This window comes from Amblyomma mixtum, chromosome 8, assembly GCF_055824585.1.
Source record: "Amblyomma mixtum isolate Tamu chromosome 8, ASM5582458v1, whole genome shotgun sequence".
NCBI lineage: Eukaryota > Metazoa > Arthropoda > Arachnida > Ixodida > Ixodidae > Amblyomma > Amblyomma mixtum.
In genome coordinates this window covers 141,626,157-141,698,245 of record NC_143019.1, presented here as the reverse complement: position 1 = coordinate 141,698,245, position 72,089 = coordinate 141,626,157, and the positions used below count along the sequence as shown (strand labels likewise).

The 72,089-nt window shown below is 47.5% G+C and overlaps 1 protein-coding gene across 1 annotated transcript; it reads left to right on the top strand.

The window, feature by feature from the left end:
* Positions 1-22,598: 22,598 nt before the first annotated feature.
* LOC149334660 (thiopurine S-methyltransferase-like) lies at positions 22,599-69,007 on the top strand. The gene is made up of 8 exons (XM_089556299.1): positions 22,599-22,699; positions 33,401-33,493; positions 33,570-33,699; positions 36,115-36,167; positions 58,626-58,703; positions 62,620-62,705; positions 65,516-65,560; positions 68,784-69,007. The coding sequence occupies exons 1-8, from the start codon at positions 22,611-22,613 to the stop codon at positions 68,882-68,884; spliced, it is 675 nt and encodes a 224-aa protein (XP_089412425.1). The 5' UTR covers positions 22,599-22,610; the 3' UTR covers positions 68,885-69,007.
* Positions 69,008-72,089: the final 3,082 nt, after the last annotated feature.

Sequence of the window (72,089 nt, the reverse complement as noted above, 5' to 3'; positions counted from 1 at the left end):
TCCAGCATTAACAAAATAACCAGGCACAGACTGCACACTGACCTCGTGCCTCGGCAAAACATGCAGAAGGAAGCAATTTTTTCTTCATTTAAGGACTTAACATAATTAGCTTAAAATCAAGCCTGGCTAGTTAAATTTAATAAGCACTGTACTGATACTACAGTATGCCCTAATTAGAGCTCGGTGTTGAGATCGACGCTCACATCTGTTGTAACCGCGATGGGAACACAGATACGGTTTGACGCACCGCCGAAAAGGTCTTCAATGGACTCTCGCTTGGAGGTGTCCGGCTGCGTCGTTCTCCGACCCCACGCCTGTGGTACATCCGTGCACGACGGGGTAATGGCCTCGTTAACAAACACGACCACCGCTGCCGCATGCTTGCATACTCCGCCAAGGCCGGCTTTGCACGAACATACCGCTCTGGAGATGTGCCGCTCCGGCGACAGCTGAACATGAAAAAGCAATAAATATTCATAAATGAACTGAAACAGTACCTTGAAATGCACGAACCATGCACTTGGTAGTATTCTCGATAAAAGACGACCGTTAGCTCAATCATGAAGAGTATTTGGGTACACTCCGGCACAGCAAAAACAGCAAACTGCAGGAGGACCCACGCAGTGAGCTTAATTCGATCAGACAATGCAAATAACTAAAATAGGTCGTTAAACATTCAACAGAGAATGCAGTCGTGATTAAGTATTGCTATTTCATGCGTAAAGCGACAGCAAAAGATCCTCACCTCAATTGTGATATCATAAATAGTCTTCTTAACTTGCGAGCTGCACTTGGCCGTCAACCGAGATGCACCGACTGCGAAACAGGCCTCCTCGGCACCGAAAACATATTTTGCTGCGCAGTTTTCGTCCTTTCTTGAGAACGCTGTCTCGGAAGAACTCTTCTGCAGAAGCGATGTTCTTAAAGCCATACTGCAGCACTTCAGGCGCTACAGGTGGCATGGTGCCCGCAAAGCCGGAAAGTTTCCTCTCGCACGGCCGTTGCAGTAAGCTTGCACGCGTGGAGAACAAGCTTTGCACCCACAGACACTTCGCACACTCACACTAACACACAGCACTGTGACAAACTCACTTTGAAACGACTAAGACGGGCCAACTGAAACAACTGCGCCACGCCGTACGCGCCGCGCCGACTATGCCTCGTCCTACTAAAAAGAGTTGGTCCGTCCTAGTAGGTGGCGCTACACGTCAGCTGCGATAGCGCCACCTGTCCAGCGCAGGTTCCCTATAGGTGAGTACCGGTAAGATACAGCTGTTGTATACTTTTCTCTTGAGGGATACTGGTAAACTGCCATTAATTATCTGAGAGAACCTTCCTTATGTGCTCCACCCCATTCTTATTTTTCTAGCTATTTCCCTCTGATGATCCGGATCAGCGGTCAGTATACCTGCTCTAAGTAGACATATTCTCTTACTACTTCCAGCACCTCGCTACCAATTGCGAACTGCTGTTCCCTTTCTATGCTGTTGAACATGACTGGTTTTCAGCATGTTTATTTTTAGCCCCACTGCTCTGCTCTGCCTGTCTAACTCATTGATGATGCTTTGCAGATCATGTCCTGAGTGGCTTAGCAAGGGAATCTCATCAGCGAATCGTAAATTACTCGAAGTATTCTCCATTAACTCTTATCCGCAACTCTTCCCATTTCAGGCCCCTGAATACCTCCTGTAAGCAGCCGGTGAATAGCATTGGCGAGATCATGTCTCCCTGCCTGACACCTTTCTGTATTGGAATTTTATTGCTATCTTTATGAAGAACTATAGTAGCGGTGCAATCGTTACAAATATCCTCCAATATTTTCGCATAACACTCTTCCCTACCCTTATTCCGCAATGTCTGCATGCCATTTGAGGTTTCCACTGAGTCAAATGCTTTCTTGTATTCAATAAAGGCTATATATAGGGGTTGGTTATATTCTGCGCATTTCTCTATCACCTGATTGATAGTGTGAATATGGTCTATTGTCGAATATCCTTTACGAAAGCTGCGTTATCATTTGGTTGATTGAAGTCTAGGGTTGTCGTGACTCTATTAGCGTTTACCTTAGTAAATACCTTATAGGCAACTGACAGTAAGCTAATCGGTCTGCAATTCTTCAAGTCCTTGACGTCTCTTTTCTTATGAATTAAAATAATGTTAGCGTTCTTCGAAGTTTCTGGTACTCTCGAGGTCACAAGGCATTGCGTTTAGTGGGTGGCTAGTTTTTCTAAGACAATCTTTCCTCCGTCCTTCAACATATCTGCTTTTACGTGATCCTCACGAGCTGCTTTCCCCCGTTCCATCGTTCCTAAGGCTTTCTTTACACCTTCCTTCGTTACTGGCGAGATGTCTTATTGCTGTGCTCTAATGCATCTCTCAGTAACTTGATTGATTACATTTGCTACTGTACAGATTTGTGCAGAACTCTTCGGCTACTTTAAGTATCTTATCCATATTGCTACTGATATTGCGCTCTTTGTCTCTTAGCATATTGTTGTGCCGGCGCCCACATGTCGCTGCCTGGCCTCTCTGGAAACCAGCGCTGCGCGCCTGCCCTCGCTCAAAGCAGGCCCACACTCTCTCGGACATGTCGCGGCTTGCAGCGTCAATCATCCCGAATCGCCGGCGCCTGGCGCGGACCCTTCCTCCTCCCCCTCATCTCCGTCGGCTCGAACACCTGCGGCGCTTCGCCGGCCGCCTGTTCCAGACTGCAAGCCTTCAACGGCCGGGCGCCTCTCGATCATTCGTCTAATTTGAACGGTGGCCAGTTCCGTGACCTGATTGGAGGATTTGAACGGCTGGCTGCCTCAACGGACACCGGCGGCTTTAAAAACGGAGTCGCGCTGAACCCGCGCAGCAGACGGGCAGCAGAAGAGCCATCACTCCGGAGCTACGCTCGCCGCCGGGGCCGCCCTTCTTCTTTGTGCTAGCCCGTGGTGCTCTTGGCCCTCGTATCATGTAAAAGTCCTTGTACATACTGTACATAAAACTCATTTGACTCATCGTCGCCTCGACCGTTTCTTGGCTCGGAGACCCCGTCCCAACAGTGGTGGCAGCGGTGGGATGCAAAATCTCAACAATATACATCTGGTTTTTACCTATGCCCAGTTTGCTCTTCACGGATTTTAGGCCACCTCCGTTCCTTAGAGCACGCTTGATTTTCTCTATGTTAAACTTTCTTATGTCGGCTACCTTGCGCTTATTCATTAACTTCGATAGCTCTGCTGATTCTATCCTGTCTGTGGACTTAGACATCCTCATGCCTTGGCGTTGCTTAATCAGATCTTTAGACTCCTTAGATAGCTTGCTGGTATCCTGTCAAACCATCCACCACCTACTTCTGCGGCGCATTCTGTAACGATAGCTGTGAGATTATCATTCATTGTTTCGAGACTACGGTCGGCTTCTTCAACAAAATCTGTTCTGCAGCGACATTCAGAATTTCTCTACGTTCCCTCTTAATGCTAACTCGTTAATAGCCTTCCGATTTACTAGTTTACTCGGTTCCCTCTTCAAATATAAGCTAATATGACAGCTTACCATTCCGTGGTCGCTACAACGAACCTTACCGAGGAACTCCACATCCTCTATGATGCTAGGGGGCACAGCATGATGTGTATTTCGTCTTTAGTTTCACCATTGGGGCTGTTCCACGTGCACTTCTTGTTTGCTCATTTGCGGAAGAAGGTATTGATGATCCGTAAATTATTTCTATCTGCGAACTCTTCTAATAAATCCCCCATACTATTCCTAGAACCTATGCCATAGTCACCTACCGCCTCGTCTCCAGCCTGCTTTTTACCTACCTTCGCATTGAAATCGCCCATCAGCACAGTGTACTGTGACTGTACTTTGGTCACTGCCAATTCCACATCCTCATAAAAGCTTTCAACTATCTGGTCATCATGGCTTGATGTAGGCGCGTAGGCCTGCACCACCTTCAGCTTGTACCTCTTATTAAGCCTAATTACGATAGCTGCCACTCTCTCGTTAATGCCGTAAAACTCCTCGATGTTGCCAGCTATTTCCTGATTAATGAGGAATCCCACACATAGTTCTCGCCTATCTGATAATCCACGATAGCGCAGTACATGCCCGCTCTTTAGTACTGTATACGCCTCATCTGTCCTCCTAACCTCACTAAGCCCGTTTAGTGCCGTCTAATTCCTCCATCAGCACTGCTAAGCTAGCCTCACTGGATAAGATTCTTGCGTTAAACGTTGCCAGGTTCAGTTTCCGATGCCGACCTGTCCGGAGCCAGAGATTCTTAGCACCCTCCGCTGCGTTACAGGTCAGACCGCCGCCTTGGTCAGTTGCTCCGCAGCCGCTGGGGACTTAGGGCCGAGGGTTAATTGGTTTGTTCATGGGAGGTTGCGGCTAAGTGCTACACCACAGTGGCCAAATCCTGTTCTGGTGAGGAAGTGTGTGGTCGGTTCTGGTCACCGAGACCAGACCGCACTCCAGGTCTGGTTATGCAGTTTCATCGACACGCGTCATTGAATATCCCAGGACATAATTTAGCAACGATCTCCTATTTCTTCCAATTAATATCTGGATCTGACGGCTCACGGGGCTCTGGTATATTTACAGTTATGACATCGTACAGTGGTGCCTACATGCACTTCGCCAAGGCCGTGCCACAGAAATAAGGGAAGCGATATAGACTTCTGCCTCGGGTACTTCCAGACTACTGCCATCGACAAGGAACACCGTAGATCTCGAGCCGGTGAGAGCTGAATCAGAAACTAGGGCCCTCCGCATAACCACCGTATTGCTTCCCGTGTCCCGTAAAACACGTATTTGTAGGCCTCGGCGCTATCCCTACAGGACTGGCATGTGTTGTGCTTCTGTACGATTTTTCCGGAAAAGTCCGACCACCACCTTATCCTCAGCTGGTTCAAGCTTACCTGCTGTTGTGGACCCCGTTTCAGGCGCAATGCTCTCTGGCTGGGCACAACAGGAAGACTGCTTTTGGTTTTCTTGCTTTCTTGATCAGGTGCTTACTCCATGCCCTGTTTTTCGGCAATAAACGCAATAAAGCTGCTTCCACATAACTGCAGCGTAAAATAACGTGAGCACAAAGGAAGAAAACACCGATGACACGGACCAAGTGTTTTCTTCCTTTGTGCTCGTCTTTTTTTACGCTCCAGTTATACCCTACTGAAAAATCCGGTATGAATTTTAAACCGGAACCGCATACCGGGTTATTGTACAGGATTTGCGATACCGGATTACCGGAATATCCTGTATAAAATAGGACAGTCCTATATAATACAGGACTCTCCTGTTTTGTACAGGTTACTCCGGTAATTCGGTATCGCAAATCCTGTACAATAACCCGGTATGCGGTTCCGGTTTAAAATTCATACCGGCATACAGGACAGTCCTGTATTCTACAGGCTAGGCCCGTATTATACAGGAGGGCCCTGTATCCAGGACAAAGGCAGGAATAAAATGCTTCAAATATATCCCACTTGGACTAAATCTGCCCAAAAACTGGGGCCATAAGTGTACATGCCAAATGCTGCAATATACAGAGCCTCAGAAACTGGTAATCTGCGATTATCAGCGACTCGTATTGCAGTCGATGTGCAATTTTGTTATTTTCTCCCAGCTTTTACCAAGTATTGGTAGCTTGGTGAGTATTATAATGCATCAAAAACTCCAAAAGATGTTTATTTTTTTCGCATGTCTTGAACCAGCTCACTGAGGTAATAATTTAACTCTTTCCGACGATCTACCGGCGCTGGGGTCTCTACAGGGTGCTGGCCAATGAAGTAGACAAAATTCTAGAAGTGTGTGATGAGAGGCTAGTTGGTAAGACATACTGAAGACACAAAACTACGCAGGAAACAGGACACAGAAAAGAAGCAGACAGGACGAGCGTAGACTAACAACTGATTTATTGGTCGAAAACAACCTTCCTTCAAAAGCAACGCATGCGCAACCAAACTTAACGCCCAAAGCAAAAGTACACAATCTTATCAACCCAAAAAGTCAAGTTCCTTCTTATACAAGTGAATTGATGCCTCGCTAACACATTTTTCCGCACCGTATCTAGCAATTTGCCAGGCTTCAAAGATCTCGCGTGTGTTAGCGAGGCATCAAGCGAGGCATCAAAATGTGTTAGCGAGGCATCAATTCACCTGTATCAGAAGGAACTTGACTTTTTGGGTTGATAAGATTGTGTACTTTTGCTTTGGGCGTTAAGTTTGGTTGCGCATGCGTTGCTCTTGAAGGAAGGTTGTTTTCGACCAATAAATCAGTTGTTAGTCTACGCTCGTCGTGTCTGCTTCTTTTCTGTGTCCTGTTTCCTGCGTAGTTTTATGTCTTCAGTAAGTAGACAAAAGCACCTGCAGAAAAGAAAATATAATGCCCCCAGCTTATCATTTAATTGGGCACTGACACACAACATAATGCATTGAGCACTGTGACATGCAACTTACGGCCAATGGCTTGTAGCTTTTCAGGGGTCATTGGCTTTCTGCCCACTGTGGAAGCTTCTGACTTCAGGTTCCGATGGCAAGCTTACCCTGTAGCGCTCCTTTCCAGGAGTTGTGGAGTCGTCAAAGACTGCGTCCTTGCAGAAACGCGAATCTTTGGGTGCCACCATAACTGCTGCCCACGTTGCCAAAAGAATAAAAATTCCATTCCCGAGGTGGACCTGTATGCAATAATTACAAATGCATACCCCAGTAGCACAAACGGGGCTCTGAATTGCGGGCCCTCGTGGGCCCAGACAAGCCACAGACAAGCCAGGCGTCTGAAGACGCCAGACCCTGAGCATTGGCAATGCTCAGTATCGTGAATGCACCTCACTCCTTCCATATTTGAATCAATAATGTATTGCAAATCTGCGTCGTAATATTGTTGGTGTGTAAACAGGTTGCTCGGACGATTCCTATGTTTGCGTGGTCATCCTCCATTATTTACGGCACACACCGCAGCATCGATGCGATGCGTGATGTTTATTCAAAGTCTTGAGCCGCTCCACCTCAGGACGCTTATCGATGATTGCTCTCGCACGTATACACCATATGCCTCTGTAAAGAAAGAATACAAACTATAAAACTTCGTGTTATCATGAAGGACAAGCAATTTCGGTATGTAACCGAAAGAAAATTTTGCGCTATTTCATCCCTCTACGCTGTGCAATATACAAAGTTTTAGTTAAAAAGACACTGGTCAGTTAGAACGTTTCTGTTGACGCCGAGCATATAACTGAGAGGGAGGCAGTACGCCTTCACCGCCGTGACCTCCACCGGTCAAATATTCACCACTCACGTCTTTCGGAGCGAAGTTATTCAACACTGAGACAAGGACTACAGGGTTCCACCATACTTGCACTGGACGTACGCATGGAAGGCGATGTCATCTTCGATCGTGGATTGATCAAGCAACACGAGGAAAGACGCAAAAAACTGTATAACACAAATTCAACGAGGACTAGCGAGTGCCAGCGTGTTTTCGCAGCTACCTTCATCCCTTGACACTCAACCCAACCCCAGAAGAGAAAAAAAACCTGTTCCAAACAAACGCAGGAAAGGCGGGGGAGTACTTCTAGCGACCTGGCACAGTGAACAAGAATCGGAACCTCCTCGCCACTTCATGGAAGCCTCTCAGGGAGCGTGGTCGGGAGGGCGGCTTAAAAAAAATGTTCGGTCGTGGGTTGTAGAGTGAGCGCCTCCGCGCCGTTTCGGGGAACGGCACTGGGAGGGGTAGGGCAGACACAGAGGAGCCCAAGGGGAAGGAACAAAGGCCGACAGAAAAACCAGGGATGAGCAGGTTTTTGGTTGCGACCGACTCGGACCCAGGAAACGGAGAGAAGGCGGTGATGAGAGAAAAGAAAAAATCTTAAAAAGAAAATTGCGCACAGACGGGTTACTCGTGTAAGGTTTCTACAGGTGTTTTTTGTTTTTATTTTGTTCTCCCGAGCGCTGTACCTTTTAGCTAGCACGAAGCCTCGCCCTTAAGGGAACACCCCAAGCTGCCGGCTCCGTTGAATTAACCTTTTCTTCGTCGATAGAAATGTTCTGGGCGATTTGTGATTAGTATGTCTTCCTGATAGAGTGAAGGTTGGGGCCGCTCGCGATGGCGCTTGGACAAGTTGGGTTATCAATGGGCAATCACTTGACGAAGAAGAAGTGCAAAGAATTCCTGCACGAAAACCAAGAATCTTCTTTCTTCATCGATGCGTCGCTACAGACTGCCGCTAGCGAACATTAAGAAAGTTGCTGCAATGAACGCGACAGTAACAAACCTTTTGGAGCCTCTGGCGCAGTCACCGGAGGCTCGCCATGTTTATCAGCCTGTCGTGAAGTTCTGCACTGTGAAATCCAGAGTAATCTGCGCTGGACTTACGAAGGCTGCTGGCGGATGTATACTAGCTGTTTGCCTGCACACAGGCGCCCTGGCTTCGTCAGAGTGCTGCACGGGAAGCCAATATGGCGGTTGCCCGCAATTCCCCTTCATGCAGCCCCCGCCTTTCATGCACAAACTGCATGTTTTGCCACTGCGAAGCTCACGCTTAGCCCTTTTCTTTTCCTAGCCCTTTCAACAAAACCGTGCATGTGTTGATTATCGCACTTATGCGCACGCTGACCCCCCCGTTCCTCTAAAAAATATCTGCTGGCGTACAACAGTCAATCTGCAGACCAAGCACCAAAACCGCAGCACATATCGCTCTGAATACAGGCTGGTATGTCCGGTTTGAGCTCCGTACCGGACTAGTCTGTCCGGTTTCAGCTCCGTACCGGACTGGTCTGTCCGGTTTGAGCTTCGAACCGGGAATGGACTGTCCGGTATGAACTCCGTACCGGAGCGGTCTGTCCGGTTTCCGATCGATACCGGACCGGTATGGACCGGTATAGCCATCAAACCGGACGGGTCTCGCCGGTATGAGAGTGATACCGGACCGGTACGAAACCGATATGTTCCGGTAAAATCCGGTTTGCCGCGATACCGGATTTTTCAATAGGGTATGGAAGCAAAGTAACCAACTTGCGCAGAAGCTCGTTTTATTAAAGCAATAAAGCTGTCTTCGAGCAGCAGTCGGCAGCCTTCTGTCCTGGTCGATTACAAATGAGACACCTTCTGGACTGTCTATTTGATGGAACACCGTTCTCTTTCAGAATGCCCACCTCGAACGGTTCTTTGAACAAAGACAAGTTTCCTTGCATAAGAAAGAGGGGATGCGCACATGGAACAATCACAAGAAAGAAGACGGGACGGGCGCAATCCTTTTTCCTTGCCGCTGGCTCTCCAGAAAGTTGTCTGCTGCATTAGCCATTCTGTCCAGCGTCATGCATTCTCTTACTCGAAGGAAAATCGCCACATGTCTACGGCAGTTCTTCATGAATTGTTCAGCCGGCATGAAGTCACGTAAATCATTATACATTGTGGCCATTCCCGACCTCTCGACCCATCGATCAAAAAGACTGGGCAAGCGTTCTGCGTATTGCTTGCCTATTTCTTTATCAAGCGGCTTACTTTCACGAAACCTTTCGCGATAACCGTCTGCTGAGAATCGAGAATGTTGGAGCAGGGCTAGTTTTTCCTTGTCGTAGTCCATTGAATCTGCTGGAGAGAGTCGACCAAGCACACGGAGAGCCTCCCCAGTCAAAGAAATACTGACTGCTGCAGCCCATATTTCGTTAGGCCAGCTGTGCCCTTCAGCGATAAACTCTAAACGTTTGACGTATGCATCCAAGACATCCCTGCGATCGTCGAAAGGCGGGATCAACTTATGTGGGCTAACCGCTGCTGAGGGCCCCAGTGCGGGTTCTCGAATACCCCCCCCCCCCCTCCCGCCCAATTTCTGCGAGCCTTATTTGGAGCTGCAGCCTACGCTCTTCAGCCTCTGCTAGAGACTTTGCATGCTCGCGTTCGGCTTCACGTGCAGCGCGTTCAGCTTCTGCTTGGGAGTGCTCGCGTTCAGCAGCACATGCAGCGCGTTCGTTCTCCTGCTCACCGGCAACCCACGAACCCAGCTGAGCATTTTTCAACCCCAGCTTTTCATCTAATTCAACAAAATCCTTTAGCGTTGTCTTTGCTTCTTTTTACGGGCCCACGAAAGAAAAAAAAGCACGGCTTCGTCCTGTCGCTCGGACGCCAAATTGTCGTGATTTGGTGTCGCGTCCCCGACTGCCGAAGGGGAACACTATCGCGTGGAGGTTTTAAGAAGAAAACAAACAGATCAAACAAAGAAAAAGAAACGAATGCATGTTTATACATTAAAGGAAAGGAGCCAATACAAAATGAAAACAACAAGAAAAACAAACACTCGACACGCGTACAACACTAGAGATAAAAGGAAAGAGTCCACCAGATACAGAGCGTCCCAGGTGAAGCGGGAATTGTCTTGCAGGCAGCAAGGACGCGGCTTGATGACTTGCGATGCGTCGCGGGCGTTGCGTCGAAGGAAGCGGTGGTAGCAGGAAAGGCGTAACCAAGTCCCGCGGACGGCGTGCCGAAACGCCTCAGGCTTATGCAGGCCATCAAAGAAGCCTCGGCAGCATGGACCCACAATCCATCGGCTGCCACTTCCAAACTTAAAAGGGACGCAATAGGCTTGCGTCGGTGATCCAAGTGAAGTCCCTGGCAGCACGGACTCAACGTCCGACGGCTGCCACCTCCACGCTTGAACGATCAGATTTCCGCTGCGGTGCCTTCCTTCACACCTAGGTTTACTGACATGTCAGCTCTGCGCTCCTCGTGCCCGAGGTGGCAGAGTCTACCGTCGGGTCGCAGGACGACGGTGTGGTGCTGCGCGATGTCAAGCTGTTGCTGTTAATAGAAAGACGGCTCTGTCGACAGAGGTCTTGCGTTTTGGGCATCCGGCGGGTGAGTACGAGGACGTTCATTCACCTGCTGGTAGACTGCTGAAAATTCCTTTCCCGCAGTGTTTCATGACTCAGCCTCTACCCCTTCCGGAACTTCGACCAAGCTGCGAGAGAGCTGGACAAACCAGCACCGCCCCCGGCCGTGGGTGGTACCGCCAGTGTTCACAAGTGCCAATATGATTGGACGATGTTCTTCGAACTTTATTCCCCAGTCAGGGATCTGGGGATTACGAATCCTATTTAACGGGATGTTGTTTTGTGACCAGAGACTAACGTTGGCGAAGAAGGCCCCTTCCACTGAGTCACTCTCATTAGCTCTGTTTGTAAATCATGCAAATAGCCTGTATAAAGTTTCCCTCCTTCGCTGCATCGCTCGTATCTATTGCAACTGTGTACGTATGGCTACTGTGTGCATCTTGCTTGTGGACTGCTCGTTGCCATAGCAACTGTGACAGCAATCTTAAGCCTACGTATAGCTACTGTGTGCACCTAGCTTGTGCATCGCTCGTTGGCATAGGAACTGTGAAGGCAATGTGAAGGCCTACGTATAGCTATTGCGTGCATCTCGCTTGTGCGTCGCTCGTTGCCATAGCAACTATGAATGCAATGTAACGCCTATGTATAGCTACTGTGCGCATCTTGCTTGTACATCGCTCGTTGGCATAGCAACTGTGAAGGCAATGTTAAGCCTACGTTTACCTGCTGTGTGCAACTTGCTTGTGCGTCGCTCATTGCAATAGAAACCGTGACGACAAGCGGTAAGAATAAGGCCGGGGCCACACTCGAAATTTGACCTCCGTGAATTTGGAAATCAATCGATGTACAACCATAACTGAGTGCACCCGGCACGATGGTGACCTACAAATCTGGCCCGGGCCATTGCGAGAATTTTACCCCGCCTAGCCCCTTAATTTAACCTCGGTCGATTTGGACAAAATCGATGTCCAACCGGAATTGATCACTCCCGACGCAATGACAACCTGCAAATTTGGCCCGAGCGGCCCACAAAATTTGACTTTGAATGGTTTAGACCAAAATCAATGTCCAACCATAATTGAGCGCGCACTGACATGATGGCAACTTACAAATTTGGCCCGGGTCACTTCCAGAAATTGGGCCTGGTACAGCCCTTAAAAAGTAGTTCATGTCTTTGAGATTGGCCACACCTCGTTGCTATATATGGTGGGGCGTATGGCGTCACCTTTTATGTCACCACGCTTTCGCACCTCACACATCAATTTCAGCAGGGTTAACCCCGGCTAAATTTTTCTGTCGGCAACCGCATGGCGGCGCTCATGAAGCATAGCCAAGAAAGAAAAGCTGAGCATGGTGGCGAGTGCCACCACACCGTTTCAAAGGCGGCGCTCCTATCCATCCGTCCATCCGTCCATCCATCCATCCATCCTGACGAGTCGGTTCCGCAGAGTGCAAAGCGCAATTGGCACGAGACAGAATACGGGCATCCCTGTAGCGTTCTGCGTGAAACTATTTAAGCTGGCACTTCACACCAGCAATTTCCTGCATAAACATCTCTCATGCTCCATGTAAATGCATTCCCCTTGAGAAACAGCAATCGAAAGCTAAATTTAATCGAGCTCTAAAATACTCATCGCCAAACAGCGTAGCGTAGAGCTTCCAAAGCCCCCAGCGAGGTTGGAACTTGGGGTCGGCTGCATTCACCAATAGAGGCCGTAACCATGTTGTGGTTAGAGAAAGACGCTGGCAACGCGAGATGAGCCGAGTAAGGAGAGCGAAATAAATGTAGATCCGGTCCGGACGGGCATGCCCAAGTTCACTAGATAGGTGTACAGGAGCTGGACGGCGGCCCAGATAGACCAATGTCAAGTAAACCAGCGATTTCTGTGATACTAGATAGCACTTGAGAGCTATCGCCACTTCTGCTCGATCAAGAGCGATCATTAGGGTTACACACGCAGTTAGAGTGCACTATAAAAACAACGTGACGCTCAGATTCAAGATGAACACACAGTTTTAAAAAGAAAACGACTAGCTTTGACTGATCGCATAAAGCGTAGACGTTAATCGACCGCCACAACCACAATCAACCGCCAGCTGTGAAGAATTGAGCAGCGCGTTTTATTGTGCGCAACTATGATCGTGCTTCCAGTGTCACAGAACTCAAAAATAGTTTGTCGTTAACCCGTCTTGCTCTGCGCAGAAATGTGCCACGTCTGTGTCTGTTTCTGTTTTTAAATTACAACATGAACTCTACTCTTAAAGATGCATTGATCACAACACCAAAATATTTTTCATCCCACATCAATTACTAACGAAAAGTTGGCGTTCCTCGTTCCCGGACAACAACCGCTACAAATTTCTTTATTTCAAAAGCAACGTCGGAGTGAAACCACCTACCACCACATAATGTAGCTGCAAAGGACGTTCACCAAAGGATGGTTGCAAAGGATGGGTTACCATCGCCTCAGTGTGTTCACTTTGTTTTGAATATTGTGTATTTAGCTCTGTTCCTTCTTTTCGTGTGCACTTTGTCTTATTTGTAGCCTTCTGCCATCGTACCCAGTTGCTCGTTCAATGTTTCTAAGAATGGTGACGTTCTAGTACATATCTTTGTGTTTACTTGCAACGTTCTTCGACTGTTTTTGTGAAGTTATTCGTTTTGGTGTTGGTATTCGTAATTATTGTACTGTTTGGCTTTTTCGAAACATGTATTTTCTTGCAGCTAGTTTTCTTTTTGCAATCATGGGTATCATTTTTGTAGGCATATCTATGTATGCGTTACCCCCTTTTTGTAAGTTTCATTTTATATCTATGTTCCACTCCCATCAATAATGCCCTGAGGGCCATGAGGGTATCGGAAATAAAATAAATAATCTCGCCATACATCCGAAAGTCGCATATTATGAACCGCCCCTCCATATCTTATCTTTACGCAAGGTCGGAATAGGGTGTGCTCTTTTTCAGAAACAGGAGACAACCCACCGGAAGAAAGACCCCCCCCCAGTGTGACACGGAAACACTGTAATCTTCGAAAAGGCCGAGGGGTCTTCCTTTCGCGTCGACGCTCTCTGTCTTCGTCTCTTCTATTGCGGCAAAGTCGAGCAGACTGCCCGAAAAAAAAAGGGCGGTCCATTTGTACCCGCTTCTGGCGAGTACGGACTCCACACACAATCACAGTAGCGAAGTTCATTTGCTGGCCATGATGAACTACTGGCGCTGCAGTTACGTATCCTCCATAGCAAGGCCTCTCTTGAGGCGCCGCCCTTTCACCTTGATCTTGAGCGACACGATATCTCATTCTTGGACGCTTCGCGACGGGGCACATAGGCCTGGGGGGAAGATCGTCCTCCGTCTCCTGAGACGAATCAGATATTGGCGATGCGCACCGTTTCGCAGTCAAGTTTTCAAAGCATGGGTCTTTGATTTCCTGTGTCGCAGTGTACTTTTGTTCCTTTGTTGCCATTGCGTTTTGTTTTGGCCGCATGTCTGGCATTCATGCTACTAATAAGTATCCTGTATCCTATATGTATTTTCGCCTTTAAGTTTTGCTTTGTATATTAGTTGATTTTTACTTACTCTTTTGTATCTCAGGTTGTATTAATTAGTTTCTTTTGCACTTTTTGTCGCTCTTTGCCCTCCTTACTCATTGCCCTTGTGGGCTCTGTAAGGTATTATGAATAAATCCTGCTGAACACGGCGCTGGTTTAAAGGCTCTTCGATTGCACACATGCGCAAGCCATCAGATTTCATTAAAGAATGTCATTAAGCGTAGAAAGTTGGGCTAGTTGGTTGGTAGTACTATTATGATACATTCCAGCGGCTAAAAAGACACGGACGAAGGTAGACGAGACAGGACGAAGTCCGTTGAAGTTGAAGTCCGGCGTTCGTCCTGTCTCGTCTACCTTCGTCCGTGTCTTTTTAGCCGCTGGAATGTATCATAATAGTTCATTAAAGAACACTGATTAGGCGAAGTTTCAGCAGGCCCAACTCCACTACTCTGCACCTCAACGGCCTTTTTAGCACTGATCCATGTGACTTATGTTACTGCTGTAGGAGAATCCGTGGAAAAACTCGGCTTCAGAAGGCAGCTCAAAATTAAAAAGCAAATTAAAAGTTATAAGCTGGCTGTGTTCCCTAGGCCTATATGTTGGGCCCTTTTTCATTATTTATTCTGCGTGAGTATTTTGCAGACGCCCTCAGTAAAGACGGTTCACTAGAGGGCTGTTCACAGATGACTACGTAGTGCAAAAAAAGAACTATGATCTGAAAATGATCGCATTTTGTGTAAAACTTCATTGTAGCAGCTGCCGACTGGCGTGATCGTTGGGGGATAGATTTAACTGAGTAATACTTGTTGGGGGGCTAGTTGGTGCATGCTTCCAGAAAATGACGGTAGCGCCGAAACAGACAACACACAGAAAGCTGTTCCGCCTGTCCCGTCTGGCTTTCTGTGTGTTGTCTGTTTCGGCGCTACAATAATTTTCTGGGATAGATTTAAAATAACAAAAACAGCACTCATGGGTAACACACCAAAATATCAAAGACCTTGTGCTTTTATTTCTACATTAGTGAAATCTCATTTTTTATTCGAAAAGTATAACTGTCATAGTGTTATGCTCGCTCATAAGCTTACTTGGACTACGCAGTTCACACCACTTCATGGGTTTAAAAAAAACAGATGAAGCTATCAGAAGTTCAGTACAAGATCAAAAATTGAACATACAGTTGGGGCGTCTCATAATGAGAAAAATATCGTGCAATTAGAGCATGTTCAGAGGAATGTTGTGCGGTTTATTTACGAAAAGTATAAGAGGAAACATTAGTAGACTAACTGAATGTCATTAAATAATATCCGAACATCGGAAGTGCGCACAAAGATTTTTCTTTTAACTATACTAATAAGTACCTTTCCGGGGACCTGAGGGAAACTATTTCAGTTTTTCATGAAGCAGATAGGAACAGAAGAAAGCTAGATACCTAGCAATGTTCCCCAACTCCAGTGTTAACCTGAATTGACACGTTCGAGTGCAGTTCTTTTTTCCTGATGACAGTAGAAGACTGGAATTTTCTTATGGACAACATCGTTGAATCTGACAGTTTTTCAGATAAGCTGCAACGAGCTGTCGTTAGATCGTAGCCATTTTCAACGCAATTTTTGTTCCTGCTCCTGGATTCTTTCATGGTTGATTTGTCGCACATTTTGCCACTTGGTGGCTTGCAATTCGCTTATGACCTCTCCTTCTTCGGCAATACTTTTAGCTCGAAGTTTGTAGAAATCAAATAAATAAATGTGAATCGTACGGTGGCAACGAATCTATAATGATTACTAAATGTTCATCTATATTCTACGGGAATAGCTGCAACGCCTTCTTCCGACGACTTTTCGTTTTACCTCCGTGCATAGTCCCGCTGACGCCACTCAAAGTTGACCGCAAGTCCTCCCGACGACCGCGTCCACTACAACACTGCCGCCAAGAGGAGTGACTGCACTCGCAGATACGTTGTGGCGTGAACTTCGACAGCCCTGCTCGCAGTCGCTGGCCTGAGTGCATTGACTGCAGCCCTTTTCGCCAAGGGCTTAGCTCCTGTTTCTTCTTCAGTTATTGTTATCCTTTGCAAGTCGTGTTGGGGCCGTTCACATGGTCTTCCTTTCGAGCTGTTTCTCTGCACAACCCTCTTTAGATAAGAAGCCTTCCACTGCAGTATGAACACTCTATCTTTTTATCTTGATGGCTTTTTGATTCTTGAGAAGAAAACATCTCCGCGGCAAGTGCTTCTGAGACAGCTATAAAAGCCGCTTTTCGTTTCACGCAGCTGCCATTAAGCCCGTGAAAACAACTCCTTCAACTTCGGTGAGTACGCGCTTTAAACGTCTCTTTTTTTCATTAGTCTTGTAAAGCTTGACCATTTGGGCAGTTACGTATTTCTTGCTTCATACTGGAGGGAGTAGCGGAGCCTACAAATATGTCAGATAACGTCATTTTGTTGTTTCTAAAACATGCTTTCTTCGACTAATTTTGAAGAGTTCGTACTACCCTTTGAATCGGTCACCGACTCTTACCAGTCGCTAAAAAGACTGCGAAGGAAAAAGGTCTTGAAGCACTACAGCATGGAAACAATATCACTACTCTGAACAAACCTTCGAATCTCCCGCAAAGGTACGGAACTATTTTCATTCGTTTGTACTTAGCCCGTGCTGCGTAATAACCAGAAGAAAAAAAATTCGGGAAAAATTTGCTCCTTTCTCATTTAAAGCCCTTTCGATTCTCCTAACTAGATGCTTTCGCTGTACCAGATCAGGAAATAGTCCCAGGATTACATCCAACTTTTTTCTCTACGTTTATTCGACAGCCAGTGCAACCTTACTAGATTATTACTGCGACAGAATTAGGTGTCCTGCTCAGTGGAAAGCCCGGAGTTGCCCGGCGGCAGAGTTCTTATTTCGCATCTCTCAGATGACTTAGCTTTATAAAGTAACTGGCTTTAAGCGAAGAAATGTTCTCATTAATTTTAGTAGAGATTCCAAGCATGACATTTGGGTCCCCAGCAAGGCCTGCTATCGACTGGGCCATATAGGCGCGTTGACATCGCTTAGGTACAACAGGGGTGATGCGTATATGTTGCTGGCCTAACTTGATGCTAAATAAACAGCTATCTACTGTAAATAACTAGAGACGCGATAATTAACTAAAGGCTTCTCTTGTGAGACTCAACTACTGGAATTTACTAACGAGCTGCTATACAATGCGGACGAGAACTCCCAAACAGACTGCAAATTCTTATATTTTTCAAAAGCATTCGACCGTGTTGCGCATTCACTTTTAACAAGTAAAATTACTTCCCTCAACCTAGACTCACTAGCAACCTCATGGCTAAAGAATTTCTTGTCTTTTCACAAACAGTTTACACTTGTTAACGGTCAATCATCTCCATTTAGCGATGTTCTATCTGGTGTTCCTCAAGGAAGCGTCCTGGGCCCGATGCTGTTCCTGATTTACATTAATGATCTGTCATCTAACATTACATCAACCATTCGCTTGTTCGCAGGTGACTGCATAATTTGCCGCAAAATCCGATCACCTGCAGATCACCTTGCACATCAAAGGGACCTAGATCATGTAACCGCTTGGTGTTCATCATGGCAAATGTCACTTAACACCGAAAAATGCAAGTTGATGACAGTCAGCAGCAAAAAATGTAACTTTTCATTCAATTTCGTACTCAATAACAACTTAGTCTCTCAGGTGTCTTCTTACTAATACCTCGGTGTCCATTTTTGAAGTAACTTGTCCTGGACCACTCATATATAAAAAATAACAGCTAAAGCATCCCGCACCTTAGGATACCTAAAACGAAATCTCCAGGGAAGTCCTGCTACTACCCGTAAGCTCGCCTATGAAACATTCGTTCGTCCGCAACTCGAGTATGCATCATCCATTTGGTCAGCTCACCAGGCTTATTTAATTGATTCCCTTGAGACAGTTCAAAATCGTGCTGCGCGGTTTCATCTCCAGAAACTATGACCGTCACTCAAGCGTCACAAACATTAAATTATCGCTCTCTCTTTGTACCTTGCACTCACGAAGATTAATTGCCCTAGTCTGCTTATTTCACAAGATAGTCTACAGTACTAATCATTCGACTCTCCCTCTTGCGCAACCTCGCGCCGTTTAAACAACCATCTCAGCTTCCAACGCCTTTCAGGTAAAACCGTTCCGCTTTGCCGCAGGCTATTGTTCACTGGAATGGTCTTCCGGAACACATCGTCAATATTCGTGATCCATCTTCTTTTAAGACCGAGATAACAGCCATTTTTTCTAATTACTGACGCGTCTATAGCTATTGTATAATGACGTTTTTATTGTTTTGTCATGAGTTCAAAACTCAATTAGCATTGTGTAATAATGTTCTGATGTTTAATGAGTACTACCAGTCAATTAGCATTGTATAATCATGTTATTCATGCTCCTGTTATTACCCCTATTTATGTGATCCCCCCTCACACAATACTCCAACGCTTGGAGCATGTGAGGTAACCTGAATAAATAAGTAAATAAATACATTGCAGTGCCAGGGAGGAGGATAAAGTGGCTGAGGGCCCAACTTGCTTCACAAAAATCAGTCGTTTTTCTTCTGTTCCTTTGTAAAAGATTACCTTAGGCTCCCCCCCCCCCCCCCCCCCGTCCAGCTAACGGCAAGATTGTCAAGTGCAAATTGCATTTAGGTTATTAAAGCACTCGCAACATCGACTGACGCAGTACGCAAACCACGAATGTCCTACAGACAAACGTGAGCTTATGGTGTAAGTGTAATTATCACATTAAATCGAGGCCCGCTGATCTTGTTGTTACGTGCAGCTGAGCGCGAGGAGTAAATATTACATTTTTTTTTAATGGGCACAGATTAAATGCGCATAGAACGTGAGCGTTGGAGCTTTATCCTCCCATCATGTCAAATTAAAGCGTCGAATATTTTTCGTCGTACTAGAAATAGTCTATAAGAAAAAAGCTCTAAGGATTTGCATTCCGTTTTCAGCATACACTGCACAGTGAAAAAATTTGCACCCTTAAAGGTGTAGCGCTCATGGCTGCACAATTTCCACACCCACATTTTTTCTTATTTTTTTGGAAAAGGGTGCGCTGAGCACCATAGCACCTTTAATGCACCCATGGACCCTTCAAGGCTGCACGGGTGCAAGGGTGCGTAAGGGTGTACGGTATTCTTTGACTTGTCGAACAACATTCCACTAGTTCAATCAAGCGTGTTTTTAATAAGATGTCAGCTATACGAGTTTTCCATTAAAAAACAGCTGCACCCTTGATTCGAGCAGCTATGACTGGGATTTGCGTCCCCAGAATGTGATAATTAACTGAATTATTGTAGCTGAAGTGCTAAGCGTCACTAACTGCAAAGAGGGGGTGGCTGAAATAGCATATATAAACTTAGAGAAAGTACGCGCGGTAGAGTATCTGTTGCCTAAGCCGGCGTCTTCGCTTCGGCGGACACAGTTGTTGCGATGCGCGTCTTCTCACTTTTTTTTACTCTCCTCTATCTACACGTGGCAGCGCTGGTGGCTCGGCTCGAGCTAATCGGCAGGCCCGTGCACTTCCTTCTTACAGTCGCAATAAAAAAATGTGACTCCACAGCAAGGAGGTGCAGAAACACCGTTAGACACACATCTGGGTATTATAATTATAGTTGGAGATGCCGTAACGTTAGTGCAAAGTTACACAGGTCATGGGCAACTTTTCGTAGGAAATGTTTAGCTTCCATTGAAGAGTGCACCCCAAAAAAGAAATTGATCAGCGCCTTTTAAAGCAATAAAAACCTACGAAACTTTAAAGCACTCCGAAAAAAGGGCGCCACAAGCATACTTTGCACCCTCTTAGCCAGCCAAAACATAAGGGTGCAACTGTAACGATCCCACCCTTGCTATGGGTGCGACGAGCATACTTTGCACCATTTTGGGAGGGTGCAAGGGTTTGAGTTATAGACACGGAAATGCACCCTTAAGAGTGCAAATTTTTTTACAGTATTCTCAGCTTAATCTTGTTACTTTTTGTATTTGCCGCGCAATAGAAATCGACCAATATATGCGTTCTTTGCCGTCCCTCTATGATGACGGCGCGCATCAAGGCACTCCACCAAGATGCTCCACGAGCGGCCGGTCTTGGCACACAAGCAAACTATACTCTTCCCGCTGTTTTAGGGGCAGGAACGCACGCGCAGTTTTCAACACTGGTGAAGACTGTAAGTAGGGTGCAAGTTTTCTGAAAGGGGGCAAGTGATCGGGAACGTGCTTTTAACGGTGTAAAGTTATTCCTAGGGTCTTCTAAAGGATGTAAAAGTCCATGCTATGCCCTTTTTATCCCTTTCTCATACCCTTTTTTTAAGAGTGTGTGCGCTACATGTGTTGGCATTGACAACGTTGGGCCAGAAACGCGGCGCTGAAGCGATAGGCCGTCGGCGTTCATTGCGGTCATTGCCAATGGCGTTTTCAACGTTTACACTCCGATCATTTTAAGGAAAGGAAGCCGAGCGCGCGCGGCGAGGCACGCCAGCTGTGCGTAGTGACGTTACTTGCTCCTCGCGCATACGCATCACGGCTTTCCAGTAGTAGTAGTAGTAGTAGAAAACTTTTATTTAGATCTTTTAAGAGATTCGCGGATTCGAAGCCTCCGTCGTCTTTCGTGGCGCCGGCGACTTGAGGCTTCTCTTCAGCAAGGTTGGGCCCCTAGTCCAGGGCTCCACTGAGTCGCGCTGCATCAGTAGCGTGCCGCACTAAGGCCCTTTGGGCCGCGAGCTCGCTGCTGGTGAGCCGGCTCTCCCATTGCTCCGCACTCGGGAATTCGTGTTGGTGGAATGCTTTATTTCGTTCGCACTCCCATGTGATGTGGTATAGTGTGGGTGTGTCGCCGCACCAGGGGCAGTTTGCTCTGTATTGTGTTGGTGACATCTTGTTATAGATGTACAAGTTGGGGAAGGAGTTTGTTTGTAGCCTACGCCAGCCGACTGCTTCCTCCCTCGTGAGGGCTTTGTGTGGTGGTGGGTACTTGAATCTAGTCCCTCTGTATAGTTGTAATGTCTCTGTGTATCCCCCCTCGCATGCTAGTAGCTGAAGCTCCAGAACATCTGACATGCCTGCTCGGTATGTAAGCCCTCGAGCTAGGCTGTCTGCTGTTTCGTTCCCCGCTACGCCTGCGTGGCCTGGGACCCAGATTATGTGTTGTATGGGTGTCTTCTCAGCAGAGGCTGCTGCCCCAGGAGCCATGCGAAACTGCTCAGCCTCGGCCAGTGTAGCCCACGGCTACAAAAAAAATTTTCGGCATGCAGACGCTCCATCTGGTGGCGACTTCGCCTCCAAGCGTTTGTTATTTCCAGCAAATATGGGCGTGATTAATAACGCACAGCAAAAGGACGTGCACCGCAGTGTAAAGGTAAATTACAGCTTTTTCGGTAATTTTTCGAAAGCTGGTCCTCCTTAAGTCGTCCATTTATACATCGCCCTGTTTGGCCGGTGTAATTTTTCTCAGAGGCAAGGGTGATTTCATATACAACCCTAGCCGAGCACCTGAAGAAACGAGAGGCATGATGCTTCATGCAGCCGCGCGCGCATGATCCGAAGAGGACGATCCGAAGAGGACGATGACGCCAACTTGCGTGGGGCAGAAAATATCAGCGGCAAGCCGTAGAGATTGGCTACTGTCCTCGTTCTCTTCGCATAAATGTTTTTGTAGCGCAGTCCCTTCCTTAGCTATGCACGACCGACTTTCCCAACAGTCTGCCTGCTTGAGCTGCTTTCATTATGTAGCGAGGTAAGCATTTTTTTTTTCATGGTTCACGCTTTACTGCAGTGCTATTATTGCAACTTTTGGTACCGTTTTTTTTTTTAGGAAGAGGCTGATATTTTAGGGACAAGAAAGGAACTGCCGGTATAATAACGAACCATCCTTTCCTAGCAGTGCTGGGTGATAGATACATATCTTATTCTTTCTCTTATCTCGAAACTGCTACCACGTTTGTATAGAGGTGGAAAAAAGTCCTTTGGACCCCTTTTTCTCTGTCGGAGTACGCATCGCGGCATGAGGACCGAATTTTACGGCGTGACTTTGATGGGGTGCGGTCGTAATCATTCGCTGCTTCGGGCAGGGAAGGGATAAACAATGCGCGAGCGATCTGCACGCACTAGTTATGGTTAACGCGTGAAGAACCCTGTGCTTAGGCACTCTTTGTCGTCTTTACAAAAAATCGGTTGCTTTCTCGTGTTTCAGGTGTCTCTCAAGCTCCACGATGTCCCTTTGCGAGTACTCTGGTATGAAATACTGGACGCATCGGTGGGACAACGACATCATTCCTTTTCACAGGCCTTCTCTGCACCCGTGAGTGTACAACCGCAAATTAACCGACACAATAAGACGCTCCTTCTACTTCGCACTTATCTGGCATGCAGCATGTCGGACATTTAGGTGCCCCTCCTCGCAGACGCCATTTCTGCGCGTACAAAATGACAGGCTTCATTCGTTCGTCGTTTATTTTCAGAATTTCTTGGAAATGCAAAACACTTGCTGGACCCATAGCCATTGGCTATTTAAGGGTGCACTCATGACATACTATACAAATCCTAACATGGCAGAGGAGGAAAGTAATTAACAAATACAAAAAATAATTGCTGACGCACATAGCGTAGGCAACGCCCTAATATTCAGTCACAATTTCATTTAAACACCACAATAGTTTTTAAAAAGTGTTTCGTTAGAGCTGAACTAAAGTTATAGGTTTGCTTGATGTGTACTGGCAAAGAATTCCAGATCAGGGCTTTGTTAAATTCTATGGGCCTTTTCTCGTGCACATCATGACATGGAGGCAGGTTAAAATTATGATTAGTTGCCGCTCTTGTATTTTGCAATGAGAGTTTAAACAAAGCTATGGGACAAGGATCATTGGTCTCTGAGTCTCTGTGCACAGTTTGTGCAATTTTTAATTCCTGTACTGGATTAACTGGCATGTTAACTTAACTGGTAGCACAGGGACTGAATTATACAGGGACCTACTGGATTGACCACTACTTGATAATGTAATGATTCGTAAGGCAAGTTTTTGCAGACGAATCACTGGTTCGAGACAAGTTGTGAAAGTTTCGTCCCAAAAATCAATGCAGTAAGAAAGGTGACTATGAAAGAAGGAGAAGTAAAGAATGCCTATAATGGGGTTGGGAAACGTTCACGAGCTTTCAGTAGAACATAGCATGCGTATGCGAGCTTCGAACAAAGGTGTTAAATTTGTGTCTTCCAGAGCGTGCCTGACTCAAATAAAATGCCTGAATATTTGTAAGAGGCTGCATGTTCTGGTTTTGTGCCGAGTAATGATATATGCAGTTTCGCATATTCATTTGCTTTTTTCTGGAATGAAAAACTGTATACTTAGTCTTAAGAGATGAAGGGTTAATTGATTCGACGTGAACCACGTAAAAACATTGTCTAGCTCTGCATTCATTTTATCCCGTATTTCATCCAAATTCTGCCCTATAAATACAATGGCGGCATCGTCAGCATACATTAGAGGTTGGAAACACTTAAAGATCGCAGGAAGATCATTTATGTTGACTGGAAATAGCATGGTCCCAAGAACCGATCCAAGTGACTCGCCAGTTATTACGGTTTGTGAAGTCGATGTATATTTTTCAATTCCTATACGCTGCTTGCATTCGCTAAGCTAGCTTTTGAGGACGTACAGAAACTTACCCCTGAATACATAATTGCTAACTTTGTTGAGTAAAACCTTGGGGTTAACTGTGTCAGTGACCTTTTCTATATCAAAATATATACAACGACAGCAATTCTATTCTCGTGGAGAGCTGCATTTAGCATTTGTGTTAGGTTGAGAACCGCAGAGGAAGTAGTTTCATGAGGTCTGAAAGCATGTTGTTGGGGCCTAAGTACATTGAATTCGGATGTAAATTTGTTTATACGTGTACTTAGCAATTACGCGAAGTACTCTTTTCTGCAGTACTAGAAGCTCCTAGATGTTGCATGCTGTGGTTTGTCCCCATACAAGAAAGCAATATGATACATAAGAATAAAAAAAACACATAGTACAGAGTCAGTTTAATTTCGGCGGTTAGAATATGTTTATTCCTCGAAATTATTACAATATATCTGGAAAGGGATAGACACACTTTGCTTACGTGGGCGTCCCACGACATAGTAGCAGTAAATACCACTCCGAGTAATGTGAAGGTTTCCATGTACTCAATAGGAGCGTTGACGAAGTAGGGCGGTGGCACACTGCCTATATGCTGCCCCTTCGGATGGAATAATAAAGCTTTAGTTTTTAGTTAGTTTATTTTTAATGAGTTCAAAGTTGACCAGTCAGATAATGATGACAAAACTGTCTTTGCGGTGTTAGTTAGCTCTTTGATATCTGGTGACGGCGAAAACAGACTGGTGTCGTCAGCATATCTGATGTACTTAACTAAATTACTGATGTTGCGTACGTCATTAATATATATGTTGAATACAACCGGCCCCAGAGGCTGCCCTGGGGAACGCCGTTTGTGATTGCTAACAAGTCCGAAGAGCAGTGATTTAAAGCAACATACTGGCAACGAACACTGAAATACGATTGAATTAGACAGAGGGCGTGGCCACGTATACCGTAATGGTCGAGATTTTAAAAAGAGTTTCGTGATTCAGTCTATCGAAAGCTTTGCTAAAGTCTACAAATACGCCTAAGCTGAGGTGTTGAGCTTCGAAGTTATTTAATATGTATTCTTTTTGATCAAGCATGGCATGCTGAGTTGATCTATGCTTTGCGAATCCTTACTGACAGTCGGCTATTACACAGTGCTTCTCTAGAAAATTGCAGTAACGCTGATGCATTATTCGTCTAGCCCCTTGGAAAAAAGGAAGCACAGGTATTCGCCTGTAATTTCCTAGAAGGTTTTTATCGTCTTTTTATAAACAACCAAAACTTTGGCCACTTGCATGACAGCGGGAAAACGTCCTATGCGGAGCGCGGTAATATAAATATGTGTGAGGCATGGCACGATCAAACACAGTACGTATTTTGCAAGTAAACTTTGAATATTACTTGAGTCAAGACTTGTCGTGTTCCTTAAACGTTTGTACACTGAATAAACCTCAGCTTCGTCGGTTGGTTCAAGAAACATCGATTCGTTTAGCCTGTCGCCCAACAATCGAGACATACCTGGATTGTACTGGCTGCTTTCAACTTCAGTGAAAAGGGACGGCCCAGCTAATTTCTTGCCATGCACAGCTAGGCTGGCGAGGTCCTGATGTTGGCTATTTCGAGTTAGCAGAATATTTAGGCGTCTCCACTTTTCTTTCGACCGGTCGGAGAGATGCGCATTAAATAAATTATTATAATAGGCAGTCCTGGATGATTTAATTTCGCGTTTTAAAAGGTTCCTTAGCGACTTATAGATGGCTAACACTGCGTTGGCTCTACTTTTTATGCAAGTCGCAAAGAGTTAATATTTCTTTTTTACCAGTCGTACCAAGCGAGCAGTCATCCATGGCTTTCGTGCTTTTTTTGAAGGTTTTATCTCAACGATAGGGAAACACCCATTATAAATTGGCAGAAAGAGCCGAAGAAGCTCACTGTATGAATAATCTGGTATTGTGTGCTCAAAAACACGATTTCAGTTCACAAGTGAAATACTGTCTCTGAAATGGTCAAGGCGGCACTGGGAAGGTAGCTGTCGAGGGACCTTCAAAGCTGTCTTGGCGAAAGGTTCTTTTTGAAGACGGACGAAGATAGGAACATGGTCGCTAATATCTGTCGCAATACGGCCGGCAAATGACGCATCCTCGCGATTGGTGATCAGTAAATCCAAAGAAGAAGAAGAATGTGAGGTAACACGTGTAGGTCCGCGGATTGTATTCTGGAAGCCAGCTGTTTGTATGGTGACTAACATTCGCTCTTGCACTCAACTGCTTGTGCTCATATCTATGTTAAAATCGCCCCCGATGCGCGCCAAGAAGTTTTCAGAAAGAAAAGATAAGTCGTGTTCAAAGCTGCCAAAAAAATTGGCTATATTGCCACGTGGGGGACGATAAACAACGCCAAAAAGCTTGACCGCCACACCTAACTGCCACACTAACCTAACACTAACCACACTAACCTAACCGCCACACTAACCTAACACCTAAATCGTTCCCGCCGGTCTAACACTCTTTTTTATGGTGTTCAGGACACTGATGAGTCTGAAACTTGGGAAGACTCTGAGCGTCTTGTGAACGAATTCTGTTCTAGCAAACATGGTATCACGTTGTCTTCCTTAGCCCGTGCTCACCGCATAGGCCATTTTTCTCAGGAAAAAAAAAAGAGACCCATTATTGCAAAGCTCTTCAACGAAAAAGAAGTCGAAACGCTTAGGAGTAAGGGCTATAAACTCAAAAATACCGATTTCAGCATTTCGCGAGATTACTCGAAAACGGTTCGTGAGAAACGCAGCCAACTTTGGAAGTATGTCAAAATAGTAAAAAAAAGAAGGTGACAAGGTTCGTTTGTCTTTAGATAAACTGCCTATCAATGGTGTCTCGTATTTCTGGGATGATCAAACCAGTAGCGCAGTGCGCGTGTCCCTTGCCTGACGCATACCTTCCAGTTCTCGTAAAGTGGCTGGCAAACCACCCGTGCGGTTAAACGCGCAACGTTGCTCCAATTACGATGTCAGTTTTCTGTACACTAACATAAGGAGTGTTCTTTCTAAAAACGTAGCTCTTTCTTCTTTAATTGATTCATGCTGCTCCTCGGTCATCGCGCTTACCGAGACTTGGTTAAATGACATGGTTCCTGATGATGTCGTTTTCGCCTGTGACTCCGAATTCAACATATTTCGTTGTGACCGCACGGGCCATAGAGGTGGCGGTGTCCTTTTGGCTGTCAATAAAGTGCTCACTGCTGTGCCTATCGAGGTCACGTCGTACATAGAATCGGTATGGGTTCGGTTGAGTTGTGGTCCCACGGTCGCCATCACTGGCGTCATTTACCGCCCTCCGGACATGAATTCTTCATTCGCAAGTCAGTTTTCTAATTTACTAAGCGATCTTACTTGTCGTTTCCCGAATTCAAGCTTACTTTTACTTGGTGACTTTAACTTTCCGGCTATTAACAGGTCGTCATTAACAGCTCCTGCCAATGATCCTGAAGCTCAGGCTTTCCTCCAGTCCTGTCTCGATTTCTCTTTGCAACAACTTATTTCTGAACCTACGCGTCGTTCCGCCACTACAGCCAATATTCTCGATCTTATCTTGACAAGTGATCCTTACCTTTGCTCCAACATTGCGCTCTTAGAAGGCCTTTCCGACCATTCCATAATCACGGGTAACCTGAATTTTGTGCCCCATAAAAAGATGCCCCATAAAAAGGTAACTCTTACTAAACAAATAAGGTGCTACAACCGAGCAAACTTCGGTGAAATAAACGCTCAGTTGTCAGTCTTTGCTGATCATTTTCTTCACGATTTTTCGTCACACTCCGTGGAAACGAACTGGAACCTGTTCAGCGTTAAACTTGCTACTCTCATTGACAGATTCATACCCGTCATCAGTATCCCTTGCACTAACACAGCGCCTTGTTTTAATAGGCATCTACGTCGCCTTAATAACAAGAAAAAGCGCCTTTAGAGACAAGCCGACACGAACAGACACTCCGAATCTTGGCAGCGGTACAAACTATCTGATAAGGAATATTAGTCTGAATTGATATCTGCACGTAGGCACTTCTTCACACACGATCTACCGGCAATGCTAACAAACAATCCACGGAAGTTCTGGCAGATAATAAACCCCGCTAATCATCCTGACATTACTCTTACCAACGCGGAAGGCAGCAGTGTTCCAGTGGCCGAATGCGCCGAACCTTTCAATAACGCATTCACATCCGTTTTTACTCGTGAAGATCTGCCTCTACCTCCTATTTCTGTCAGCACTTCTAATACATCAGTATCCGAAATATGTATCAGTCAGACCGGTATCTTATCCTTACTAGGGAAGCTTAAAACAACATCAGCATCAGATCACCTTGGCTTTAATAACAAAATACACAAAAATTCATCTGATGGTATTCATCGCATCTTGTCCGCTATTTTTTCACAATCTCTATCATCAGGCGTGATTCCGCTGGACTGGCGCCTAGCTAAAGTCGTGCCAATTTTCAAGTCTGCCGATCGTTCCTCACCACTAAATTAGCGACCCATTTCATTAACTAGCACTGTTTGCAAACTTCTTGAGCACGTAATTCACTCGCAGATAATTAACTATCTTGAAGAACATAACTTTATCTTTAAATATCAACATGGGTTCCGTAAAGGCTACTCATGCGAAACGCAACTTGCAGGATTCATTCAAGACATACATTCATCGATTGATGCTGGCATTCAAGTAGACTCCGTATTTCTTGATTTTTCTAAAGTTTTCGACAGAGTACCTCACAACCGGTTATTAATGAAACTAGCACTGCTTAATATTCACCCTATTGTCATTGCATGGGTTAAAGATTTTCTCTTTTCCAGGTCTCAATTTACAACTGTCAATAACCACAATTCGTCTTTCAGCCAAGTACACTCTGGCGTCCCACAAGGAAGTGTGCTTGGCCCCTTACTTTTCCTAACATTTATCAACGATTTACCGGATTCCATTTCTTCCCATATCAGACTTTTTGATGATGATTGTGTAATTTATCGCAAAATTTGTTCTAACACCGATTGCCAATCCCTTCAATCTGACCTGGATTCAGTAACAGCATGGTGCTCAACCTGGCTTATGCAACTTAATCATTCAAAAACTAAATTGATGTCTTTTACTAACCGAATGTCTCGAATTCAAACAGCATACTCCTTAAATAATAGCTCACTCGAGCTAGTCACCACGTATAAGTACTTAGGACTTCACCTTTATAAAGACTTATCATGGAACCACCATATTAACCTTATGCTTGCATCTGCTAATCGGTCATTAGGTCTCTTAAAACATAACCTAAAGAATGCTCCTCCTCACCTCCGTGCTGATGCCTATACCACTCTAATTCGACCTAAAATTGAATATGCCTCGGCTATTTGGGACCCTTACCAATCTTACCTAATAAATAACATTGAATCATTGCAGAACCGCGCCGTTCGTTTTATTTACTCCGATTATTCACGTAACACCAGCATCACAGACTTAAAGAAACGCGCAGGTCTCCAAGATTTATGTCTCCGCCGTAAAATTGCACAACTATCACTTTTTCATAAACTTTATCATCATCCATCACTTCATAACGACTTTTTTTCTTTGCCTCCTTCGATCTTTGACCGCCGCGATCATCCCTTTAAAGTTAGACGTTTCACGTGCAGAACATTTATCTATGCGCATTCATTCTTACCACGCACAATATCTGACTGGAACACTCTGCCTTCACATATCGCAACCACCACTGATCCTGATAAATATTTTAAACTTATATCTTCAATAACTATTGCTTAACTCTTTGCATACGTTGTTATTTTATTTGTTCATGGCTTCCTTTTTTTGCAGGGTTTGTTACTAAAAAGATTCATTGTATTAGTGTTCCGTTTGTATAATTTTAATACTGCAGTAATCTTCGTTCTTTGCCGCGCTGCCATTATTTTGATTCTTTTGCTTACTTATATCATGCAAAGTGTCTTATTTGTGCTTTAGATTGATTCTTTTGCTTACTTATGTCATCCAGAGTGTCTTATTTGTGCTTTTGTTGTTTATTTTATATTTGTGGTTTTGTTTTATTTTGTTCAATTGTCTGTGCCCCCCCCCCTATGTAATACCCTCTCGAGGGCCTTTAGGGGTATTCTGTATAAATAAATAAATAAATAAATAAATAACTGTCAGCATTTCTATGTCATCGTCACTGAGGCAGTGACCAGATGTCACAGGAATAGTTTTCTTTGATCAGCCTTGCTACGCCTCCGCCCCGCTTCGTAGTACGATTAAGACAAAATTATATGTACCCGGAAAGATGACATCAACGTCTGAGCGATACCATGTTTCCGTCATAGAATAAGTGAGTAAGTAATCTTTATTTCAACATCGCAAAGATGCTAGGGGCGCAGCCAAAAAGAATCGAAGGGACATCGAAGGGACAGGTTAAGCTGCATAAAAAGTATGTTAGTTGGTCAGCTTTATTTACGGCCGATTGCATATTCAAATGTACGATTTTGGCAGCATTTAACGTTGTTTTGGGAAAAATATGCGTTGAGCTGTGAAGGTGTGAAAAGTGGCGATTCCTTCATTGTGAATGGTAGAAAAGCCATTTCCACGTGTGCTTCTTTACGGCATCCCTGAGTCGTCTTCGATAAGTCTGCGTGCAGTTTGGCGGGCTAGAATAGTGCCATTCCTCGTCCACAAATTTTTCCACGAGACCTCCTTCTTTCTCGCAATCGCAGCGTCCAGAAGCCTTTTGTTGTTTGGTGTCAGGTATTCATTTACATAAATCGGCAGTTAAGTTGGCGAAGAACAATCTAAACTGATGTCCTTATTTGTCAGGCGTGCTTTTTTCCCTTTTCCAGTAATTCGTACCGTTTTACACGGGATTTAAATTGAACAACAATATTAGACTAATCAGGGTCAGGGGAGGGCACTCGGTGGCAACACGCTACCTCCAACTCAGTGATAGGTTCATGAATAACATCTCCAAGGTTTGTGACAAGATTAAAAACATTTTCCTCGTCTTGCTTCAGGACACCTTTAATTTCAGTGTTTGACCTTCGCAAGTACTGTTCCGCATGATTAAGCTTCCTCTCGAGCTCCTTTGCGCACTTCTCCACAGCTGCGCACATCACGCTCAATTCGTTGGTTACTTGCTCCAAATTGGCGTGCTTTTCTTTTTCATTTTTAGTTCACTTTTTAGCTCCTCAAGTTCAGCATGCTCGTGGTCAATGCTCTTAATCATATCAGTTTGCTCATTGCGAACTAACCGGATTTCATTGCGCAGGTTTCGTTCGACAGATTCCCGTGACGTTTTCAGTTCCTACTTTATCTCTTCTTTCAACTTTGACACATCGGCTCGCATTTAATTCTTTACTTTTGCCTTGTCTTTTGATTCAGAACAACAATGCACACACCCCTTGGCAGGAGCGGCGACGGAGAAGAAATGCAAATTTCGATGTGTAAATGCCAAGCACTAACCTGCGGATTCAGGCCAACGGAACGTTAGGCGTTGTTTTTGGTGCGTCGTCGCTACTGCCAAGTGATGAGGGTAGCCAGCGATAGCAGTTTTATAGCCGGGTTGCGGTACGCCACTGCTGCCGGTGATAGCAGACGCCCCTACTCGTTGACGATTACGTCCCCTGGTGCCGGCTGTCGGGTAAAGGGCCGCGCGTCCAAGCGGGGGGAACGCTCGGTCGGCTCGAAACTGTCGATGCAAAGGGGCGGAAACGACCTGCATATCCAGGCAAACGGAATGTTAGGCGTTGTTTTTCGTGCGTCCTCGCTACTGCCGCAGTCGTGGCCTAGCGGCCTGGGCGTCCGCTTCGGCTGCGGGAGGCGGTTGGTTCAGAACCCACCGCCGGACACCCACCGGTAAAAATGGGTACAAGCCACCCCCGGCCCAGCGCCCGGCTCTCTCAGGGGTGTGAGCTTCGAGGAGGCTCCGCAAACTCCGCTGCGCACTGTCGGGAGGAACCTAGTTTCGAGCACTAAGCCTGCAAAGGTGGTTCATGTTTCACTGCAAAGTGAAGAATCCGACTCAAAACTCGTACGCTCTAACCAGCGCGTCTCAAGATGTACAGGTTCAAATACTGCTGTAAGCGGTCCTTCGTTCCGAAAATAATATTTCAGGGTATCGCAGCTGACCAGAGAGTCCGGTTTTTCCGGCTGTCTGTCTTGCGGGACAAAAAAAGGGCCACAAGTTGGGCTTCTACCGCACAAGGCGGATTTAGGGTTGCTTTGCGGCGGTACTTATCTCTGATCCGTCAAGGAAACTGTTGTCAAAACCCTTTTCCCCAGCAACTCACCCTAGAAGAGCCGAGCACCAGGCCAGGGGAAGTCTTCTACACATTAAAGAAACTGGTGGGTACCCGGCGGCACGGGGGATCGAACCCAGCACCTCCCGAATGCGAGGCAGATGGTCTACCACAAGGCCACGCTTCGGTTATGGTCCGAGGTCACCAGCACGGTTGCTTTTGACAATGAGGCATGTACTATGCTGCAAAGATCCCTTTTTAGAGCTGTCCAGTTGTACTTCTACCGTCATCTGTTCCGGCAAGAAACCGCATATTAACAAGAAAAAGTTTGCCGGTTTCGGTGCAGCGCCTCACCAGTGGCTTCTGAAATTCTTCTTGATTGTTTTTTAATCTTATATTTCGGGAAAAATTTCGATATGCGCGTAGTGGTTCAGTAGTTTCAAACCTCGCACCTTCCAACGTCTTATTTGAAGAGGCGGATGCAGTTCTAGAATCCTTAGTTGCATGTTCCCCATTCCTTAACATTAGAGTGCACCTGGACTACTCTGATCCGTTCAGCTTTTAGAGTCGACAATATATTGTAATTATTGCTACCGCTACTACTTGCCTTCGCAACGCAAGACTAAACCATTTATATTGTTACGTTTTATACGCATCCTTGTGAAATTTTCTGAGTCGTGTTTTCGTTATAGTAATAAATTCGAATTACTGGACTAAACGGGTTTCTAATTTCAGTATTTGTTGCTATATCTTTGCTAAACAAGTTTTGTTAATGCAAAAAACATTCCTGGCAAGTACGGCGTCGATACCGCTTTTTCGTCACACTGTGCACTTCCTTATGCATCACATCTTACGCACTGTTAGCTCGCATCAATGCGTCACAAAGTGACTAAGCCATAACCTCGTAACTCTGGATCATCTTGTTTAGGACAACTGTGAATATTTAATGCAGGTAAAGCTGTGCTGCACAATACTGGTAGGCTTTTTGATAATCTGTTCAGACAGACAACCATTAGGTAAGACTTTGATTCAGCATTTAAATCAACAAATGCCACTTTCCGTCTCTATCAATTCCTTCCCCCTGAGAGCAACGTTGTCCAGAATCCTGAGAGGTCACCATTTTCTTCTATATTTGCAGTTATCTAAAGAAGATCGCGGATCACTTTACCAACGTGGGAAAGCAGCTGCGGGTCTTTTTCCCTTTATGTGGCAAGATGCAGGAGATGAAATGGTACGAAAGCACTTTCGAATTTCGTTCCCACATACACTGTGGAGGTGTTACTCTCGTCACCGCATATCGTTTGCAGGTTCTACGAACACGGCCATCAAGTTGTTGGAGTAGAAATCGCCGAGAAAGCTGTCCGCAATTTCTTCTGCGAGAACAACCTCCCAATGGTCGAAAGCCGCTCTTCGGACACAGAATGCAAGATTTTCCAGGTGATTACAATATTATAGAGTGAAAGCGCTAATCTAGACGTTCAGAGCTTAGCAAAATCGTCTCTTGCCAATGTTTGTGCAACAAAACTATCAGAAAGAAGAAACAAGGAAAAGAAAATCACATCGATATCGATGACTGGGAGTTTAAACCGCGGCGGTGCAAACACATTAGCTTCAAAGACCGCTGCGCGAGATGACTGGGCTTTCGCTTTTTACTTTTTTTGGCCAAGGTATCTATAACAATAATCCGATGTCTTATGCACAGGAGCTATCTACAAATAATAATGAAACAGTAACAAATCAACGCACCTATAAGCTACAAAGCTCCAGAGAGTCAATGCAGAGCGCGTTGCCGCAGCAGAACACGTCCGTGTTGAGCCCATTTGATGATGATGATGTCCTCAGGCTTAATGGCACATACTCACGGCGGGAGATTGGCCAGGGTGCATAGCGGATACAAACGCACTTATGTACAGGGAATGGAGTATATTTAAAATGTTTGGACGCAGAGCTAGAATTTTTTCACTGTGCACTTCGGAGCGTCGTCATCATCAACATCGATTTGCGAGCCCACTGCTCGCTCATCGTCGTCGTCTTTATGCTTTCTCACTCATTTTCATGTTGTTAGAGCTCTCAGTAATTCTTTTTTGCTAGCCTGTTCAAAAAGTTTGAAGCTGCGGTACTTTTAGTTTACGCTCAACTTTGGCAGGTAAGAACGTGAAGCAGCAGGCTGGAGTAACACCGAGCTTAATATAGATATGCCAAAACTAGCGTTACACTTTGGGAAAAACGTTGCTAGGGCAACATTACAAAAAAAAAAAAAATTGGTGACGACGACAGCATGTAGGTCTTCAAGCTTTCTTCTCAGAGACCATCTATAGATTTTTGTTTTTCATATCCAGAAATCCGGCGAACGCTGGGCTTTCTGGTTACACGTTATGAAAACAGCCTAGCACCAATGTTCATTAAAAACAGAGAGGAACTGGCACCGAGCGTTCGTGGTATGCTGTTATTTCTTTTTGTCCTGAGCGTTAGTACTAGATGGTCGGGACACCCATAACAATGGGGTGGAGCGCATATGGCAAGTTCTCTCAGATCATGAAAGGAAGTTTACCAATATCCTTCAAGAGAAAAGTATACAACAGCTGTATCTCACCAGTACTCACCTGTGGGCAGAAACGTGGAGGCTAACAAAGAGGGTTCAGCTTAAGTTAAGGACAACGCAGCGAGCTATGGAAAGAAAAAATGATAGGTGTAACGTTAAGACGTCGGAATGGGCGGAGTGGGTGAGGGAACAAATGCGGGTTAATGACATTCTAGTCGAAATCAGCAAGAAGAAATGGTCTTGGGCAGGGCATCTAATTCGAAGGCAAGATAACCGCCGGTCCTTAAGGGTACTGGAGTAGATTCCAAGAGAAGGCAAGCGTAGCAGGGGGCGGCAGAAAGTTAGGCGTGCGGATGAGATTAACACGTTTCCGAGGATACGGTGGACGCAAATGGCAAATAGGGGTTAATTGGAGACTTGAGAGTGACCTTTGCCCTGTAGTGGGCGTAGTGAGGCTGATGATGATAATGACTACGAAGAATCTTGAGATTTGTGGGATGCAAAATTCGGGCAAAAATTCGTCTTCAGGAAAGAAACATTTGGCTTAATAGATCGTATCAGTGGTTTATTTCAAAACAACGGGTTTAAGACATCTCATAGTAGCATCCTGGTGGTTGCGCTTTGCTCACGGAAGCTCCTCATTCACTCCTTTAATGAAATTTTGGCGTTGAACAAGAAAAACGTTTGTCTAAAAGCTAAAGCTGTCTTTCTCATCTCCACATTTAGGTTGGCATGTACTGAACAGAATAGTCAAAACCGGAGGCCAATGTACCAGTTCTTGGCAGAATGCTTTAAAACAAATATAACCCATCTTCCCGTTCGAGTCACCAATTTCGATGCATGCACAAGCGAGGAAATTCGATGCCCCCTATCATCCTTCATTTTCTCGTCTCACTGTCAAAAACTTCCCAAAAAAGTGTAGGAACTCCCGTCATGCAGATTTTCAGGCGACGCTAGAAAACCAGCAGGCTGGAGAAGGTGAGAGCTGGAGAACTTGCACCGTCCCGACGGCGGGCGCTCCCACGTAAACATGACATAGCAGCACTAGGTCCGCAGAGCAACATTAGGCAGCAGTTTATTAAAGAAGCCAGCGAAATAGGCTACCTACAACTGAGCAGAAGTTAGGAAAGCAACTTTTAAAAACAACCGGATGGTATTGCGCTATACCAGACGCGGAGGCGCGCGGTTCATCCCTCACTGCTCTTTCTTTAAGCAGTTCACGAGCACTTAATGGCAATGTTGAGCATTAACATACTGTGGAGGGCATACTAAGCATCCAGATGATGAGGCAGTAACCATTCTTTTCACAGACTCCCGATGGTCGACTCACTCTGCACTGCACGGACATATTTACCTTCCTCAGGTGAGATATCAGACGTCTTCATAACAGCTCATGCAACGGTCGTGGGCGCCGGTAGTGTTTAAAGTGTAGCCTACTGACTTTATTGCCGTTATTTGGTTGCATCTTCTAAGGCCCGCAAAGAGAAAAACTCATCAAAATAATAAAAATATAAGCGATCGGCACGTTTGTAATATCCGCAGAAGGTGCTCATTTCCCCCGAACACACTCCACGAACGTCCCCACAACCAACAGTGTCCGAAAAGTTGTGCGTCCCAGACGAGCCTCCAAAAGGTTACTTCAAAATTTCTCGGCTGTGGTTTGACGCTGTCGGCTGTAGGGGAACCACTAGAAAACGCTGTCGCTGGTGACCGCCGCACGGTAACCGCACTTGTCGGTTTGATCTTTCAAACCGACAAGTGCCAAAGCAAACCCTTTTCACCCCGCAACTTGTGGGTGAGGGAGAGAGACAAGAGAGCGACCTGCTTTTTTTTTGTTCCTGATGAAAATCATTGGTTGCGGGAAGTTACCAAGTCAAATTTCTGTGAACAAAACCGGCTGTTTCGTTTTCGTTGCTGCCTAATTCAAACATTCACTAGCAAAACAAAACTGTGTAGATCCCTAATGGGGTCACTGCTATTTTGATTGTGTTCCTACTTCCTGCCTGTACGGTGTGTAAATGTTTGATAACTGTTGTATTGACACAAAGACACTCCATTCTGTTTAGGCCAACCTGGGGGATACGGTGCTTCCTGAGAAGGCCCTTACAAAGACAAACGAATACACTGCTGTGGCATTTTACAAAAGACCAGAACAAGTTCAAGCCCGTTTTAATATATATTAGTCTTTTCAATTGGTAGACAGCGTCTGCAAACTATGTCATTGGCGACGTGATGCACAGGGACCATAGCAACTCCGAGCGCCTTCATAGACGAAACGGCGCCACTCAGGCTACACGGCGGTAATAATAAACATGACATTCACCGAGATACACAAGTTCCGACAAAGATACAGTTCTGCAGGAATACGGGATATTCAAACGCATCGCCATAATCAGCCTCTCTACGTCCACTGCGTGCAGGACAAATGCCTCTCCAAAATCCTCCAATTAACCCTGTCCCGTTAAAGAGATACATTTGAAGGCACAATAGAAAGTAGTGCTAAACAGCGGAAAAATGGCGAATACGTACAAAAGAAAGCAGTTAAGGAGGCTGAAGCTTTTTCCAGTAAATATGACAAAAATTGTCGGCAGGGAAAATGCGCATTAGGTGCGATGGAACTTCGGTTTTCACTTGACTTCCGGTGTTCGGATCCATTGTTCAGGTATGGAAGTTGGTTCTCTAGTTTTCATTCATACATCCCTGGGAGTCATCGTACAACTTCTAGCACAGTGGTGCGGCGGGTAAGGGATGTGGCAGGCGCTGATATCGGTGGGGCTTGTGAGACCCACGATGCTGTTCTTGAGCAACTTCTTAGGACCAATCACAAACTGAACTACCCCCTACCATGGTGGGCAGTTAGCACGGTCAGCAGTATTAAGTACATATACACGGTGTTGCACCTAACACTTTACACGCTTTTATTTAAACAGCCTTTTTGTGCTAGAAGTGCGCTTTCTTTTTTTTTTTTTGGGGGGGGGGAGGGGTGGATATCACTGTAAGCGGTGTGGTATATCCGAATACAGCTAAGACGTTTTTAATAATAGGCTGGTTAACTAATATTAATACAGCTCAGAATTGAAGGAAGAACAAGTGCTTCGCCATCTTCTTTGCGCTAAAACTCTCTATGCACCCCACTTCCTGGGCGATCCTCCTGTGTGGCTATGCTCAAATTTTACGAGGTGAACAACAACAACAACGACCTCTCTTTAGCCTGCAGCAGTTCTTCTGTCCGCAATTTTGGGGCGCGTAATATTCGTGAAAAATCAGGTGGAGGAGCCGGGTACGCTTCCAGACCCGCGTAGGCTACCGGCCAATACGTATCTGACCTCAGTACACCAGCGCCGCGGCCGCCGCCTCCGTGGAGCGTCCCCTGAATTCGGACTCCTTCGGCTGCAACCAGGGCGACGCACCCTCGGTCTTCGGAGGCACCAGCTGCCATGACATCTGAGACCAGGCTCCCGGGGCACATCCTCTGTCACATGCCACGAACTCCCCCGTCGTTTCATGGCAACTTATTTTAGGACGCCGAGGACTGCCATGCTGAAAAAAGTTGTATGATGCAATAAACTCATTCAGTTTATCACACAAATATCGTAGACTTATCATACAAATCATAGAAAATTATCACACAAATGTCATACATTTCTGTAAAATCATACAGTCATCATAGAAATGTCATAGAATATCATACAAATTGCATGATATATCATTCAGATTGCATGATATTCTATGATGAAGACTCTATGAGGTTATTGCATCATAGAACTTTTTTTCAGCAGGGTGGCTCGAGATCCTCGACCGTTTTGCCCTCTACAATGGATCGAGCGACGACCGTAAGATCCACAATGCCTATTTCGCGCTGGAAGAGTCGGCTTGGGCTTAGTTCGAAAAACATGAAGCCTCATTTGCATCCTGGAACGCCTTCTGCCGTAATTTGATAGCCACGTTCCCGAAAGCAGACCGTCGAGAGCGACCAGAAGCTGCGTTACGCTCGCGCAACCAGCGCCACAACGAGAGTGCACGCATGTACAGGGTCGTCCACTCTTAGTTAGAATGAGCTAGCGCATGGCCGTGCTATTATGAGGGTCACTGCGTCCGAAACGGCTGCGCATCGAAGCGAAGTGGCAGATGACGCGAAGCACCACGTCCAGGTACACCTTCTCCTACGGCACTGTGCTGCGGTGAGCGACTGTGTCGCGCGCGGTGGCACTCTGAAGAGTGCGGCCATGCGCTAGCGCATTCTAACTAAGAGTGGACGACCCTGTACTACGAGAACACGACCCGCCTTTTTAAACGCGCTGATCTCAACATGACAGAAGACAAGAAGCTCCAACGCCTCATGCTGCGTGTTAAGCAACGGCATTTCGCAGGACCCGTGCGCAGCCCACCGCGTACTCTGGCAGAGTTTCTCACCGAGGCGGCCACTATGGAGAAGACGCCAAGACCCATAAGCTGTAGTGCCGGCGCCCACATTTCGCTGGCTGGCCTCTCCGGAATCAAGCGCTGCGCGCCCGCCGTCGCTCAAAGCAGGCCCAGACACTCTCGGACATGCCGCGACGTGCAGCGTGACTCATCCAGCCACGCCGGCGCCGACACGGACCCTTCCTCCTCCCCTCCTCTCCGTCGGTGCGAACTCCTCCGACGCTCGCCGGCTCTCGACCATTGGTCTAATTTGAACGGTGGCCAGTGCCGTGACCTGATTGGAGGATTTGAACGGCTGGCTGCCGTAACCGTTACCAGCGGCTTTAAAAGCGGAGCCGCGCTGAACCCGAGAGCAGACGGGCAGCAGAGGAGCCATCACGCCGGAGCTACGCTCGCCGCCAGGGCCGCCCTTCTTCTTTGTGCTAGCTCGTGGTGCTCTTGGCCCTTGTATCATGTAAAAGCCCTTGTACATACTGTACATAAAAGTCATTTTACTCACCGTCGCCTCGACCGTTTCCTGGCTCGGGCACCCAGTCCCAACAGTGGTGGCAGCGGTGGAATGCCCCAGTCCCAACAGTGGTGGCAGCGGTGGGATCGACCGGCGTCAGCTACCTCGGCGCGGTGAGTGCCTGATGTTTTCCCCTCAATTCGCCAGACTGCTCTAGCACACGTGATTGTAGTCTAGAGTAGGGCTGTGTGTGTAGCACTGTAGAAAGCTTTGCTGTTTCGAGCCAAGTCGGAGCGCTTTGAAACGAAAGCTGGTGCCGAGGGAGTAAACGAGGCGTTTTGGAAAGAATTACTTGCGCGTGTCATACTAGTAGCGCTATAGTAGTGAACGGCAAGGGAATTCTAAGAAAAGGGCAAACTACAAGAGGCTATTGTGAGCGATGGAGAACTTCAAAGTGAAGGAACTCATCGAAATTTGTGAAGAGTTGGGCATTGATTTGGGCCCCGCAAAACGAAAGCATGCGATTCTTGAGATCATGCGAAAGGAGAACGTAACGGCTGAGGAAGCCAATGAGGCCTGGGAAGAGATCACAGAACGCCGTGAGCACGAAGAGGCAGAAAAACAGAAACAGCTTGAGCGCGAAGAGGCAGAAAAACGGAGGCAGCTTGAGATAAAACGGCATGCCCGCGCTAAGAAACTGATGGACCTGGAGCTTGAAGCGCATGAGATCGATTTCGAGAGATATAAAACATTGTCCGCTCTGCATGAGACTAAAGGTCAACAGCTGAGAGACAGGCCGCAGCCCTTCGTGATCGCCGAAGATATGGCGAAATATTTGGCGGAGTTCGAGCGCGTCTGCGAGAGAAAACGCGTTGAGCGGAATGGTTGGGCACAGAAGTTGGTAGCCCTGCTTTCCAGCGAAGCGTATGACGTTGTCAAGCGCCTGTTGGACGACGGCTTGGCGGACTACGATGAGCTAAAAAGCTTCTTACTGACGAGATATAACGTGTCACCGATGGACCTTCGCCAAAGGTACCTGCGAGAGAATAGCACCCCATCGTTTTACGATTTTCCCTACCAGTTTAAAGCCGACATTTTAGAGTGGCTCGAAAGTGCTGAAGGGCCGGAAGATCGTGACGCAGAGGTAGAGTGCGTAGCTGTAGAGCAGAGCTGCCAATACGGCACAGAGGAACGTAGTCCGTACTTGGCAGATGTAACTGCTGCGGTAACGGTGGGAATTGCCCCGCATTCGCCAACCGATAAAACCGCTATACCATCGGATAATGTAGTCACAGCATCGGACGATGCACTTACATAGGTCTCGCCCATTGAAATTGTGGCGGAGTTACCGGAAAGCGAATCTCCTAGCGCGTCGAAAGCAGGAGAAGTTGCCGAACAGGACAGAGAGGACGTCCGTCTGGACATTAATGAAAACGCCTGCGCCGACGCAAGCGAAGTAAACGACTACGGCACACCTTGTTGTGCAGCGCATGCAACAGAAATGTAGAAACCTGAGACTTCCGATCAACGGATGCGGACGCATATAGAGTTTGCGGACGCTGAGTTGTGCGCTAGTGTTTGCAGCGAGCGATGCGAAACGAGCCCCGTGCTTTCGCACTGCTCTGAGCTTTGCGACATTCCAGAAAGCAGCTGCAGTAGCGGGAACACCGCGACTGAGTGCAGAGCCGACCCTCATCCGAAATTGGCTGAAACGCGTCAGGAGCATGACGAGAGCTGCGTGTCAGTAGCAAACACTGGTTCGTCTGCGCCTGAAGAAACTAAGGTGCTGGACGACAGTGGAGAACAGAACGTTCCAGACGACATAGGGGCGGTAGACGTCAGCCCGTCCGAGAAAGATGAGGACGAATGTGCACTCGTAGAGGCTGACGAGGAAGAACGCAGTTTGGAGGACGCTAGTAAAGGCGCTAAAGACAGGCCTGATCTAGGTAGCGCATGTGAATTGGCTGACAATCAAAGTGATGTTGTCAGAGAGCAGAAACCTAGGCGACGGAAGCAGAATGTGCTTCCACAGGCGAAAAAGAAAGGAAAGCTCACGATAGAAAGCTGCAACCGGAAGAAAAGGAACCGCCAGTTCAGGAATGTGAGCTATCGCCACAAGGTGATAGCCAAACTAAAGAAACAGTATTGCCATCGAAAAGTGAAAGGCAAGCATAAGAAAGAAAGCTGCAACCGGAAGGAAAGTAACAGCCAGTTCCGAAAAGAGAGCTATAACCACAAGGTTATAGACAAGCAGCGCTGCCGCCGAAAGGACAGTAAAGGCAAGCTCGAGAGAGAGAGCTGTCACCGAAAGACGGTGAAAGGCAGGCAAAAGAAAGAGTGGTGCCGCCGAGAGATGAAAGACAGGCATAAGAAAGACGGGCGCTGCCGAAAAGAGAGAAAGGGCAAGCGCGCGGAGACGGGTTGCCACCATCGGAAGCGCCAACGTCGCCGGCAAAAGGACCCTAGTAAAGTCAGTCACGTGGTTAGCCCTGAAACTAACGTCAGAACCAGAGCTAGAGAAATGTGCGAGGCATCACTATCGCGCAAAGCGAAGCGCATAAGTGGGTCGAGGCACATAGATCTTGGCAGTAATATAAACTGCAAAAAGAAATCGTACGAACATTCGCGCGGGAAATAGTATCTTGGGAGGAAACCGAGATACAAGAGAGCGCTGCCCGTGAGGCGAAAAATTAAGGAGCGGGATAAGTGTGAATCTTGCCGCCAGCACAGAGAGAGCGAGACGCGCAAAGACGCGTGTTCTCAGGACGGCTCTCTTTCCGCTGCAGTCACGGGAGAAACCGCGCTCCCACAGAAAGCGGCACGCGCGCACAGGGAAAACGCGAGGACGGCTCAAAGAGCGAAAGATTGTACGAGGCCGCCGTGACAGGGGCAAGAAAATTTGCAAGAAACCGTCTAAGCACAGTTATCGCGATGAAAAGCCGCGTGTCAGGATAACGCTATTCGGTGGGCGTGAAATCAAAAGGCCGTGTAGATGCGAACCTCACATTCAGCGGAGAGGCAAAAAGGTGCGCGAGAAATTGAAGACTCGTGGGTCTCACTTGCCACCACGAACAAAGAGGAAGAAAGAACGGTCCCATCGGAAGCGTTGCGCACTCGCTATGGGACGTCGCGACTGGCGCGCGAAGCGCAAAGAAGGGGACAAGTCGGAAGTGAGTGAAAGCGAATCGTTCTCGTACAGTACCTCCCCTAGAAACTGGAAAGACAACTACAGAGAGAGAGAAAAGTGCGTATACCGCGAAATAGGCGTAGATATTAGCTACCACGGTAGTAGAGAGAGAGAAAAGCGCAGCTACAGCGAAAGAGGCAGAGACATTAGCTTCCGCGGTAACGGGTGTCGTTTAACCGAGTAAAACGCTGTCGCGGACGCACTAAGCCGTGTGTTCTAAGCAAGGCTGCCTTCGCCTCCTCATAACTTATATTTTGTATCTTCGCAAACAGCTATTAAGTTCGCACGTAGATCGGGGAAAAATTAATGTCCTCATTTGTGGCCTCAGCTGAGTGTTCTTCTGGCCGAGTGATCTCAAGAGAGCGAATTTGCTTTGCATTCATTTTATTCCGTGTGTTACATGAGTTTGACACTTTGTTTGAGTTAATTACTTTGGAGTTATTGTATCCCACATGTGTCTCTTGTAGAAGAGGGAACAAAAAGGGGACAGAAATATAGCCAGCAGAGTTTTTTTTTACTTTGAAGTCTGGTGTTTTGACGGGTGACGGAGGGCACTTGCTCGTGTTGGGTGTTGCCTGTTGTCGGTCGGTTCTTGGCAAGATGCAGAATGATCAACGACCGATGCTGAGAAGCAAGCTCTTCCGAAGGACCGAGCGAAGCTGATCCAGTCACCTGGGCGACAAAGCTGCGGAGCAGTGACCCTGTCCTCACGAGCGGGACCCGTTCTCGGAAAGGAGCCTGGAGCTACCTGCGGCTGAACACCGGACGAGAACTTGGAGGCGCCTGGCGTACGAGCGCGCCCCGCATCCGAGCCCCGCGGAAGTAGCTCGTCTTCGTGGCGCATTGTCTGGCGGCGGTGGTGCTGTAGTGCCGGCGCCCACATTTCGCTGGCTGGCCTCTCCGGAATCAAGCGCTGCGCGCCCGCCGTCGCTCAAAGCAGGCCCAGACACTCCCGGACATGTCGCGACGTGCAGCGTGACTCATCCAGCCACGCCGGCGCCGACACGGACCCTTCCTCCTCCCCTCCTCTCCGTCGGTGCGAACTCCTCCGACGCTCGCCGGCTCTCGACCATTGGTCTAATTTGAACGGTGGCCAGTGCCGTGACCTGATTGGAGGATTTGAACGGCTGGCTGCCGTAACCGTTACCAGTGGCTTTAAAAGCGGAGCCGCGCTGAACCCGAGAGTAGACGGGCAGCAGAGGAGCCATCACGCCGGAGCTACGCTCGCCGCCAGGGCCGCCCTTCTTTGTGCTAGCTCGTGGTGCTCTTGGCCCTTGTATCATGTAAAAGCCCTTGTACATACTGTACATAAAAATCATTTTACTCACCGTCGCCTCGACCGTTTCCTGGCTCGGACACCCAGTCCCAACAAAGCAAAGACCTGTACGCTGGACGTTCCCTTCAGGGCAATTGTTTCGGAGCTGGACACCTGGCAGCATGCTGTTTCCGGATTTCTTCAGCGTCATCGGGTTTCTTTAAGGTTGTTCGACCGATTTTTGGTGAAGAACTCTACAGATCTTGGGAAGCTGCTCTCACAGGTAGAGTAAAAGAGGAATTTCGCCTTCAGCTTAGATTAGTTTACTTTAGTTTACTCTTTACCCCATGCACAGCTTATGAAGTATGTGAAGGATTGCATCATCGAGGATAATGATGAGGTTGTGTTTATGACAGAATATGTTATTTAAGTTGAAAGTTTCCTAGAGCTCCTATCATTTTACCTCGACTCGACCTTCGTCGGGTGGGGCGAAAAGTGTACGTCCAGAGGTCTGGCGTCTGCATTGGATCCCGTGTCGCACCTGTTTTGAGCGACATATTCCTAAGCAGAATGGGCGTAAAACTAGCTGAAGATCTTGCTGATCTTGCAGAACGAGTCTTCCGGTACGCTGATGAATTTTTGATTCTCCTAAAAGATGGCTCCTCCCGGGGTTGTCCCGGACGTCGTCAAGATGTTCAAGGAAAGGGGCGACGGTCTGAAGTTCACATTTGAATTACCACAGCCATGCTCCATCCAGTTCCTAGGCCTGACGATTGGTTGCCATGAGAGTGGGGTGTGCTGGGAGTGTCGCCCAAGGACGGAACAGCCCCTCCTCAATCACAGATTTGTCATTCTAAATTGGTAAAGGCAGGCATTGGTACTTGTTACTAAAAGCCTCCTTCTCAACATCCTGCTGCCACAAGGTTGAAACAAGCTTCCTGGGACAAATACGCAGGCTTAAGGAAGCAGGTTTTCCTGATCAGACTCTGGCTAGAGTCACTAAAAAGATCTTGGCCAGGACAGGTAGGCCCGCGGTCATCGTCAAACAGAATTCCGCGAAAAAACAAATGGTATGAATTCTGTACATCCACGGCATTTCACATCGCCTAAATAAAGTAGGGGCGAGGCACGAGGAGAATGTTGTTTTCGCTGCGAATAATAAGCTTGCTGGTGTGTGTGCAGAGCTGTGCGAAAAAAGCTTGAGTGAGGTGGTGACCGCGCAAGGAGTAAATGTACGATAGCCCAAGGAAATAGGCTCACAGATTGACACAGGTGTTGTGTATAGCGTTCCGCTTTCATGTGGGAAGAATTACATCGGCCACACTGGTCGATGTATCAATGAGCGTCTAGCGGAACACCGCCGATCTTTGAAAGGCGCTGTGTATTCAACCTCTCCTTGCATTGCAGGGGCTGCAAAGACTGCTTTTCTCACTTAGACAGGACAAGCATCTTTTTGAGGCACAGTGATAAGTTATGCCGGGAGCTGATAGAAGCTTACTTGATTAAGAAAGAATCAGACGCGTGTGACGCACCGCCGTCTGTCAGCCTGCAGGATGAGAAGGTTCCTTTTCTGCGCAGTTTCTTGAGTGCGAGTAGACAGTACGGGGGTTGGCCTGATGCGATTGCATTTGTTTTCCTGCTGTTGTTGTGTTCTTATATCACGCAGGAATGAAACGCTATTAAGCATGAAATGCTTTTAGCCCCCGTTGTCGGCAGTGTGGTGACGTCACGCCGAGACCGAGATCCACTCATCCGGGCATTGAAATCCACTCATCCGGGCATTGAAATCCACTCATCCGGGCATTGAAATCCACTCATCCGGGCATTGAAATCCAGTCATCCGGGCACTGAATTCCAGTCATCCGGGCTCTGAAACGAGAACATCCGGGCACCGTACGAGACTTAACGAGAATTAACGAGACTCTGTAAGCCCTCCTACGCGACCGGCATGCAAGCGCCGGTTGGTCTCCAAAGGAGTCACAAAAAATAACTACTGCCAGTGCCTTCTCAATGTTTATCAAGATATCAGTCGCTGTGCGTTTGATAATGCACGGAATTATAATTTCCGATTTCTAATAACGCGTGCAAAAAGCACATAAATGCCACGATACACTTCGTTGTCATACGTGATCTCCTAGGGGCTTCGCGCATCGAAGCAAAGCCGCGCTGGCGCACAGGGGCCCGGGGGAGAAGCGCTGCGTTCAAAGGGCAAGGCATCGCGCCGAACGGGTGGTGGCGTTCCTCCCTTCCTTTACGGTGCGGTTCGGGTGTCCACCGAGATGGCAGAGAATTACTCCAACATTTCCTTTCCTCAAAAAACCTTGCGTTCAAATGGCAAAGCATCGCGCTGAACGGGTGGTGGCGTTCCTCCCTTCCTGTACGGTGCGGTTCGGGTGTCCACCGAGATGACATTAGGCCCGTAAACATTTCATGCTTACTCTACTCTCGGTTTCGGGAGAGGCAGAGAATTTTTTGCTTCCTTTGCACGCGTGTAAATCGGTTGCTGTGTGTCCTTTTATGTTTTCTTACGCCTTTAAACCTTCCTTTCCGTGAGTAAAAATTCAGTTGATAGTCTGCGCTTGTGTTATGTCTCCTCGTTCGCTTTTGCCATCGTTTTAAGCATGAAATTCTTTTAGCCCCCGTTGTCGGCAGTGTGGTGATGTCACGCCGAGACCGAGAGCCATCATCCGGGCACTGAAATCCACTCATCCGGGCACTGAAATCGAATCATCCGGGCACTGAAATCGAGTCATCCGGGCACTGAAATCGAGTCATCCGGGCACTGAAATCGAGTCATCCGGGCACTGAAATCGAGCCATCCGGGCACTGAAATCGAGTCATCCGGGCACTGAAATCCAGTCATCCGGGCACTGAATTCCAGTCATCCGGGCTCTGAAACGAGAATATCCGGGCACCGTACGAGACTTAACGAGATTTAACGAGACTCTGTAAGCCCTCCTACGCGACCGGCATGCAAGCGCCCGTTGGTCTCCAAAGCAGTCACAAAAAATAACTGCTGCCAGTGCCTTCTCAATGTTTATCAATATATCAGTCGCTGTGCGTTTGATAATGCACGGAATTATAATTTCCGATTTCTCATAACGCGTGCAAAAAGCACATAAATGCCACGATACACTTCTTTGTCACACGTGATCTCTTAGGGGCTTCGCGCATCGAAGCAAAGCCGCGCAGGCGCACAGGGGCCCGGGGGAGAAGCGCTGCGTTCAAAGGGCAAGGCATCACGCCGAACGGGTGGTGGCGTTCCTCCCTTCCATTACGGTGCGGTACGGGTGTCCACCGAGATGGCAGAGAATTACTGCGCCATTTCCTTTCCTCAAAAAACCTTGCGTTCAAATGGCAAAGCATTGCGCTGAACGGGTGGTTACGTTCCTCCCTTCCTGTACGGTGCGGTTCGGGTGTCCACCGAGATGACATTAGGCCCGTAAACATTTCATGCTTACTCTACTCTCGTTTACGGGAGAGGCAGAGATTTTTTTTAAGCATGAAATGCTTTTAGCTCCCGTTGTCGGCAGTGTGGTGACGTCACGCCGAGACCGAGAGCCATCATCCGGGCACTGAAATCCACTCATCCGGGCACTGGATTCCAGTCATCCGGGCACTGAAATCCACTCATCCGGGCACTGAATTCCAGTCATCCGGGCTCTGAAACGAGAACATCCGGGCACCGTACGAGACTTAACGAGATTTAACGAGACTCTCTAAGCCCTCCTACGCGACCGGCATGCAAGCGCCGGTTGGTCTCCAAACGAGACAAAAAATAACTGCTGCCAGTGCCTTCTCAATGTTTATCAAGTTATCAGTGGAGCTGTGGGTTTGATAATGTAGAAGAACTTCTTGCTGGGCGAGTTGGTGCATAGCTTTCTTGGGATGGCGTTGCGCACACGAACAAACGTACACAGGAAGAGGCAGAAGACAGAAAGAGCGCAAACTATCAACTAGATTTATTGCTTTCGCAACAGAATATATATGCAGCATACACACGTGCAAAACAGAATAGGGAGAGGGAAAGAAAGGACAGGGGGGAAGGGGATATCAAGTCAGGCCTGCATAGGTCAGCGAAAGCTACGGATAAAATTCCTTTCCCTATCATATAAGGTGACCGAGGTATCGCTAATACAATCTCCGCCTTTTTCCCTGATGTGGAAAGCTTCTAAAAGTTCGCGGGCTATTTTGCTTTTGCTCTTGCCCAGAATCTTGATGTAATTGAACATCGGCTCACAACCAGAGCATGAAATGCAATGGGCAGGCAAGTTCGCCCCGTCTCTTTTTCTTACAGATAGAGCATGCTCCCCTGCGCACTCATTTATGCAGCGTCCAGTTTGGCCGACATACACGCGTCCACACTTGAGCGGGATTTGATACACCACGCCCGTGGCACATTTGACATATTGTTCTGCATGTTTTATTGTACATGCGCTCCGTGGGGCTCCTTCCTCGGCGATCCTGGGGCATAACCCAGCAAGCTTTTTTGGAGCGGACAAAACCACCGGAACACCATGCCTGTTTGCCACTTTTTTTTTTTTTTTAAATTGTGGGCGACTTTGTGCATGTAAGGAAGCACCGTCGGCTTCGCACTCCGCAAGCGCTCAAGGTCACAGCTATGCTTGCCTTTCTTTGTCTTCTGGAGAAGGTTCTCGGCTACCGCTGTGATGAGCGAGCAGGGGAATCCGGCTGAAAGCAGCCTGGTGATCTGATTATGGAAGCGATGCTCAATTACATCAAGATTCTGGGCAAGAGCAAAAGCAAAATAGCCCGCGAACTTTTAGAAGCTTTCCACATCAGGGAAAAAGGCGGAGATTGTATTAGCGATACCTCGGTCACCTTATATGATAGGGAAAGGAATTTTATCCGTAGCTTTCGCTGACCTATGCAGGCCTGACTTGATATCCCCTTCCCCCCTGTCCTTTCTTTCCCTCTCCCTATTCTGTTTTGCACGTGTGTATGCTGCCTATATATTCTGTTGCGAAAGCAATAAATCTAGTTGATAGTTTGCGCTCTTTCTGTCTTCTGCCTCTTCCTGTGTACGTTTGTTCGTGTGCGCAACGCCATCCCAAGAAAGGGTTTGATAATGCACGGAATTATAATTTCCGATTTCTAATAACGCGTGCAAAAAGCACATAAATGCCACGTTACACTTCGTTGTCATACGTGATCCGGGGGAGAAGCGCTGCGTTCAAAGGGCAAGGCATCGCGCCGAACGGGTGGTGGCGTTCCTCCCTTCCTTTACGGTGCGGTTCGGGTGTCCACCGAGATGGGAGAGAATTACTGCGCCATTTCCTTTCCTCAAAAAACCTTGCGTTCAAATGGCAAGGCATCGCGCTGAACGGGTGGTGGCGTTCCTCCCTTCCTGTACGGTGCGGTTCGGGTGTCCACCGAGATGACATTAGGCCCGTAAACATTTCATGCTTACTCTACTCTCGTTTACGGGAGAGGCAGAGATTTTTTTTTTGCGCTGCTAAATATGAATCCATACCAACTAGCCCAAATTTCTGTTCTTATTTACAATCAAGCCTGAGAAATGCTATTTCGGTTTTGAGGGGCTTGTTGTCAGCGCATGTTGTCAGCATGTTGTCAGCGCGCGCGGTATTCTTCCAGATCCCGACAAGACCGCTGATGTCGCCAGTTTCCAAGCCCCACTGACAAAAAGTGTCTTCGATGGTTTTTGGGGCTGTGCTCTTACTACACAAGAATATACGTTGTGGGGCTGGTTGGTTCATACTCAGATTTCTTTTATGCGCACAGAAAGACGACACAATAAGGCAAGGTAGACAGGACGGAGCGCAACCTTAAACTTGTTAGCCACGCGTTTGAGGTTATGAGCCACTTTGTGCTGATATGGGATGGCCACAGGTTTCACTTTCTTTTTTGCAGCTGCAACCATTGTCTGGTTCCTATTCCTTTCTTGTTTGATCTTCTTGAGAACAGCTTCAGCAACTGAACTGATTACTATCTGGGGAAAGCCTGCCTGTTTTTGATTTCGTACAGGATTTCTCCACAATAACTGGACTAATAACAGTACTAAACAGAGACTGCACACCCTTCTTGTGGGGAAGCGACCAAGAGGATGCTTTCGTGGAGCTCCACCACCGCCTGCAACGCCCACTGATACTTGCCCATTTCGGAGACGCCGCAGCAACAGACATGCACACCAATGCCAGCAATGTAGGCCTTAGGACGGTCCTGGTACAGTGGCAGGACGGTGCTGAATGAGTCAACGCTTACTCAAGCCGCACACTTCTGCGCTCGGAACGCTACTATTCAACAACTGGGAAAGAATGTCTTGCTGTACTCTGGGCCATCAGTAAGTTCCGCCCATACCTCTACGGAAGACCCTTTCACGTTGTCAGTGACCACCACTTCTTATACTGGCTGTCCAGCCTAAAAGATCCATCTGGGCGGTTGGCGAGGGGGAGCCTCCGTTTACAGGAGTACGACTTAACGGTCGTGCACAAGTCGGGGCAGAAGCACCAAGATGCTGATTGTTTATCATGCGCGCCAGAAATGCTGGTTTCACCAGAAACCATGCTGGTTTCGCCAGAAATCACTGAAGATTTCTCTTTCCTTGGTGCTGTTAGCGCAACCGATAAGGCGCGGCTTCAAAGGGCGGACCCAGAGCTAGCGCCGTTCATCGCGTACCTGAAAGGTTGCGATGATCCCGGTGTTCCTCGTGTTTCCCTTCGTGGGCTGCAGTCTTTAACTCGGAAAAACGGTGTCCTCTACAAGCGCAACTTTTATAGCAACACCGTAACATTTCTGCTCGCAGTCCCGACACAGCTGCGACCCGATCTCTTGAGCGGTTGCCACGACGAACCATCTGCCGTCTACCTGGGAGTCAATCGTACCTTAGCAATGATTCGGCAGAGGTAATACTGGCCCAGATTACTTCCACCAGTGCGGACATACGTCAAACCCTGTCGTTACTGCCAACGCCTACCCTTCAAACACGCCGGATTTATTCACCCCATAGAGCCTCTGAAGACTCCTTTTCAAAAAGTAGGAATGGACCAACTCGGCCCTTTCCCGAAGTCATCGCTGGAAAAGTTGGATTGCTGTCACGACGGGTTACTTGACGCGATACGCTGAGGCGACGGCCCTTGCAAAGGAAACTGCTGTCAAAGTAGCCACGTTTTTTGTACACAATATGGTGCTGCGTCTTGGCGCCCCTGCGGTTACCATTAATGACCGTGGAGCTGCTTTCGCGGCCCGCTTGACTCAGGCAGTCCTAGGTGTGACCCACACCAGCCATAGGCGCACTACGGCGTACCACCCACAGACAAATGGCCTGGTGAAACGCCTCAACAGAACCCTGGCCCACATGCTCTCCATGTATGTGGATGTGGACCATAAAAAGTGAGACCAAATTCTCCCATACGTAACATTTGCCTACAATACGGCCCTGCAGGAGACAACGCGGCTCACGCCCTTCCAGCTTATCTTCGCTCATCCAGTTATTACATCTTTGGATGCCATGCTGCCCGTCGACCCTCAGTGTGACCGAGAGCTTGATCTTGACGTCACCGCTTTCGTTCAGCGGGCTGAAGAAGCACATGAACTGGCCAGGCAGCGAATACATCGTCAACAGTACGTCGACGCTGATCGCAACAATTTCGAACGGCGATTTGTTACGTACCAGCCAGGCGACCACGTGTGGGTTTGGACACCAGTTCGACGCCGTGGGTTGTCCGAAAAATTACTTCGCCGATACTTCGGACCTTACCGAGTTCTCCGCCGCATTAGCGACGTGACGTACGAAGTTTCACCGGCAACCCCAGGCCGCCCATCGCGCAGACCACCGCATCCGGATGTTGTGCACGTCGTTCGTATGAAGCCGTACCACGACCGTCCTGTTGATTGTACTTGACGCTGAGTGCCGCCGCTTCTGTGTCGTGATAGCGCGTTCAACCCCTTTTTCCCACGTTAAAAGCAAGGTGAAACCACTGTGAAAACAGGCCGCATCGAAGCGATGCTGCAGACGAGGGAGGTATCCTACAGCTCAGAAGCGCTTCGCCATCTTGCTTGCGACTGCTCGGTAGCCTGCAGCAGTTCTTCTGTCCCCGATTGTGTGTCGCGTAATATGCGTGACAGTATTGAATAGTTAACTTTTAACTATCACTGTCAGGTTTCTTAACTAATGATAGGCGTGTAGCTCACCGTAATACTCGCATCAGTTTTTAGTATTCCGGAAACGCTTCGGAGCTGTGCCTAAGACATTTTGGCCACATGGCGCCAAAATGCACATGCTTTCGAGAAGCTTGGTGGCAAAGCAACCTCGCCAGCGCACGTAACTCGTCGGAATAATCAAACATTTTTGGGCCACGGCGCCGGGGGTAACCGAGTTTTAAAAATTCTTAATATGATATGGACATTACTTATGGTGAGCTACACACCCTTCAGTAATAAAAGAGCCTTACAGTAAATGGTTAACTATTCAATATTAGTTAACCACTCTGCTAGTTAGCATGCCTTCGCTGTATTCTGAGGTACTACGCCGCTGAGAATGCTATGGTGAAGAAATCGCTTTTCGATTTCAAAAAGCATATTTTTAAAAGTAGTTTAATGTCTTAGGTGAAACACCCTGTATATGCACATTCACATGGTAGGTTCCTGGCAACTCGGTGTGCAGGTGAGCAGCCTGCCAAATGGCACGCTTCAGAAAAACAAATTAACCAATAAAGAAAACAAAACAGATTAACAAAAGAGATAAAAAAAAAACAGCTGCTTTAGTGCGCAGCTTAGTTTGTGAACCTTCCATCAAGACACAAAGGGCGACGCTTTCTAATTAGACATCCTATCTCCTCAGGTCACATAAAGTTATGGCGGCTATCACAAAAACGTGGCTAGACGCGAAAAAATGTCGCTACACCGCCCCTATTCCAGAGCTAACTCTAGAAAGAATGAGGGACATTATGCAGCCATCTTGGCCTGTAGTCACGAATCGTTTCAACAAAGTGCTCGTATCTCATTTTTCGGAGATTGATAAGAATTCAGCGGATGGTATGGGTGAAGCCGAGGTGGCCAGCTGATGGCTCATTGTGTGAAGCCTGTGGATTTTTGAAACCAGGATTCGCAGGGATGACGACAAGGTTGGCGGTCTTACTAGGCGCGAAGCATTCCTTGACAACTCGCTTCTGAAGACAAAAGGGTGGCTAATTTACGTCTTAACGCTTCTGGAGCCCAAAAGTCTTTTTTTCCAGGCATTCGAAGAGGCGCTACAGCTCAGGGTTTGTACGTTGGTGGCGTTACGCGATATCACTAGTCGTTAAAGATTCAAGAAAGGCGTCTTCGTCGTCGCCTTCCGGCTGCTTTTGGGCAGAGGCTCGCGATAGGCAGTCTGCAGCGATGTGCTTCCGTCCAGACTTGTAGACGACGGTGGTGTCGAGCTCATGGAGGCGCAGTCCACACCGAGCGAGGCGGTCGGAGGAATCCGTCAGATTGATACAACAGCACACTGCGTGGTGACGGTTGACGACATGGAATAGTCGTATGTACTGGTAGGGGCCGAATTTCTCGGTACTCTACATGACGCCGAGGTACTCTTTCCCAGTCATCGAATAAATATCCTCGGGCTTTCACAGAAAACGAATAGTTCGCGGTATTACTTTCTCCAAATCAAAGCTTTTCTGATTGAAGCCGCCGCCCAGGCGCACGCTGCTTCTGTTGGTATGAGGGGAGCCTCGCTTGTTGCAAACACAGCGGAAGTGAAATGTCTTGTGCACCACTTCAAAATGCTATTCACAGGGCAGCCAGTTCAATCAAAACTTGGGCACCTTCCGCTCTCACTGCGACCACTGGTCTCGGAAGAGCGCCGTCGGTTGGAAAATCTGGAGATGATAGAGAGGGTGGAGGCATCAGGATGGGTGTCACCTATAGCAGTTGTTCAAAATTAAGAGGGAGGTATTCGTCTCTCTTTAGACCTTCGGCTGGCAAACACAGCTGTCGTAGCAAACAGCTTTCCACTTCCTCATACAGAAGAACTATTGTAGAGCCTCTCTAAGCTGGACCTCGCATCCGCTTACCACCAGGTCCTGCTGTATCCAGCAAGTCGTGATTTGACAACATTTCGAACCCACGAAGCCATTTTTCGGTTTCAACGAGTATGCTTCGGGCTAGCTTCCGTGCCTTCTGCGTCTCATGGTGTAATGTCCAAAATCCTGTGGGGACGTAGGGTCGTGATTTTCTATATTGGTGGTATTATAGCCTTAGAGAGGGGATTGCAGCAGGGCCGCAAGGGAAACCAGAGTGAATGTTGGCGGCCTTGTGCGGGTAACAAAAACCTAAAACTGCTTTTAACGATGGTCTGGCGTTCACTTCCCCAAGAAAACTGAGCAGCAAGAAGAACCCATCGTCTTTCCGCCTTGATGACGGCAAAACATGGAACGCTTCGAAGCTGTCGACGATTCCATGAGCCTCTGCTGCCCTTTGTGGTTGGAGAGAAAAGAATGGCAGGAGTGGTACCACAAGTGAAAGCAGCTCAACGCCTACTGTGGAGGGCCCCATTCCGGAAGCGGCAACTTCGGGGTCTTCAGCTGTGGCTACAGCGAAGCAGCCGCCTATGGCACACGTAACCTGCGGCGAGCCAGATGTGATTTCACTTGCAGCCAGTGGTTTTTCTGAAGCAGAGACACTGCAGCGTAGGGCACAGCCACCAAGGAACAGACGACCCTCCAATCGCTATGGATACCAAGTGTTGGAGGAGAAGTTGTTTTGCTGTGAAAATAGCGGCATTTCTTGTTTATTTAGTTGCTTGCATTCGTGCGCAGTTAAGTGTATGGTACAAGCACGTTGTCATTACTGTAAATAGAATTTGAAGTGCAAGCACTAACACACTACATTACCAACCCATGTAGCTGTTTTTTGTAAGAAAGTAAATATGTTGTGTATTTGGATTTGGTTCTGGTATTGTCGTGACCGTACTTATGGGCACGTGGGCCCGATCAAGCAGCTACCGTTAACAGTCGAAAAGGCCGACGACCTCGCGACGGCGGTGGTGCAGTGGGGTGCTTGGACTGCCCCCCTCCGAGCCTAAGTGGATTAGTGCAGCGGAATTCCTTGAGCGGAGGTGACCACGGCAGCAGCGGCAAAGGCAGGAGACGCGCCGGAGGTATTGTCAGAGCAACCACAGCGGAAACGGAGGCGACGTGGCGGCGCCAGTCACGATGGCTGTTAATTGAAGACTGCTGTGTTCCCGACTCGTGTTCTGGACAACGGGCGGGGAAGCAAGTTCATTCACCTGCTGGAAGACTGCGGGAGATTCCTTTCCAGCCGGGCTGGATGAGTCAGCATCTCCCCCTTCCCATCGACCCAGCTGCGAGAGAGTGGAACAGCCCACACCTGCCCTGCCGTGGGTGGTAACACGAATGTCCCCTTCGGTCCATCCGATTGGACAGTGCTCTTCGAACATTATTCCTCAGCCAGGGATCTGGGGAATCCGAACCATATTTAACTCGGCTGTGAGTGTGGCCGAGAAAAGCCTGCTAGCTCCAGTCGACTACGGTTGACGAAGACGTGCCCTTCCACTGAGAGCCATTCTCAGTCCCGCTCTATGTAAAGAATGTAAATAAGTCTGTAGTTTTTCGTTACCTTCCTCTAAACCCTCATCCCTGCATTTCCCTCTCTCTCTCTCTCCTCTAAACCCAGTCTCCCATCCTCCTCGTCCCATCACCGGTCTCCGGCCATGCTACCCGGGTCGCAACAGTATGTGATTACCTGCCGCCAGAGGCACCCGTCTCGCCCTGCGTATGTTAGCAACTGTATGTTGAATTAACGGGTAATTTGTAGGTTGCTAGTCGGTATGTGTTGATCTGTGGCGCACACTACAACTTTCTTGAGCTGTGGCATAGTAACTAGCCGAATAAAACAAAAGGGACAACGAAAAGATGCATAAGGGACACGCGCTGGGCACGCGTGCGTGCATGCGTGCGTATATGTGTGGGAATGTGTGTTTGTGTGTGTGTGTGTGTGTGTGTGTGTGTGTGTGTGTGCGTGTGCGTGCGCGCGCGCGCGCGTGTGTGTGTGTGTGTGTGTGTGTGTGCGTGCGTGCGTGCGTGCGTGTGCGTGCGCGCGCACGCGTGTGTGTGTGCGAGCGTGCGTGGGTACGCGCGCGCGCGTCGGTATCTTTTAGTTGTCCCTTGTGCATTATTGTGCAAGTTACCATGTCGCAGCAAGTTAACCAAAAGCACCAACCTGCCCGAATTTCTTTAATCGCGCCCCTTTCTTCAGCGGAGCAGCAAAGGGTACACTGACGATAGAGTAATTCGCTAGTGGGTGCATTAATGCATGCAGCTTGCGACCGCCGACACCAGCTTCCAAGTCAATGGTTCTTGTCCTCGCATTGCTCATAGGCCTTGGGGCATTGTCTCGACTTCGGGTGCTATGATCGCGGCTGGGGCACGTCGCTCTGATCTCGCTGGGCGCCGGCGCCCTTGTCATGGCGGGTGTGCTCGACGTCAAGCTTCTTTGCGGCTTCGTCACAGGTGCAGCGTCGTCATGCACAGTGGTCTGTAGAGGATCTTCCTTGTTTCACCGCCAAGCAACCTCATTTTCAAAGCTCGCGTTCTTTAGTTTCCCATACGGAATCTTGGACGTATTCTGGGAATGGCTGCTGCGCAGGTGCGCATGGCGAAGCAAAGCGCGCAGTCCATGGCGACCGGGGCCGCCATCAGCGGCTTGGCATGTTTTTGGCGCGACGCAGCTAAGGCTCCAGGTTCGTGAGGTTGCTGGCAGGAATGTGGTCCTGGTTCGTCGTAGAAGAAAGCTTAGGGTGCGAATTTTCGTTATTGCCACGGGGAAGTGGCCGACCTCGTCGCAGTGAATCCAGAGTGGGCGACGCTGGTCGGTTTTCTTAAGAGATCTTCATTCCTTGGCGGAACTTGCTGATACACGCGAGGTTGGGCGGGTGACTGGAGATGCTAGGAAGGCGCTTGGGCTCGTTGTTTTGAGCTAGCCAGTCACCTTAGTCCACAGCGGTGGCGTCAGTCGTGGCCTAAGGCTGTCGGGTTGGCCTTAGGAACGGCCAATTATTGTCCAACATCTTCGCGGATGACGTCCGTGAGCGCTGCCACCTGAGGCTGCGTTGGCGGTGACAGGAGTTGGTGCAGTTCTTCGCTGACGGCTTCACGAAGAATCATCTCCGGGCAAGTTCAAGCTGCTCGCAGACGTTTTGGCCGGGAGGATGACATAGAGTTGGGCTAGGCGGTTGCGTTGACGGACTCAGGCATCAAAGACTTTTTATACAGTAGTCGCTTCTCTAATGAATTCGGCAGCAGTTTTTTGAGGGTTGCGTGGAAGGGCAGGGAACATTTCCTACCTCACGCCTTGCATCAATAGCTTACTTTCTTTTCCTCCTGAAATTCTAGAGGCCCGTGTACTGTGCGATGTCAGTGCACGTTAAACAACCCCAGGTGGTCGAAACCTCCGGAGCCCTTCACTACGGCATCCCTCATAGCCTGAGTCGCTTTGGGACGTTAAACCTCAAGAAACCAAATCAAACCATCTTTTCCTCCCTTATATGAGCATTGTTCAACCGGAAGAGACGTTTCATTTCCTCGGTATGTATAGAGAGGGACTCAATTGGCTATTGAATGGGTGAGTATAGCAGTAGCTCTTGTCTCTCCTTTCGTACGACACTCGTGTATGTCGTCAGTAGCTTTCACAAAACGTTTGAAAGCCTCGCGCCGGTGGCTTAGAGAAAAATGAAATAAAAATTTTAAAATTAAGGTAGCATGAATCACTATTGCATTTTCGGCTTAATGAATCGCAGGAAAACTCTTTTTTTTTTAATTTATAGTGTTTTTGAAAAACACCCCACGCAACTTCTTCAGTTATTGTATGCAAGCTTCCATGATCGAATCCTGTAAATTTGGGTTCATCTTTAGCTGCAGCTCAAGGAGAAGTGTTGTGATTGTGGCAGTATGCATTAAAGTCAATACTGGTGTGTTCACTGTAAACACGCATTGCTTTCAAACAAGCGTGCGCTGAATTAGCGTAGACGGAGATAGGACATAATTGAAAGAGCAGGCGCGCCCTTCGTCCTCTCCTTGTGGCCTTATGTTCATGTAAAATGAGCTTTTGCGTGAACTGAGTGCGTTCTTGGGATCTACAGCAGCGCAAAAAAGGGTATATTCAAGCGGAAGGAAGCATACACGCCTTCGTGCGTGTGTGTTTCCTTAGTTTTTGTCAGTGTGATTGTGATTCGAAGGCTCTCTACCTGGTGAGGCGCCGAATTATCTTCCTTAAGTTAAAAAGTGAGTTCCTTAATCCGAGCTGGTTTTCGAAACGTTAAAAATGTGTCTTCCGTGATTGCTAACTGGTTGCCTGGCTACGAGTGTACACAACCATTTCCTTTATGCCTTCATGTTATCTCAAAAACCATCCAATTGCCCCACCTTCTGCTATGCCTTCTGCTACGCCACCACTTTCAAGCGGAAAAAAATTGCAAATAACACCTTTCTAATAGTCGACCTCACTCTCCGTGACATCCGCATTCCAGCTCCCCGCCGGCCCCAATGGATGTGGTGTGGGACCGTGCCTCATTGTGCATCATGGCATCTCAGGAGGAGCGCCACAGGTGAGTCACTCAGTTGAGATTATATTTAAAAGAGCTACTACTGGGGCTATAGTTGGAAATACAATCTTGAAGGTATTGGTGGGCGCTATCAAAACACGGAAAAGGGACGAAAACACAGGACGAAGCGCTTTCTAACAACTGTTTAATCTCTGAAGAAAACTGACTATACACACATAATGACGTCATATCATACACAGAACAAGGAGGAACGCACGGCGCTAACAAGAATGAAGGAAAAAGAAAAAAAAATGCTTCGTCCTGTGTGTTCGTCCATTTTCCGCATTTTGATAGCGCTCACCAATACGTTCAAGAATGAGATTGTATTCTCAAAAGAGGAAGCCTTAGTGACGAGGTTGAAAAGGAGAAAAAAAGCTGCAGCTTAAAGAGTGCCCTAAAGAAAAGGGAAGAAGCGGTACTCTCTGCTCCTCTTCCTACGCAGGGCCTTCAGTCCATGGCTCTGTTGACGGCCAGTTATACCACCGGTAGGCTCGAACAGCCGTCTCTGCTCGGTCTGCTTAGTGCCAGTCAGGGCAGTCTGAGGGGAACGATGGGCAAGGTATACGGGAGTGGGCGCGGAGTGGAATTGGACACACCCAGAGTGAGTGATAAAGCGTGAATGGGGGTGCTGATAGCGGGATAAGCATCGGGGTACCCGAAGAGGAGGAATAGGCGCCTGTGATAGAGGCTTAGCTAGGTGTGCGTTTGTGATTGTCTCCACTGGTGGCTTCCGCCTTGGTCAGTGGGATGCGTGGCTGGCATAGTTCTTCTTTGTGGACGGTTGTGTTCTGTTCTGAGGATGCAGGTGCAGAGATGCGATGCAGCCGTCATCGTAGCTTATTGGTGGACTGGGTTTTGTAGGTAAAACATTACACTGAGTAAAGACGAAATTCCAGTTAGGAAAGGAGTGAGGGCATGAGACACGATCCCTCCAGTCTTTCTTCTTCGGTTTAGAGACGGCATTCAGAGACCTGGACGGCTACCTAGGGCTGCTCTCGTAGCCTAAGTAGCCTCGCTCGTATCCTGTTTCGTAGCCCAAGTAGTTTCACTCTCGTACCCGCACGTAACAAGGAGAATAAGAAGGAGGTGGAGCACATTCCGCAGGCACTCCCAGATCATGAATGGCTGTTTACCAATGTCCCCCCTCCCCTCCCGACAAAACTGTATAACAGCTGTATCTTACCGGTACTCACGTACATGGCAGAAACGGGGATGCTAAAAAAAAGAGCTCAACTTAAATTGAGGACAACCCAGCCAGCTGTGGAAAGAAAAATGATTGGTGTAACTTTAGGAGGGAGCGAAAGAGCATTATGAGTCACCGAACAAGCGCGGTATAATCGCGTTCTTGTGGAAATGGGCTTAGGTAGGGCATACATTGCGAAGGCAAGATAGCAGGTAGTCGTAAAAAGTTATAGATAGACTGGATTTCATGAGAACGCAAGCGTAGCATAAGTTGATGTTAGTTTTTGGGGATGAGGTGCTGTACCAGACATAGAACAGAGTAAATTGCAAGAGGTATGGGAGATGCCTTTGTTCTGGAGCGGGAGCAGTCAGTCTGAGGATTATGTTGGGAGGGGTCGTCTTCCAGATCATCGTCTGGTTCTTGATCCGCTACGGAGGGTTCGTCCGTCGGTATCGTGTCAGCTGGTAATGCCCGTATGGTTGCTGCTCTGGTAGGCGCGTCACAGACAGGGCTAACAGATGTCGAGAAAGGCTAGGTTGTGCCCAGCAAATTTTTATTTAGGCGTTATCTCGAAGTGTGCTTTAATCGGGAGGTGCGCTGCCAAATCATTCAAAAATAATGAAGAATCAATTCTACACAATACTCGGAGCCCACTCATAACCACCGAAGATGCTGCGAGCGCTGCCTTATTATGAACGAAGGTGGTGCTACCGTCAATGCATACATTAGGGCAAAGACCATGTTTTTGAGGCACAGCGAACACCTTTATCAACGTCACTCGTTTGAGAGAACGAGGAAACGCCGTTAATTCGCCCCTGCAGCTGAAAACCTTGCGCTGCCAGGAAGCGCAGAGTTGGAAGAGCGTATTTCAGCTCCTGTGATCCGTTCTTCGTTATCTTCGCCCCCACTGCCGTTAAACGTTGGGTCGAATGACCCAAAATTTAACGGCAGTGGTTAAACGTTTAACGGCAGTGGTTAAACGGCTTTAAAAAAAGAGAATAACCTAGGAGCTTTGGCAGTCATATCCGATGTCGAATTAGAAGCCGGGTGCTCTGCGCGAGCGTCCCGTACTCCACTCGCGGCTTCGACGGCGGTGGGTGGCTGGATGAATTGGAGACACGTCTGCCGGGATGTCACTAAGAAGGCTCTTGTCTCGGCTCCAAGGGGGAGTCCTGAACATGGACGACCGCATTTTCACAGGATTCCACGTGGTGGTGATGGGATCCCGGCAGTCAGAAAGCGAATGGAATGGCTTCGAAGACAAATTTTATTGTGCTAACTTGTGCCCCAAAACAAAAAATTTACTCGGCAGAGGCAGCTATCGGCGGTCGTTGAAGAAGAAAATTGCCGCGGCTCTAAGCAGCATGCTGTTTCAATCTCACCGGGAACCTTCGAGAAAACCAGAAAGGTCAAATACTGTAGGCTTGGAAAATATAGAAGTGGTTGGGCGCGACCACGATCATTCAAGATAAATTTCGTCGCTTCTAGGGTCAGAAATAGAGTGGTAAAGTGTGTGCAAGTGCAAACAGTGCAAGCATCTTTCGCGGCATTAAAAGGCGTTATCAAGGCGATCTCATATTAGTGCACGAGCAGGTATGTGCAGGGAAGTAACCACTGCATTTTTCTTGGAAACAATAGTATTGAGACGCTTTCTCGCCACCGAGTCGCTGTAAATGTTACGAGATGAAGCATGACCATTCCCACACACCACCAGACATTCAAAAAGGATGCGGTTCAACTACTCTTGAACCTGGTTAGAGAGCGAAAGCTATCGCGTATGGGGCAACTATAAGTGCCTCTGCGTCTGTAACGTTGAGTGTGTTCCGGACACTGCATACGCAGCGCACCCACCCTGCCACCCTGGCACGCGACATTTAATGGTTGATCGCGAGAGTTTGCTCACCCAATGAACGCTGCAGCCTTTTCCAACAATGCCGCGGGTCTGCCACCAAGTTGTGAGCGCTAACGCATGCAGCCCACATCTCTCTCTGATGACACCACGTATACCTATTAGCGCGATTCAGGCATCCACTAACCCAGGAAGCCAGTTATGCGCACTTCGTTTCCTTAAAATCACCGCGGTGTAAAAGGTTTACAACATTAATTAAAAGACTAGCGCATGTAGCTAGGACACAGACACAGAAGAAGACAGGACGAGCGCTGCAACTTCTATGTCTGTGTCCTAGTTACATGCTCTAGTCTTTTAATTAATGATGACACACCAAATAGCCCAGCTTTCCACCTTAACGTTTTCGACGCAAACGCCAATGAACAGTACGAATGCCGACGACCTATAGTTTCAGTTCCACGTTTCTGCGACAACATTTTCAATGTCAACGCATGCAGCGCTCATCCGTCGCTACAGCCACGTAGCTTAGACGACGATTCAGGTGTCCACTCTTCCAAGACGGCAGTTCTGCGGCTTTCTTTGCTTTCCAAATTCCCGCTCCATCCGTTTCGCAGCTTAAAGCGCGACAAAGGTGTCCACTCTCCCAGGGGGCCAGATATGCGCATTTCCTTTTCTTCCGAAGCTCAAGATCGTTCGAAGGTCAAATATGTACGGTCCGCGACTGAAGCCCGAGGTCCCGTAGTGAAGCTTTAGCTTCAAAACATTTGCCTGCGGGACTGCTTCACAATATTTTTTTCCCGCGCTCCCGCATTATGTGAACTTGTGCGGCCAATAGTACGCCATTAGGCGCCATGTTCTGCCCATACAACGTCTTTCTTGCGTTACAGGTACGCGGAATTAATGAAATCTGTCCTGGCGCCGGGCTACATGTACATCCTCACAACAGTAAGGCACGATAGCAACAGCTACGCAGGTAAGGAAAGCAACAATTTGTGCCGGGCATGTCCTGCTGAAAGGATTAGGGCTCCCTTGGCGGACAATAGCGTTATATTGCTCTGCGCTCGGTGCCATCTCTTCGATGTTTCTCGTTCCTTCATGTTCCTTTATCGATTACCTTTAAAAGCCTTGACACAAAGTGTTTTAATTCTGTGTTCTTTCTCTCAAAAACATAAAGTGTACCTTGCTAGCCGGCCAATTTTCCCCATGAAGAGTATAACTTCAGTATGATTACAACTAACGTTTTCGTGCTCATATGTTCATGGAAGAAAGCTCATTGTCAAAAGTCGCTTACTAGGAAAGGAATTTTCAGATGCAGAAAAGCAGTTAGGCTTGCGTTTTAGGTTTCTTCGGCCCTTGCAGGTGACGATGCAAGGGCCGATCAGTGTAATGTAAAATTTCGTGTACTGCTCTAACATTGGGCAAAGCGGAAACAAAAATGGGGAACAAAGCACCGGCAAGAACAGAGGTGTTGTCTGGTTCATGAGGTATAACGTCCCAAACGAACTTAGGCTATACGAGGCGCCAGAACTCAGGTGTGCCTGTGTGCCCGTGTGCGGTTGTTTTTCCTCCAATCTTCCTGCCTTCCTGCAACTGCTGCCTTCCTGTTAATAAGTCGTTAAATAATAAATCTGCATTACGGGTAGCTGTGTGGTTGATTTCTTTTCTCCGAGCTTCATGGGACTGTAGCTTCTAAGAAAGAAAACAGTACTTTTAATGACAAAGTGCCTTTTAGTTGACAACATAGACGCTTAGGCATGTTGATTAGAAATTATCGGTGCAGCGCATACGACAAAAGGAGAAGAGGCACAGACACAGCGCTGACACACGAGCGTTGTGTCTGTCTCTCCTCTCGTCCCCGTTGTATGCGCTGCACAGATAATGCCTATTAGCTCGCTCGAGATGATGTTTCTGCTACTTTTTCCAACCTAGTTTAAAAAATGACCACCCACTCTATTCGACTAGTGTAAGGCTACAGGCAGTATCTGTACCAAGTCATTGCTTTTATTTTGGTAATTTGAGAATTAGGAAATACTGGAATAAATTGCCAGAAAGTGCTGTGGAGGGTACGCAAAGTGTACATTAACTTTGATGTTTAGTTGTCTCCCTTTATTTGTGTACATGTGCTTTGGATGAGAGAACATCTTTCTTTGTGCGTGACTGCATACTTCGTGTCTGTACCCCAAGAATGTTTCGTAATCACTCCTGCATGAGCCCAAAAAGGGTCTACAGTACGTGTAAATAAATAATAAGTAAAAGAAACTAGGTTGGTTGGTTTATGTAGTTTAACGTCCCAAAGCAACTAAGGCTATGAGAGACGCCGTAGGGCTCCGGAAATTTCGACCACCTGGGGTTCTTTAACGTGTACTGACATCGCACAGTACACGGGCCTCTGGAATTTCGCCTTCGTAGTAATTCGACCGTCGCGGTCGGGAAAATAAACTAGGGTAAATTGCATTGATACCTTTAGTTGTACATTGCGATATAAAAAATTTCTTAAAATTTTGCTCACGTCCAAGAACGCCCATTTCAGTTGCTTAATACCGAATAACTTCAGCTCGCTTCATACTTTGGGCCCGAAATTAAGACAGCAAGGCTTAATTAGTTGTAAGTGATCATTCTCTTAAGCTGTCGCCAGCTTCCTTAAGCAGAACCGGCAGGGTAACCAGTTACGTACATAAGGAATTAATAAAGACATCACTGGTCAGAGCGGCGGTCCCACCAAAGACTGGCACTCGGTTTTTTTAGGATAATGATTCTGCCGTAAAAACGCTACCACGCCGTCAACGTTTTACGGCATGCCACAGATTATTTATTGCACTGTAACCTGCCCACAGCTACGCAGCAGTCTGATTATCGTGAGAAAACGAAGTGTGCTGGTACAGCACCATTGCTATGACCTGGAGCTTCTACAATAATTTCAGGTTCGTGTCGGCAAGTTCTTCAGTAGGGGCGCATTTGAGGACGCTCCTGCTGAGAATTCAGAGCACACAGTCATATCAAAGGTTTTCAATCCCGGAGACGTTTTTTAAAGCTAATATAAAAGGAACCACGACACTGTTTCTCTCGAAAAAAATTTAATGGCTTTTTATAAAATAGCCTAAATATTTTAGACTGGCAATTTGCGTTATTCATAATGGTAGAAAGTTACCTCATTAGGAATTTGTAACAATTTTGGAGCATTCAACATTTCCTTTTTTTTCTTTCCCCCAGTGCTCATTTTGACGCGAGATTCGTCTAATATTGTGTAATGTTGTTTCTTTTCGTCGTTCATTTTTTTCGGTATTGTGTGCTGAGTTGCGTGTGCCTCAAGGAGGTTTTTCTTTTTGTCAAAGTGTATTTTACACCCACTCCTGCTTAAGGCTTTGCAATAAAGCCAGCAGTCTTCTGTAAATAAATAAAATAAAATTTTTGTTATCAGATGAGGCGTAAGAAAATATGTGCTTACTTGATCAAGGCGGCTGCCTACAATAGTGTACCGGTTGAATCTTCAAAAGTACGTTGTTTTTAACGCTAGGCAGAGCCATTGCGCTGGAGAGTGAAGCAGTAATTTGCGGGCTCATTTGTCGCACTATATAGTTTAAGAGTAGAAAATTTCCTCCTACCGAACTAAAGAATAAAGAACACCTAGTTTCTGCCTGTCTGTGGTTTTGTTTAGGGCCACCCTTTGCCCCATATGCATTCCGTCGTTATTTTTTGCATTCTTATTACCAAAACAGTGACTTTCGGCTTTCAAATTACTTCCATATTTCTGTTTTGTGTTGAAACTGGGTTTTTTTTTTTCAGGCCCGCCGTACAATGTACCCGACTCGGACGTCATGGAGCTATTTGGTAAGACTGCAGTGTGCAGCAGTCGTGGTAATCTTTATAGCCAATAAACAAGATTCGGCTTGGAATTCCTGGAAGGCAACCAAACAAGCGCTCTCCAATTTCGACAATTAAGAAAAAGGACTATTGATAATGCATTGGAATTTTATTCCTGCAAGTAATCTCTGTTGGCATGAAATACCTTGTGCCACAGTGCCTCAAAATGCGAAATGCCCTTGTGGTAAAAATTGAGGGTCTTGGAAGTGAAACTTGTGTGAGTGCCTTCAACAAGTCTGTCTCATTTCAGTGGGAATTCCAATCAACGCGCTTTTCTAGGAAATTCAAGATGTGACAGACTTTTTGCACAATAAAAGGGGTCACTTTAACGTATGATATCCATGTCAACCTGAGCCCCTCCAGGGTTTCGCATTCATGTTAAGCAGGAGTGCACCCTCTCGCCATTAACCAGTGCTAGAACCTTCTGCTTCAGTGGCTTGTGTGCCCATTACAAATGCAGCGAGTACAGGCCTGCAGTAAAGGTTTGGACCGTCGGCAGTAGCTCGTAAAAAACCGCTCCGCGGCTTGTCCACCGCCTCGGTGTGGAGGAGCTTTGCCGGGGCGCCAAGAGTGTGGGAGTGTATTTGTTGCGTCTTAGCTTTCCGACAGTGAGTAGCGTGCTCACCTGCTTAAATTGAACGCCGTCCTTCCACAGTGCCGGTGAAGTAAAATTATTTTATCAGAAACGTGGAATGACGCAGGGAGCTAACAGTGTGGGTTATATATTCGTTTCATCGAGCTGCCGCCAGAAACTGGTTTTGTTGCTTGCAGGGCATCAGTGTATACTATGCAGTAAGTGGGGAAGGACGGCTGCGTAAAGCTAAGGGGTGAAACGAAAACCTAACGAAACTGGGAACAGACGCAAATCACATAAAAGGGGCCTGAAAGGACTCGAGTGCAGCGCACGGCTTTTCACTGGGCGCTTATCAGGCTTGAGACTTTTCTTGCTCGGTTTCTTCACTGGCGAAGAGGCCGCTTATCTTCGAGCGCTTCAGATAGATTCTCCTCTTGCACAGCGCGTGCAGAAGGTGAGCCTGCGTTTTGAATCGATGCAAGCGCCCTCGCACAGGAGCCGTGAACGAAGCAGCGACGCTAGCGCCGCACTTACTATCGCCAGTCAGCACAACTCAGCCATCATCGCCCGCCCGAGAGCGAGAGAGCCTTTCACGCTTTCCCTCTACACCTCCACACGAATCGCGCGTGGGAGACAGACACGTCACCACTCGGCCCGCGCGGTGGGCGGTATATTTTTGGCTAAGACTGTACCAATGAAGTCAGTATGGCGATCCTTAGTACGCAGCGAACGTTGCGCAATTGTTTTGCATGCGCTCATCAACCATCCCATGAAATTTCAGAAATGTTACTCCAGACTCTAGTCATCAAAAGGGTTGAAAATTGGGCGAGTTGGTACGAATTCATACTGGTGTGGCACCACAGGGACAGGGACAGAGACAGAGTGACAACAACACAAGTGCTCACTTGTGTTGTTGTCTGTCTCTGTCCCTGTCCCTGTGGTGCCACACCAGTATGAACTCTAGTCATCAGTTCACGCGAATATGTCCTGGAAAAGCACTCACCCCGTCGGTGGGATTGTAGTGAGTCAGTTCAGGTATAAATATATACAGTGTCATGAAAATCGTTTTCAATATAATTGAGCAGCAGAAAGTGAACAAGGACGTTGAAACATACAGACGAGGACGACAGCATCGTCCCCGTCTGTAGTTTCTTCAACGTCCTTGTTCACTCTCTGCTGCTGAAATACAGGGTCTGTTCTGAAAGTAGTAGGACTCATTTTTTCCTGGACGAACTGGCGGACGAGAGGCTGTCTGCGCGTGCAGGATCGTTGAAGGGGGATATTGGGAATGCTGGGGAAAATCGGCAGTAGGCTCTCGGCCGTTGAAGAGAGGAGGTCGCTTGTACTGTGAACACCTGTAGAAACGTCTCGTCACGCAGAATCGTCGAGCGTTTACCGGATCAGCAATACGCGATCAAATTTTGAGTAAATCTTGGTAAAACGGGCAAAGAGACTCACAACATGATTAAGAGAGCCTACGGTGACGCTTCCATGGGTAGATCAGGTGTTTTTGAGTGGCACAAGCTTTTCCGAGAAGGTAAGGAAAGAGTGGAGGAAGACGACCGCTCAAGACGCCCTTCGACCAGCAAGACCAACGAAAATGTGTAGCGAGTGAAACATTTACTTAACAGTGATCGTAGAATGAGTATCAGAATGATTGCTGAATACTTGAGCATTCCTCAAACCCAAGTTTTTGAGATCGTGACAGAAAACTTATCCATGAGGAAAGCGTGCGCGAAGTTGGTGCCGGGAGTGTTGCCAGAGGAGGAAAAGGCCAACCGGTAGGATCTTCTGCATCATGTGAATGAGGACCCCAATTTTTTGCCCAGCACAAGGCGGCAACGCTGCCTCAGCCCCCCTACAGCCTCGACTTGGCCCCGCCAGACTTTTTCTATTCCCGAAAATAAAATCGACGCTCGAGGTGAAACATCACGGATCGGTAGAGGTGGTTCAACAGGCCGTGACGAGGGAGCTAAACAGCATTCCGGTCCAGGCGTTCCTGGAGCCGTACGAAAACTGTAAAACTCATTGGCAGCAGAGTGTAGGTGCGGAAGGGTGCTACCTTCAAAAATTGTAATCGTTTGCACTATTCTCTTGAGTAAATTTTGTTTTAAAAAATGAGTCCTACTACTTTCAGAACAGACCATGTATATACAATCATGAACCAACTAGCTCACCAATCCACCTTATTAGTGGTTTTCAGGCCACATAATATTTAAAACCTCAAGTCTCAAGATATTGGCTCTTATCTCTGAACCTGAGGATCGTACTTTGATATTTCCACTTGGGCTTAAGTAGATCTTCTTCTCTCAAGACGCTGTCTAAGGTACATTGAGAAAGGTAGAGGTTCCACCTCATTGCCCTAAACGTGCAGGAAAATCGAACTGAAGTGCTTAAACAGCAGCCTTACGGCAGCGGCTCAATTCGGTGAGCCATGCATCTTTTAGCTTTTCATAGACTATATAATTCATCCCTCAGGGAGAGATTTCTTGATTGAAATAGACTTTATAACTACGCTACGCAAATTAAATTTGTAATCGCCTGAATTTTTCACATTGTTTGTCGGAACAAAATTTTGTTCCTGGCTTTAGTTAACTGAAATCATTAATGTTGCAGGTGACATCGCCACACTAAAGAAAGTGTCCGAATTGGTGAATGACGTCATCGTTACGGGCATCCCAAATCTCTACGAGGTCACATGGTATATGCGAGGATAATCACAAGGTGTCACCACTCCTCAGCTGTCGGCAGACTGCGGGACCTGCTGAATGTCTTCTACAAGAATCTTAGTCGTGTTAACCTTTCACATTGTGATTCTATGCAAGATGTCTGGTAAACAGCATTTGATAATCTGTTTCCGCAGTTTTCATTTCGGCGGGGCTTTATGCCTCATCATTTCTTCCACAACACCATGTTTTCGCCATAGTTTCAACATATAGTTCAGAATTGTTATATCAAGCCTTGCTATCTTGATAATAGAAAATTTCGTGCAAACGTTGAAGCGAAAGCTTCACTACGCTATATGCTGAGCATTTCGCCGGGTCAGACCCAAGCCACATCAGCGCATGCGCCGTTTCCATGGCAACCGGTTGCGCGGAGCCACAGGTGTTCTCCGTGCGCCGTCGCCCCCGCTGCGCCAGTCTTCTGCGCATCGCCGGGCCTGGCGTCATCACGCAGCTATGCGCCTCACTGCACATGCGCCGAGCTCTTTCCGCGGTGGCGCGCGCTGCTGCACTCGCTTGCAAGTGCGATTGTGAGCGTGCGCTCGCTTGTCAGATGGACAATGGATGAAGAGGCGGATTGCAAGCGTACGTACTCAGTATGGCATGAGCAAGGGCTGCGGGAAAATGCGCCGACAGATCCAAGTCGCAGCATGGTAAAAGACAAGCCGAGAACTTGAGAAGGAAGCGAGGAAGCCCAAACGTGCGGCCGAGACGCCCGAAGAACGGGAAGATTTGGTTTATTGGTTTATAGGGGTTTAACGTCCCAAAGCAACTCAGGCTGTGGGGGACACCGTAGTGAAGGGCTTTGGAAATTTCGACCACCTGGGATTCTCGAACGTGCACTGACATCGCACAGCACACGGGCCTCGAATTTCGCCTCCATCGAAATTCTACCACCACAGCCGGGTTCGAACCCACGTCTTTCGGGTCAGCAGCCGAGCGCAGTAACCACTGAGCGGCGGGAAGAATGGCTCGCCAAACGACAACAAGAAGCGGAGAAGCTACAACAACGACCCGTGAACGAAGCCACTGCCTTAACGTGCTCCAGAACAGCCGACTGAAACCGAGTCAGAAAGACGGACTAACCAAGTAATTCGCTCAGTGGACTGGGGAAGTTCACGGAAAACCCATTCGGCAGCGAGTGAGAAGTTTTAGCGGACACGCTAGGCTTAACCAAGCTAAAACACCACCAATTTTTTTATCACTTCAGCTGTGAAACATCTCTATCACAAGTCCCGTGTTCGGTGCAACAGCGAAATTGAGCACGAGCCCTCACACTATGCAAAGATTCCGGACTCTGTCAGTTCAATGTCCGGCGGCGCCTTGTTGCGGTCGCGCGCTTCAGTGAATGAGGCCAAAGAAGGCATCAAGGCACGAGGCGCACGGTGCACGGGCATCAAGGCACGAGGCGCAGCTCAGTGTTCTGAAAATAGTTTTCTCTGAGGTTTTGCCTTTCGCCCTTGTCGCCTTCAAAACAAGCCCAAATATTTGTTGTTTATCAACGAGACTGCAGAGAGCTCTCTAAATGCGATTGTACCATTGTGTTTCTCTTAATGCTCAGCTTGTCACGAGCATGATGTCTATATGCTCTCATTTCAGTAGAGAAAAAAAATTGGGTATCTCGTCATTGAGACTAGGTGAATTGAAGTGCATTTCAAGCACATTCGTAACCCTATCGATGATAGTGGAAGCCGCAGTCAAATATCGGTCAGGTTCCTTGGCTGCGGGTGGAGCCAACACCATTCTCTTCTTCGATCCGAGCAACCCGCATGGAGTCCCTGTGTGCTCCGCAGCTTCAAGCACCTCCGCAATGAGCCTCTTCTTTCCCACGCCAACAGCGAGTGGTGTCCCTACCCTAGTCGTACAAACGCTTGCTGAAGCATTGTATCAATATTTCCTTTCTGGGTTGCAAAAATGTGGCTAGCGTCTTCCACTGAACATATGTACACAAAAATTGCACACGATTACGTCACTTCCTAATGCAAAATATGAGCGCAGCTCATGAGCTGTTTCAGGTTTTCGATAGCTTGAGGCAAAGAATTTGAGCAAGACATGCATGTGTAATTGCAGACAACTTGTCATTTTTCACACCTATTCCTTCTTCAAGAAACACTCCACTAACAGTTCTTGATTGTCATTAAGGAAGCTTTCTGGACGGAGATATAGATGGATATATGCTCGGCTTGCTGCACGAATGCCTGGTTCTCAAAGACGAGGTCTGCGCAAGTATTTCGCGAGGTTGTCAGAGCTGTGAGAGCCGTTACGAGCGACAAGAACGGGATGTTCTCTCGCATAAGTGGTAAGAAATTCCCGCTTGTCTTTATATCTACATTAAAGTCCCAACCAACCCTGCCACCCTGGCAGGTGGCAGCGTTCCGGGCACAACCTTGTCAATGCCAAAGCATGCAGCGAACGTCTGTCACTACTGACACGTAGCTTAAAGCACGATTGAGGTGTCCACTGTTCTAAGAGGGCAGTTATGCGTCTTCCCTCTGGTCCAGGTGTTCACCGAGATGTGTGATACGGATACTGCGCATTTCCTTTACCCCAAAAATACAGAAGACACTTTGGAAATTCTAAAGTGTGCTTGGCGAAAGCCTTGTTTGTGGTCAAACCACTGCCGCTACCCCAAATCGCTTGGCAGAGAATCACTGGGCCGCTTCGGAGCCATGCGTCTCACTCACTTGACTGCAACGAGACGTCTGGCGAAGGAGCAGCGGTGTAGCTGCCACCGCCGACGCGCGCGCGCTCGTTCTATCGCAACTGTGTGACGTCATGGTTAGCTATGCACAGTCGCGCCCGCCACCGGCGCGCTGGTTGCTAAGGAGGGGAGGAGGTTGCCTTTTACTTTCTCCCTTCCAAGCTCCCGCTCCATTGCTTTCGCAGCTGGCTACAACGGAAAACGGCGACAGCGATACCGCGAAGCGCAGAAACGGGCGCCTACGAGCTGCGCTCTAAAACATGGCTGCCAGTTAAGAAGGAAACTTGTTTGAGCATTTTTTCGTGATATGCAAAAACAGAGCTGAGGCGCACGTGAAGAACTTTTCGATGAGCGCACATAAAACAATGATTGACCTCCATAGCACTTTCTCGCACTATAGCGTATAGTATGATTCAAAAATGTTAACGACTTGCCCAAAAACGTATTTGAGCAGCGTTCGTCCGTGTTTTTGTGTGTTCCTTCTATTTGTTTGTTTTT

Bases quoted from the DNA above. Each gene is read 5' to 3' on its own strand.
- LOC149334660 (XM_089556299.1), top strand. From the start codon at position 22,611: ATGTCCCTTTGCGAGTACTCTGGTATGAAATACTGGACGCATCGGTGG. The intron at 22,700-33,400 runs GTGAGTGTACAA...CTATATTTGCAG, and splicing joins CACAGGCCTTCTCTGCACCC to TTATCTAAAGAAGATCGCGG. The intron at 36,168-58,625 runs GTGAGATATCAG...TCCGCATTCCAG, and splicing joins GACATATTTACCTTCCTCAG to CTCCCCGCCGGCCCCAATGG.